The sequence below is a fragment of the Heptranchias perlo genome, chromosome 37 (genome assembly GCF_035084215.1).
Source record: "Heptranchias perlo isolate sHepPer1 chromosome 37, sHepPer1.hap1, whole genome shotgun sequence".
Taxonomy (NCBI): domain Eukaryota; kingdom Metazoa; phylum Chordata; class Chondrichthyes; order Hexanchiformes; family Hexanchidae; genus Heptranchias; species Heptranchias perlo.
In genome coordinates this window covers 6,278,183-6,337,731 of record NC_090361.1, presented here as the reverse complement: position 1 = coordinate 6,337,731, position 59,549 = coordinate 6,278,183, and the positions used below count along the sequence as shown (strand labels likewise).

The following is a 59,549-nucleotide window of genomic DNA, read 5'->3' as shown; positions in this document are numbered from 1 at the left end:
TGCTGCAAACACCTCCCAGGTGCTGAGGCCTTTTGGGTCCCTTTATTCAATATTTCCTCATTCTGTACAAATAACAACAGGATATGAACGTGAACCTTGTGCCTTTCACATCACAGGATGTAACCCCCTATAAAACTGTTGAACGATCTGTGGGCGACGTGAGATGGAGAGGAAGCTCAGGGCAATAAAAATAATGCCATTTTCAATGACGCGAAAAAATAAATTTAAAAAATCAATGCCGTTGGGATATTGGAACACTTGTTTGCCAAGTTCAAAGGCAATGTCCCAAATCTCCCGGTAAACGAGCTTGTCTAACACTAATTCAAACGAGGCCTACTTCTGATAGTTCTGCTTCCTGTTTACATTTGTAATCCTATATAGGGTTGCAAAACCTCCAGGATTGTCCTGGAGTCTCCAGAAATTAAAGATTAATCTCCTGGACGCCTCTGCGAGCAAACACCCTTTGGGGCGTTCAAAAAAATTGTATGTTTTTCTTTTCATTTTCTTTGAACGCTTTTCTTTATTAGGTTATTAAAAATATTGGAGATGGGGGAAAAAAGGCTGTTTGACTGGGCGGAGGTCATATGACAAAACCTCCGGGAATATGTCCAAACAGAGTTGACAACCCTATTTCATCAGAGTGAGATCACTGGGGTGTCAGAAGTTTCTCGCCTCTGAGTCAGAAGGTCATGGATTTAAGTCCCACTCCCAAGCCTTGAGCACACAATCCAGGCTGACACTTCAGTGCAGTACTGAGGGAGTGCTGCCCTGTCGGAGGTGCCGCCTTTTGGATGAGACGTTAAACCTCAGCTGGACATGAAAGATCCCATGGCAGTATTTTCCCGATGTCCTGGCCAATATTCATCACTCAACAAGCAGCACTAAAAAAAAACGGATTATCTGGTCATTTATCTCATTGCTGTTTGTGACTACATTTCAAAAGTACTTCATTGGCTATAAAGCACTTTGGGATGCCCTGAGGTCATGAATGGCGTTATTTGAATACAAGTTTTTTCTTTCTTTCGTGTGAATAAACCATTGGTCTCAAAACATGGTGGTGAGTTATCTCCAGGTGACCACTTGCCTTTAGTGCTCTTCCTGAGCTCTTTGTAATGAGCATATGAACCTAATATTGGTTCATTTCCACCCCTCCTCCCAACTCTGTCCAGGAGGTTCAGTGGTTTCCCCGGATAGGTGGCTGTTTGCTGATCTACTCGAGTTGCGTACGTACATCAGCACTGGGATTTGGGATATAGTGTGTCAGATCACTGACACAACTCACTTCCTGTGTAAATGGGCATGAACAAACACCTGAATTCACAGCTTCTACAGAACAATTTATTCTTTCTCTTTATCTCTGTCTCTGCCTCTGCCTCCGTCTCTCTTTATACACATGCAGTAGCAGATCTCCCAAGCGGGTAGATGGAGTTAAGATACAGATCAACCATGATCTAATTGAATGGCGGAACAGGCTCAAGGGGCTGAATGGCCTACTCCTGTTCCTATGTTCCATGGCATTGCTCAAGGTAGGTCAGAAGATCAGTCGTTTCATAAAGACAGGATGTAAATGGTGTTCTGTTGCTAATATAGTCCTCTGTCCTCTTATGGCTATGAAGTCAATCACTTTCAACAGGTCTTGAGGTTACTAGAGGCCAGTTTCTCTTAGCGATGCCTTGAGCTCAATTCAAGGGTGATAGATTGTTTCTGTGTAGATTGGCAGCTGCTTGAAAATACTTGTCTCCTCCCCAGGGTCAGAAAAACCAGCAGAAAATTACTGGCTCTCTTTCTATCTTTTTAACATTGTTTTGCATCTGTAACAAAGTGAGATTTTGGAGATTGATGTCTGGAGTGTGATGTATGAACGAGTTTTATTTATAACTAGTAAATTGCTTATGGTGTCGCCATCAGTGAGTTGATGATTTTATTTTTTACATACAAGATGACAACGGACTTGAGAAACTAGCTTCACAGTGCCAACCTGCTGGTCAGAGCCTGCAGCTACATTGTTACAGGCAACTGTTTATGTACAGGATTACCATTCTAAATGTTTACATAGGCAAATTCAATGTTAAATGATGACATAACAGCATGACCAAAAATTGTGATAACAGGAAGTTGGATAGTGAGTATGCACACACATAAGATTTTTAATAATATATAGATATATAAATAAATACTAATGGATTTTATGTGGGTTGTTTTCACTGGCAGGAGGGTACTGATTTAAGATAATTGGCAAAAGAAGCAGAGGTGAGATGAGGAGAAATATTTTTACGCAGAGAGTTGTTATAATCTGGAATGCGCTGCCTGAAAGGGCGGTGGAAGCAGATTCAATCATAACTTTCAAAAAGGAATTGGATAAAAACTTGAAACGGAAAAATTTGCAGGGCTACGAGGAAAGAGTAGGGGTGTGGGACTAATTGGATAGCCCTTTCAAAGAGCCAACACAAACACGATGGGCCAAATGGCCTCCTTCTGTGCTGTGCGATTCTATGATTGAACCCTTTCCAGTCTGAAACTATTGATCTCCATTGGGTTGAATGGCCTCCTTCTGCGCTGTATGATTCTATGGGTTTGCCCACAGTAAGTCGCTCTCTCACTTATCTGCCTCTGCCATCTTCTTGCTGCGTTTCTCTCCCTCCCCTTCTGCTTCTCTCCATTTCTGCTTCTACCTTTCTCTCTTTTGTTTCTCTTTCTTGTTCCTCTTTCCTCTTTTGCTTCTCTCTCTCTTCTGCTTCTCTTTCTGTTTCTCTTCTACTTTCTAACCATTGAGTTCTTTTCTGCGTTTCTCTCCAGCCTTTTTTGTTTGTCTTTCTCTTTTCTTCTGATCCCAATTTTATCTGGACAGGGAGAAAACTGAATGCAAAACCAGTTTAAATACTGGGAAGTTGCATACACGTCTAAATGAGATCATCGAGGGGCTAATGTTAATATAACTGGTGGGCACTCCTGGAGCCAATACAGAACTTCTAAATGGGACGAAATCTGGCATAACAACTCACCACCCTTTTCTCCAATTGATCATGCCTACTTTAAGCCATTAATCAAGTCGCCATTTTACATGTCAATCCTAGACACTGAAGCCTAGATTTTCCTATTGGCGATATTTATAGCCAGCGTTAACATGGGGCTTTTCGCTGGAGTGAAAAGAATGGCCGTCGGAAATTCTAGGCTTGAGTCTCAATGGGCTATTCGACCAAGTGAGAATGACACTGGGGCCAGCCCTCATTCGACATCTACTTGCATACACTTTTCAATGGGGCTCACTCAACAGTGACCAGGAGCAGGAACCCTGGCTGATTTTTCCCTTCCCCTCTCCTTAGCCCAGAGGTGATGAGGCCAATTGTAGTCCCCCTACCACCAGCCCGAGATAAGATTTTGTCACTCAGCACAGATTGGGAATTGAGCATGGTCTGTCCCTGACACAATGGGACGGGGGGGGGGGAGAATTAATATCTTTATTAATTAATGCAGTAGAGAGTATGACACTAGCTGTTAATGTTTGATCCCTATGGCCAGTACGTGCAGGTTAACAGGTTTGATAATGCACTGTTGAATCTACAGAGTTTGAGAATAAACATTGACATTCTCTGTGGCTGATCCATACTGGAGACACTCCCTCCTCCCACAACCTCCTCAATTAGCATCAGTCCAGCAGATTATAAAGGTTCCTCAACTGCCTGGTACTTTCTGAGCACGTAAATGAGTTCATTCACCTCGTCAGACTCTAGCTCCTTATCTTAAACACCTGCCGCCCAGGCCTTCCGATCAAGGTTCAGGATTAACATCACACTTCCTGTTGTTTGCAGGCTCGTGATGTCACTCATGTACTTGTTGCCCTGGCCTTGCTGGTGCAGTACCAGTTCTGACTTCAGTCTGTTAAAATTGAGAACTCCCAGCTGTACCAACCACTTATGGTCATCAAGTACACAACAGCAACAACTTGCATTTATATAGCTCCGTTAACGTACTAAAACGTTCCAAGGTGCTTCACAGGAGCGATAATCAAACAAAATTTAACACTGAACCACATAAGGAGATATTAGGACAGGTGACCAAAAGATGGTCAAAGAGGTAGGTTTTAAGGAGCATCTTAAAGTAGGAGAGAGAGGCGGAGAGGTTTAGGGAGGGAATTCTAGAGCTTACAGCCTAGGCACCTGAAAGCACGGCTGCCAATGCAGGTGAAGGAAGTCGGGGATGCAGAAGAGGCCAGAATTGGAGGAGCGCAGAGATCTCGGAGGGTTGTAGGGCTGGAGGAGGTTACAGAGACATGGGGTGGGGGGAGGTCATGGAGGGATTTGAACACCAGGATGTGAATTTTAAATTTGAGCCATTTCAAATTCAGTGTACTGTGATTAGCACTGGCTGCTGCTCTACTTGGTTCTGATCAAACACAACTGAAGGAGAGCCTGTAGGGCTAACGGAAAGGCAGACAGGGACAATCTGAGGGAAGCAATCTATGCTATTAGTCGGAAAATCTCGGGTTGAAATCTGGAACATTGTTCCCCAGAAGGCTGTGGATGCTGGGACATTAGGAGCTTTCAAGGCTGAGATAGATAGATTTTTGTTGGGTAAGGGTGTCAAGGGATATGGAGCAAAGGTGGGTAAATGGAGTTGAGATGCAGATCAACCATGATCTAATTGAATGGCAGAGCAGGCTCGAGGGGCTGAAAGGCCTGCTCCTATTCCTATATTCCTAAGAAGGGCAATCTATGGTATTAGTCGGAGGGGAAGAGTCTAATGAGGGCTGCCTGAGAGAGATAATCTGAGAGGCAGTCTAGGGGCAGTATGGCCAGGGCTATCTGGGAAAGAAAGAAAAGAAAGACTTGCATTTATATAGCGCCTTTCACTACCTCAGGATGTCCCAAAGCGCTTCATAGCCAATGAAGTACTTTTTGAAGTGAAGTCACTGTTGTAAAGTAAGTAACACAGTAGACAATTTGCGCACAGCAAGGTCCCACATACAGCATGACCAGATAATCTGTTTTAGTGGTGTTGGTTGAGGGATAAATATTGGCCAGGACACCGGGGATAACTCCCCTGCTCTTCTTTGAAATACAGCCATGGAATCTTTTACGTGCACTGAGAGGGCAGACAGGGCCTTGGTTCAATGTCTCATCTGAAAGACCGCACCTCTGACAGTGCAGCACTCCCTCAGTACTGGCACTGAGAGTGTCAGCCTAGATTTTGTGTTCAAGTCTCTGGAGTGGGGCCTGGAGTCATACCTAGCACAAAGGAAGATGGTAGTGATTGTTGGAGGCCAATCATCTCAGCCCCAGGACATTGCTGCAGGAGTTCCTCAGGGCATTATCCTAGGCCCAACCATCTTCAGCTGCTTCATCAATGACCTTCCCTCCATCATAAGGTCAGAAATGGGGATGTTCGCTGATGATTGCACAGTGTTCAGTTCCATTCGCAACCCCTCAGATAATGAAGCAGTCCGTGCCCGCATGCAGCAAGACCTGGACAACATCCAGGCTTGGGCTGATAAGTAGCAAGTAACATTCGCGCCAGACAAGTGCCAGGCAATGACCACCTCCAACAAGAGAGAGTCTAACCACCTCCCCTTGACATTCAACAGCATTACCATCGCCAAATCCCCCACAATCAACATCCTGGGGGTCACCATTGACCAGAAACTTAACTGGACCAGCCACATAAATACTGTGGCTACAAGAGCAGGTCAGAGGCTGGGTATTCTGTGGCGAGTGACTCACCTCCTGATTCCCCAAAGCCTTTCTACCATCAACAAGGCACAAGTCAGGAATGTGATGGAATACTCTCCACTTGCCTGGATGATTGCAGCTCCAACAACACTCAAGAAGCTCGACGCCATCCAGGACGAAGCAGCCCGCTTGATTGGCACCCCATCCACCACCCTAAACATTCACTCCCTTCACCACCGGCGCACTGTGGCTGCAGTGTGTACCATCCACAGGATGCACTGCAGCAACTCGCCAAGGCTTCTTCGACAGCACCTCCCAAACCCGCGACCTCTACCACCTAGAAGGACAAGGGCAGCAGGCACATGGGAACAACACGACCTGCACGTTCCCCTCCAAGTCACACACCATCCCGACTTGGAAATATATCGCCGTTCCTTCATCGTCGCTGGGTCAAACTCCTGGAACTCCCTTCCTAAAAGCACCGTGGGAGAACCTTCACCACACGGACTGCAGCGGTTCAAGAAGGCGGCTCATCATCACCTTCTCAAGGGCAATTAGGGATGGGCAATAAATGCTGGCCTCGCCAAAGACGCCCACATCCCATGAACGAATTTTTAAAAAACTGATCTATGCCAGCACTTATACTCCACACCAGCCTCCTATCTCCCTGCTTCATCTAACCCTATCAGGTTAGCCTTCTATTCCTTTCTTCCTCATGTGCTTATCTGCCTTCCCCTTAAATGTATCTATACTATTTGCCTCAACTACTCCTTGTGGTAGCGAGTTCCACATTCTTACCACTCTCTGGGTAAAGAAGGTTCTCCTGAATTCCCTATTAGATTTATTCACGATTATTTTATATCGATGAACTCTAGTTTTGGACGTCCCCACAAGTGGATACATTTTCTCTACCCTATCAAACCCTATCATTATCTTAAAGACCTCTATCAGGTCTCTTTTCTGGAGAAAAGAACCCCAGCCTGTTGAGCCTTTGCTGATTAGGATATCCTTTCAGTTCTGGTATCATCCTTGGGAATCTTTTTTGAGGGATAATCTGAGGCCCAGTCTGCGGAGCAGAGTGAATACACAGACTGACAGGAATCCAGGAGATACCAAAGATTTTTTTTCCTAAGAGTCGCACAGTGCCAGACACCGGCTTAAAGACCGGGAAAGCTCCTTCTCCAGACTTTCTCCTGTTCCTCTCTATTCTAAGCCTGTTACAGTAATGGTATCCCACTGCTCATCCCACCATGTCATTGGTGGATACTGTCGAAGTCATTACTTGGTGTGGTACTGAGACACACAGACCAGGAATGACCCATGTTTGATCTCCAGTCTGTGCTGCCCTCAGCCAGGACTACAGGGTGGGTGGGGCATGCATCACTCGTACATGAGTTTCGACTGATTTGGCTGCCGTCCTGTTTGAGATTCGAGAGAGAGAGAGAGAGAGAGTTTAATGCCAACTCCTCCAGCCGCTGCATCGGCTGTGGTGTACGGCCGGGTCTGTGTTTGGCACGATCTGTACAGTGACGTACACGAGGGAACTGTCACCTTTCACCAGGGACACTCTGCAAACAGCTACTTAAAGAGCTGAGTCCGTCACGATGCGCTCAGGGTGTGTTGTGATCAGGTATTGAAATCTGGCTTGCCAACCGAAAAATCTAGTTTGTGTTCACCTTGAGATCTGAAAGAATAGGAGAGAAGACAGGAGGAATCGAGGAGTAGTGATGTCAAGCCTGAAAATCTGAAATTGTAGGAGGAAGGGTAGAGGGATATAAGCTCTAACAGGGCATATTAAGGAATATATTATATATATGAGCCATATCAGGGTGTATAAAGAATTATATCATATATATGAGCCATAGGGTATATAAAGGAATATATCATATATGTCGGAAATATCAGGGTATATAAATAAATATATTATATATAGGGTATGTAAAGGAATATGTTATACATATCAGGGTATATGAAGGAATATATTATATATATCAACAATATATCAGGGTATATGAAGGAATATATTATATATATAAAGGAATATATAAATATATTTCTTTATATGCCCTGATATATATATATTATATATATCAGGGCATATAAAGAAATATATTATGTATATGAGGTATATAAATGAATATATTATATATATTAGGGTATATAAAAGCATATATCACATGTATGAGAAATGATGCAAGACAGCAGCTTTGCTGATCAGAGTTGGTCCTGGTGCTGGGAAGGCTGCCAGTTGTTTCCCAGAAATGCTCTGGGCACGGTGCCAAGGCCTCACCCACTTCACATTCTCTCCACTTTCTTGTTGCTCATTCCCAGCATGGGTCACAGTAAAGCCCTCCCACTTCCTTCTTTCTGTGTGCACCAGCCCAGCATAGCCGAGAGGCTGCCGGTCTCCCCGACATCCCAAAGGAGATGAGGCTACCACAGGTGGCATCTCCTATTACCGCCCACCACCACCCTCTGACAAGTCCCCGCAGGAAAGCAGAGGCCGGTGACTGGATGGGGAGAACATCGGTTACCGACGAGGACCGAAAGGGTTTTTGCAAAATGGAACTTTTACAGTGAATTTCAGCCACCTCGGTTTTACTGTCAGCCGTGTCTCAGTTGGCAGCACTCTCCCTTCTTTGTCAGAAGGTCGTGGGTTCAAGTCCCACTTCAGAAACTCGAATACATAATCTAGGCTGACACTCCAGTGCAGTACTGAGGGAGTGCTGCCCCATTGGAGGTGCCATCTTTCGGATGACACGTTAAACCGAGGCCCCGTCTAACCCTCTCGGGTGGACGTAAAAGATCTCTTGGCACTATTTCAAAGAAGAGCAAGGGAGTTCTCCCTGTGTCCTGGCCAATATTTATCCCTAAACCAACACCTAAAAACAGATGATCTAGTCATTATCACATTGCTGTTTGTGGGATCTTGCTGTGCACAAATTGACTGCCCGTTTCCTACATTACAACAGTGACAATACTTTGAAAGTATTTCATTGACTGTAAAGCATTTTGGGATGTCCTGAGGTCGTGAAAGGCGCTATATAAATGCACGTTCTTTCTATTTCTAAATGCCCTCAGGGCAACTGGGGATGGGCAATAAATGTGGCCTTGCCAGCGCCACCCATATCCCAAGAACTAATATTTATATTTTTTAAATGGAGCTATATTTGGCCTCTGTGGTCTAAGGAGGGTTCTAGCTCCTGATTGCTGTCCAGTGATCCCCCTCACCACCACTGGAAGTCAGCTGAGGACAAGATCAAGCTCGACTGTAATGTGCCATCCACAGTTGAATAGCCTGCTGACATTTACTGTCGGGGCTCACATGTGGAGAGTGACCCTCTTGGGGAGTGGGAGGCGAGGTACTGGAGGGCTGCCAGCCCGAGTGGACCTGTACCCCCAGCCTGAGTCCGTCAGTCCCTTCGGGACTGGGCAGGACCATGAGTTGCAGTGAGTGAAAAAAGTCAAGTTTTGTCTTTATCACGTGAAGTTTTCATTGGAGTTTTGGGGGAACAAGTTCTGTAATTGTGCCTATTGCTGTACCAGTTGTAAATTAATGGCAGTGACAACTCAGCTCATGGAGAAGGGAGATGACAGCGTACAAAACAACAAAGAGATTGAGAAGAGGCAGCTTCGGGGCAAGCAACTGGTTATAAATATTAATTAACCCTCCATTTAAAGGGACACTGTTCTCATGAACAAGTGTCTGGCAAACAGTTGTTGTTTATTTACAGTCATCACTAAGAATGATACACGCCTGTCCTGGCTTGTCTATGTCCCAACAATATAAAAAGAAAGCTTAATCAAAACAATTTTTCATAAAAGGCGTCTCTTTAAAATAACCTCCTATGCACATGAGCGGAAAATATAAAGAGAACTATCGGAATAATGTCATTGTTCCTTAGCGTGTTCACATTTCTGTTAACAGGAGACAGAAAGGAAAAAGGAACTTGCATCTATGCAGCACCTTTAAATTCTCACGACACCCCAAAGCACTTCATGGCTAATAAATTACTTCTGTTTTGTAGGCAAATATGGCAGCTAATTCCACAAACAGTAATGACCAGTAAATCTTTTTGCTGGTGTTGGTTGGGTGATAAACATGGACCAAGAGAGCTCCACGCTCTTTTTGGAATAGTGCCATGGAACCTTTTACATCCATTTTGGCAGACGGGGCCTCGGTTTAACGTTTCATCTGAAAGATGGCACATCCGACACTGCAGTACTCCCTCAGTACCGTGACTACACTTCAAAAGTACTTAATTGGCTGTAAAGCACTTTGAGGTTGTGAAAGGCACTATATAAATGCAGAGTTCTTTCTTTCTATGTGGGTCGGTGTCAATTTTTGTCTGATTACGCTCCTGTGACATGCCTTGGGATGTTTTTCTACGTTAAAGGGGCTATATAAATGCAAGTTATTGTTATTGTTGCTTGGGGGTGTGCCCACATGCTGCTGGGCTCATGTGGTGCCATGCCCCGAAACGAATCCACACTGCCAGGGGAAGGGGGAATTTCTGTTCTGCGGCCGATAGAATTGAACTAACTCACCCAAAGTTTTGGCGATTGAGTGGGTTTCTCAGGGCAGAACTAAGCTTATCTCAAACTATCAGCCAAAGCAGAAGTCAATAGCCCCTATCAGAGACACAGATGGAGGCCTATTAACCTTAAAATTCGAGCTGGGGTGGTGTCAGGAAGCATTTCTTCACACAAAGGTAGTGGAAATCTGGAACTCTGTCCCCCAAAAAGCTGTTGAGGCTGAAAATTTCCAAACTGAGATTGGTAGATTTTTGTTAGGCAAGTGTATTAAGGGTTATGGAACCAAGACGGGTAGATAGAGTTAAAATACAGATCAACTACGCTCTAATTGAATGGCGGAGCAGGCTTGAGGGGCTGAATGGCCTACTTCTGTGATCCTATGAACTCTGCGAAGGGTTAAAAACAAAAACCTGTGCAAAGCAAAGACATTGCGAAATACAAACGGCACACGCGACAAACCCATGCAGGTGGGAACATGTCTGGGAGAGAGGTGGGGGGAGGGTGCATCACGTAGTTGAGGTTAAGGTGTGGAGCTCCACTCCCTGCCTCATCCTGTCAGCAAGAGGAAACCAGGGCCAAGAAAACAGGAACACTCCCACCAGGGCTCATGTTACCAACCTGTCCTTTTTTGGTAATGGTTCCTGTTCAGCTGCACTGGTCTCTTTGATTCCGGGAGACTCTCAGTATTCGCCACAGGATCTAGGGATTCAACAGACAACGGCAGGGAAGAATTGAAAGAGAAAGAGGCCGCCAGCTCGAGCCACTGGAATTTCAGACGCTCCATAATCTTTTTTTTAATCAGATCTTTGTTGGTCCGTCATTTTTGAATTTTCTGGGCTCGGAAATTTAGACAGGGGTTGTCCTTAGGCCAAGATCTGTTAATCTCAGCAACATATTATACATGCAAATTAATGGCTACATGGGTTTAACCATTATATCTCCCCCTCAAGCTCCATGACAGACACCTATACTGCCCACTAAAAGCTTGGCCGTCCTTGCTTAAAGAAAGAAAGATTTGAGTTTATATAGCGCCTTTCACGACCTCAGGACGTCCCAAAGCGCTTTACAGCCAATGAAGTATTTTTGAAGTGTAGTCACTGTTGTAATGTAGGAAACGTGGCAGCCAATTTTTACACAGCAAGATCCCACAAACAGCAATGTGATAATGGCTAGATAAATCTGTTCTTAGGTGTTGGTTGAAGGAAAAATATTGGCCAGGACACCAGGGAGAACGCCCCTGCTCTTCTTCCAAATAGTGTCATGGGATCTTTCGTGTCCACCTGAGAGGTCAGACGAGGCCTTGGTTTAACATCTCATCCGAAAGTCGGCACCTCCGAGGGAGTACTGCACTGGGAGTGTCAGCCTAGATTTTGTTCTCAAGTTCCTGAAGCAGACAAATGATAACTGAGAGGCGTTTGACAAACAATTAGGATACACAGAAATCCATATCTTTAATAAAGTCAATCATTTCATCTATATGCAAAACACTTCATGCGAATCTTAGTTCCGTGCAAACAGGACAGTTAAGCTGGTGCAGAGTTTCACAATACTCTCGTTTCCTTGGGAATTAGGGGTGGGGCTCACATTCTTGACGTTGCTTCGTGCAGTCTGGCCCTTACCAGATCCCTGCTGAACCGAGCCAGGTGCAAGGTACAAATTGCCAAATTGTTCTGATTACTCCTTGGCACAGGGGAGTTTATAGGAAAGCCAGGCTCCTGTGTGGGGAGATGCCGCTGGTTTCTTGTCCTTCCCATTTCACACCTGCAGTCACTGACTCTTGCTGGGATAACGTTCCCACAGGAAGCTGGCTTTCACAGAGACCTTCCCCCACTCATACCCAGCCTTATATCTCCAGTACCTCATCCAAGTGACTGCATGTCTGAGTCTAGACAGTGAGTGAGTGTTGGTAAGCTGTTTGACCATGGAGGACGAAGGAGAGAGAACACAGTGAAGCCTAATCACCTCCATACAACAACAGCAACTTGCATTTATATAGCGCCTTTAATGTAGTAAAACGTCCCAAGGTGCTTCACAGGAGCATCATCAGACAAAATTTGACACCGAGCCACATAAGGAGATATTAGGACAGGTGACCAAAAGCTTGGTCAGAGGTAGGTTTTAAGAAGCGTCTTAAAGGAGGAGAGAGATTTAGAGAGGCGGAGAGGGTCAGAGAGGGAAATACACAAACATTTTTCAGCAGGAGTCACTGGATTGAGAAAGAAAGAACTTGCATTTATATAGTGCCTTTCGTGACGTCCCAAAGTGCTTTACAGCCAATGAAGTTCTTTTGAAGTGTAGTCACTGTTGGAATGTAGGAAACACGGCAGCTAATTTGAGCACAGCAAGATCCCACAAACAGCAATGAGATAAATGACCAGATAATTTTTTTAGTAATGTTGATTCAGGGATAAATATTTTCCAGGACACCGGGGAGAACTATCCTGCTTTTCTTTGAAATAGTGGCCGTAGGATCTTTATATGTCCATGTGAGAGGGCAGATACGGCCTCAAATTAATATCACATCCAAAAGATGGCACCTCCGACAGTATCACTCCCTCAGTACTGCAGTGGAGTGTCAGCCTAGCTTGTGTGTTCAAGTACCTGGAGTGGGACTTAAACCCACAAACCCTCTGACTCAGAGAAGAAAGTGCTACCCACTGAGCCATGGCTGAAAGCTGAGATCAGGAACACCGGCTGATGGTTCCCCTCCTTAGTGCAGGGGCATTGAATCCAACGTCAGCACTCCTAAAGCTGGCTGGACTGAGATCAGTTAACTCAGCATAGACCGGAAATTGAACTGAGGACATCCCTAGTCTGTGTGGTTCAGTACCATGTCAGCCACTGCATTTATCCAATGTAAACTGAGGCATCTCAAGGTCGCTGCCTCTAATTTGAGAGGGAAGGTTCGTAGTTTTGGGTGGAGGGAAACCATAATTGCCTGCTTCGAAGGAAATGAGTTTCAGTCTCCTTGCATTCTTTCGCTCAGATGCAAATGATACATGATGTGTGAAGACAACAACAACTTGCATTTATATAGCGCCTTTAACGTAGGAAAGTCCCAAGGCGCTTCACAGGAGAGTTATCAGACAATAATTGACACTGAGCCAAGGAAGGAGACATTAATACAGGTGACCAAAAGCTTGGTCAAAGAGGTAGGTTTTATGAAGTTCTTAAAGGAGGAGAGAGAGATGGAGAGGCAGAGAGGTATAGAATGGGAATTCCAGAGCTTAGGGCCTAGACGGCTGAAGGCACGACCGCCAATGGTAGGGCAAAGTAAGTGAGGGATGCACAAGAGGCCAGAGTTGGAGGAACGCAGAGTTCTCGGAGGGATGTAGGGCTGGAGGAGGTCACAGAGATAAGATGGGGCGAGGCCATGGAGGGATTTAAGCGCGAGGATGAGAATTTCAAAATCATGCCATTGGTGGACCGTGAGTCAATATTGATCGGCGAGTACAGGGGTGATGGGTGAACAGGACTTGATGAGAGTTAAGATACGTGCAGCAGAGTTTTGGATGAGCTCAAGTTTACAAGGGATGGAAGATGGGAGGCTAGCCTGAAGAGTATTGGAATAGTCGAGTCTGGAGGTAAGAAAAGCATGGATGAGGATTTGAGCAGCAGATGGGCTGAGGCAGGGGTGGAGGCGGGCGATATTACGGAGCTGGAAGTGGAAGACGCAGCTGATGTGTTTACACTTTGAAGTGAAGTCATTATAATGTGATGATGTCATTGTATTAATGTACAGGCTGTTAACTATTGCCTAGCAACTATTCATGGGGAATGATGTCCTTTTAATATACTGATTTGTGGGCAATCCATTTCAGAAGTAAAGGACTGATCTTTTTGGAAATACTTACTTAAGATTTCTGCCAGCCCCCCTCAGTGACTTAGACTATAAACTGTAGCCAAGGTGAAGACAGTAAATCAGTACAGCAGAATTTCCCTTGATTCACAAACATTTAGCTTACAATGTCTTAGTAACACTACACCTGGACCAGCGTCAGTAGCATAAAATGTATACATGGGGTTTCGACTAACATCCAAGGTGCCTCCCGCCTCCACCTCAGTGGGCTCAGAAGGCTGTTGGGTGCAGTGCACTGGGATGAGAAGAACGGACTAGCTGGGAGCACATTGCCTGTGAATACCACTCGTATCCTTGAGCTCAAAACTGGGGTACTACTTGCACTATTACTACTACTATTACAACAACTACTACTACTACCATTACAACAACAACAAACTGCTGCTATTACAACAACTACTACTACTACCATTACAATAACAACAACTACTACTCACATTTACATTGCGCCTTTAATGTAGTAAAACGTCCCAAGGCGCTTCACAGGAGCGATTATCAAACAAAATTTGATACTGAGCCACATAACAAAATATTGGGACAGGTAACCAAAAGCTTGGTCAAAAAGGAAGATTTCAAGGAGCGTCTTAAAGGAGCAGAGAGAGGTAGAGAGGCGGGAGAGGGTTAGGGAGGAAATTCTAGAGCTCAGGGCCTCGGCAGCTGAAGGCACGGCCGCCAGTGGTGGAGTGATTAAAATTGGGGACGTGCAAGAGGCCAGAATTGGACAAAGCTGATCAAAGTAAAGTGTTGGTTTCGTGAACTTTACCTAGATGCCAAAACACTACCAATCATTTTCTTAACCCCCCCTCCCCTGCCTCCTCCATGCTCACCTCCAGCAACGTGCAAGGAGCTCATGAATTTCTTTATCTCTAAGATATTGAGACCATCCGTTCAGCTGCCTCTGCCGCATCCCTCCCTTTCCCTAGCCCACCAAGCCACATTTCCTCTAAGTTCCCCCCCCTGCCCTAGCTCTGAACTCGCACCTTTCTTAGATTCTCTCCATCTCCCCTCATGCCCTCTCCGAGCTCATCTTGTCCATGAGATCCACCTCCTGCTCTCTTAACCCTATTCCCACTAAACTGCTGACCACACAACTTCCCTTCCTGGCCCCCATGTTAGCTGATATTGTTAACGGTTCTCTCTCCTCTGGTACTGTCCCCCTCCCTTTCAAATCTTCCGTTATCACCCTCCTCCTCAAAAAAAAATCATCCTTGACCCCTCTGTCCTTGCAAACTACTGCCCCATCTCCAACCTCCCTTTCCTCTCCAAAGTCCTTGAACGTCTTGTCGCTTCCATAATCCGTGCCCATCCATCCCGCAAATCCATGTTTCAACCTTTCCAATCAGTTATCCACCCCGCCCCAGCACTGAAACGGCCCTTTTCAAAGTCACAGATGACATCCTATGTGACTGTGACCATGGTAAACTATCCCTCCTCATCCTCCTCGACCTGAATGCAGCCTTTGACACGGTTGACCACACCATCCTCCTCCAACACCTCTCCTCCATTGTCCAGCTGAGTGGAACTGCCCTGGCCTGGTTCTATCCTTATCTACCCAGTCGTAGCCAGAGAATTTCCTGCAATGCCTTCTCTTCCCGCTCCTGCACTTCTGGAGTCCCCCAAGGATCTATCCTTGCCTCCTCCTATTTCTCATCTACATGTTGCCCCTCGACGACTTCATCCAAAAACACATCACCCAGCTCTACCTCATCACCACCTCTCTCGACCCCTCCACTGCCTCTGATTTGTCACACCGTTTATCCGATATCCAGTATTGGATGAGCAGAAATTTCCTCCAATTAAACATTGGGAAGACTGAAGCCATTGTCTTCGGTCCCCGCCACAAACTCTGTTCCTTAGTCACTGACTCCATCCCTCTCCCTGGCCATTGACTGAGGCTGAACCAGACTGATCTCAAACTCAGCATCCAATTTGACCCTGAGCTGAGCTCCTGACCCCATTTCCTCTTCATCACCAAGACTGCCCACTTCCACCTCCGCCTCTCTCCGCCCCTGCCCCAGCCTGCCTACTGCTGAAACCCTCGTCCATGCTTTTGTCACCTCTAGATTTGACTATTCCAATGCTCTCCTAGCCGGCCTCCCACCTTTCGTCCTCTGTAAAACTTCAGCTCATCTAAAACTCTGCTGTCCGTATCCTAACTCTCACCAAGTTCTCTGCACCCTGTGCTCGCTGACCTACTTTGGCTCACAGATCACCAATGCCTCGAATTTAAAATTCTCATCCTTGTGTTCAAATTTCTCCATGGCCTTGCCTCTCCCTACCTCTGTAACCTCCTCCAGCTCTACAACCCTCCGTAATCTCTGTGCTCCCCCAATTCTGGCCTCTTGCACATGCCCACTTTCTTTTGCACTACCATTGGCTGCTTAGGCCCTGAGCTCTGGAATTCCCTCCCTAAACCTCTCTGCCTCTCTACCTCTTTCTCCTCCTTTAAGGCACTCCTTAAAACCTACCTCTTTGACTAGGCGTTTGGTCACCTGTCCTAATATCTCCTTATGTGGCTCTGTGTCAAATTTTGGCTGATAATGCTCCTGTGAAGCGTCTTGGGACATTTTACTATGTTAAAGGCGCTATATAAATGCAAATTGTTGTTGGGAGGGCCACGGGTATCGTCTGGTGTCTACTTGTAAATTCAGCTCACTCACCTGTTACCAACAAAATCTTCAAATGACTGGCCACATCTTGTAAGTAGATATCAAAATAGAAAGACTTATGACTTGAAATGTGTCAGATTTCTCTTATCATTCAAGAAGCCAGAGTTGGAGGAACGCAGAGATCTCGGAGGGTTGTAGGGCCGGAGGAGGTCACAGAGATAGAGAGGAGACGAGGTCATGAAGGGATTTGAACACAAGGATGAGTTTTTAAATCGAGGTGTTGCCAATGTAGGTCAGTGAGCACAAGAGGTAATGGGTGAATGGGACTTGATGACAGTTAGGATCTACTCTCCCAACACCACTGGGTAGTTGCTTAGCATATGATACACACATCTGGAGCCTGGTACATAAGAGAGTAATTCAGGTGAGCGACAAAGCTGATCCACAGTGTTACAAGGAAGTGCTGTGAGGAGCAACTTGATAAACTTGGGATCTTTAGCCTCAAAAAAGGAGATATCTCAGACGGGACTTTATGGAGTTAATTAAGATACTTAATGTGGTAAAGCGAACCTCCAAAAATATTTTCGGACGCACCAGGGCACAGGATCAGGGCTGTGAAGAGCGAGTTTAGGACAGATGGTAGGAAGTATTTCTTTACAAATAGGGTGATGAACAAGTGAACAGGCTGCCCGAAGGGTGACCGTGGCCAGGACAGACTCGGTAATGGGGAGGCAATAGGGGTGGTATTCTGGAAGGAGGAGGTTAAATAGGGCAAAGGCCCTTCTTCATCTGAACTATTTTGTGGTCTAAGTGGGTGATCTGGTCTCCATCATTAGCAGACATGCAAGAGCTGCCCTCCTTAACTCAAACAAATATATTTCCTGCCTTGCTTTGTGCCCCTCATGACGCCATGACACCTGGCTGAAAGTGGGAGTTCACTGTGTTAGTGAGAAGCCAGAGTCTATAAGCACTGAGAGGAGGACATTGACGTTCAGTGGAGCCTATTATTATTGTTATCCGAACTTCCAATTATTATCAGCGACCCACTATCATCGGAGACTCACTATAATCGGAGACTCACTATAATCGGAGACTCACTATCATCGGAGACTCACTATAATCGGAGACTCACTATTATCGGAGACTCACTGTAATCAGAGGCACACACTATTATTGAAGACTCACTATTATCGGAGTCTCCCACAATTATCGGTGGCTCACTATTATCGGAGGCTCACTATTATCGGGGGCTCACTATTATCGGGGGCTCCCACTATTATTGACGACTCACTATTATTGGAAACTCACTATTAACGGAGACTCACTGTTATCGGAGACTCACTGTAATCAGAGGCACACACTATTATTGAAGACTCACTATTATCGGAGTCTCCCACAATTATCGGAGGCTCACTATTATCGGGGGCTCACTATTATCGGGGGCTCCCACTATTATCGACGACTCACTATTATTGGAAACTCACTGTTATCGGCGACTCACTATTATCGGAGGCTCCCACAATTATCAGAGACTCGCTATTATCGGAAACTCACTGTTATCAGAGGCTCACTATTATCGGAGATTCCCACAATTATTGGAGGCTCCCACTATTATCGAAGACTCACTATTATCGGAAGCTCACTATTATCGGAGGCTCACTATTATCGGAAACTCACTGTTATCGGAGGTTCACTATTATTGGAGACTCACTATTATCGGAGACTCACTGTTATCGGAGGCTTACTATAATCAGAGACTCACACAATTATTGGAGGCTCCCACTATTATCGGAGACTCACTATTTTTGGAGGCTCTCACTATTATCTGAGACTCACCCTATTATCATTATTATCATTATTATTAGGCGTCCACTTTATTGGGGATATGGATTTCTGCTCCGGGGCCAACTGCTTTATAGAGCAAGGGTCTGAGTGCACAAATTGCCCGCACAGAGCAGTAAATGCCCGATGTGCATCAGGTGTTAGTTTCCATCGGCGCATCGCCCTGTCCTAATCACTGTCCAGCGACCCGTGCTGCAGCGCTGCATGTGTGGGTGCCAGGCGCGGGCAAGATGGGGGATCCAGATCGGCTGCGATGCCTACCACAGATCAAAGACTTACTCGCTATCTAAGGCTGGCACATGAAGAATGGCCAGATAGGCGAGGCAGAGAAGGTCAGCCTATGGATGTGAAGCCATTCCCTAGCATGAGTCAGAGCTTCTGTGGGAGAGATGGGGGGGGGGGTGGGAAGCAAGAGGGAGAAAATTAGAAAGAAAAGCAAAATGAGAACATGACTCACAGGAAACACCTCACAGTTGGATTGGGATTAAGCATTTGCGTAGAGGCCTGTTCGGGTCGGAATAACTACAAACTGGGACTCGGTAGGAAGTGATGTGTTAACATCGGAATGCTGTACACAGCAGTGGGGGTGGATGGAAAGTGAGCTGCCTCATTGGAATCCCATGTTTGGTTCAGGTATGCTGGCTGTATCCGTGCTTGGTGTTACTGTGGTTTGAGTGTAATCCGTTTGAATGCATAAGGACTTCAGTCAGTCCTGACAGGTTTGAGCTAACACAACCAGATGTTCACAGCAACGGTGCTAGGATCTTTCTTTCCCCTAAAAAGCCCCCGTACTCAAAAGGAATTTCAAAAAGTTAATTCCCAGAGCAGGGTTTTTCTACAGTTTTAAATCATTAAATCAATGTCTGTGAGTGTGTTTGGGGTAGATTTTGACTTTGGGCGATATTGTAAGATGTGTCAGTAGCTTGTTTTACATCTCTCTCCATTTGAAGGCAATGGAAATAAGAATGGGGAGAGATGTAAAATGGGTTGCCGACTTACTATCACCCGTCTTACACTATCGCACAAAGTCGAGATCTACCCCCATTGTATCTGAGATATTAGTTTCAGTTTAATACAAGTGAAAACATTAAAAATGTATTTTTACTCCCTTCTTATTCCCAGGTTTCTCCCCCCACCTCCCCTGATTCTTGCTGGGTTCCATTTCACGGGCACTGCCTGCCCTTTGGTACCCAGGTCTAGACAGTGAGTATCGGTGCCCACCTATGTACACTTTCTAGCAGGGTCACTCGTTGCTGATGGGAACGGGAACCAGGCGAGGCTGTGGTGCCCCCACAGTCGAATAGCCGGTCGCCCCTCACCGTCTGGGCTTGTGTGTGAGGACTAGCCACTTATAAGACCGTGATAAGACGAAGGGTGTCTGGTATCCATGGACCTGTACCTCAGTAGGGGTCAGCTCCTTTAGGTGGGGGAGATTTGAAAAAGAAATTATGTTTGGTTTAGCTCAGATTATTGCAAAAAGGTACAGTGCAGTTATTGTTTCTTGGCCGCTCTGAATCTGTCATCACTCCACATTAAAAAATAAATTATGCATTAAAAAATCAAGCCGAAAACACACACCCATGATTTAATACCATTCATAGGTACTCGCTTATCTGATGCTTAACCTCATGTCAGTCATCACTGGTATAAAAAAATACCCACAATTAACGCATGCATCTGATTACTGTTTAATTGATTGATTTGGTGTTTTGAATATGTTAGATGGTGCTGGGAATCAGGATTCCATTTAAGTCAACCCTGTTACAGGGTTCTGGTGGTATGTTACTGGGATACAGTGGTGTGAGTGGCACTAGATTAGCCATTTTCTGCATCTACCTCTCCCTGCAACTCACTATGATGTGGAGATGCCGGTGATGGACTGGGGTTGACAATTGTAAACAATTTTACAACACCAAGTTATTTTTTTTTCCACATTCACCTGAGGAAGGAGGAAGCCTCCGAAAGCTTGTGAATTTCAAATAAAATTGCTGGACTATAACTTGGTGTTGTAAAATTGTTTACAATTTGCAACTCACTAGGCGTGGCTCAGTGGTTAGCACTCTTGTCTCTGAGTCAGGAAGGTCGAGGGATCAATCTCCACTCCAGAGATCCTGAGCACAGCATCTAAGTTGACATGGCCAGGGGAGTGCTGCACTGTCTTTCAGATTAAACTGAGGCCCTGTCTTCCCTTTCAGGTGGATGTAAAAGATCCCACAGCACTATTTTGAAGAGCAGGGGAGTTCTCTCTGATGTCCTGGCCAATATTTATTCCTCAACCATCATCACTATAGCAGATTTATCTGGTCATTATCAAATTGCTGTTTGTGGGATCTTGCTGTGCGCAAATTGGCTGCTGCGTTTCCTACATTACAACAGCGACAACCCTTCAAAAGTACTTCATTGGCTGTAAAGCACTTTGGGACGTCCTGAGATCTTGAAAGGCACTATATAAATGCAAGTTCTTTTCTTTCTTTTTCTTTTCACTTGACAGCAGTGAGGATTGGGCCCGGACTGATTGTTTCTCTTCCTAGGCCAGGAGCACTGAGATCAATTCCAGCATTCAGGGGAAGTTCACTGAGCCATATGGAGCAGAAGGTTCCAGGTTCAATCTCCAGTATGCACTGAATTATTTGATCTCAGCTGGAGTGTTGGCCAGCCTTCAGATGTTGCAAAGATCTTCACCGTTCTACCTCTTAACATGCATTAAATCTTAGGCTGCCAACATGTCAGGGACACTTCAGTCTCTATGGTCCAACTAATTTTGCTTGTTTGGGCACGGTGACGCTACAAATAAAACACAATATACCATTAATAAAACAGCTTTATGTCTCTAATATTAACTTTAAAGCATTAAGTTAAACACAATTTTGCCTGAAAATTAAAAGTAATTGGGCTCGCCCCTTGTCATCTCTATTTTCTCCATTTTCATTTCCTCCCGTTATCTATCCGTTAACTTTTTATTACATTTTCTACTTAATCTAAGCCACCTTATCTTTGTTAACTCATTTTTTTCCTGAAAAGCTTTTACTGGCTTCTTCGACAGCACCTCCCAAGCCCACGACCTCCGCTGCCTAGAAGGACAAGGGCAGCAGATGCATGGGAACACCAACACCTCCAAGTTCCCCTCCAAGTCACACACCATCCCGACTTGGATATATATCAGCCATTCCTTCGTCATCACTGGGTGCAAATCCTGGAACTCCCTCCCTAACAGCGCTGTGGGAGCACCTTCACCACACGGACTGCAGCGGTTCAAGAAGAAGGCCCACCACCACCTTCTCAAGGGCAACTAGGAATGGGCCATGAATGGAGGCCTTGCCAGCAATGCTTATATCCAGAGAATGAATACATTTTTAAAAAACTTTTTCTTTCTCCTGGCTGCCATTGTCCATATTGGATGTGGCAATAAAGATTTTTAAATTATGGGGAGCCTCACCACCTGTGCCCAATCCAGTCCTCGCCCAATGTCCACACATGCACACTTTCTAGCAGAAGTCACTGGACGGCAATCTAAAGCAAGGACCCTGGCTGTTTTCTCCCCTCCTTAGCCAATTATAGCCTCCCCTTAGTGCTGCCACAGATCAGTTGGTTGATACTCAGGAAGTGATTTACAAAGATAATCCAGAACTGAGAGGGTATAACTATCAGGAAAGATGAGCAGGCTGGAGCTCTTTTTTCTAGAAAAGAGAAGGCTTGAGGGGTGACCTAATTGGGGTCTTTAAAATTATGAAGGGGTTCGATAGGGTAAATGTAGAGAAGATGTTTCCACTTGTGGGAGAGACCACAACGAGGGGCCATAAGTATAAGATAGTCACTAATAAATCCAATAGGGAATTCAAGAGAAACTTCTTTGCTCAGCGAGTGGTGAGAATGTGGAACTTGCTACCACAGGGAGTGGTTGAAGCGAAGAGCAGAGATGCATTTAAGGGGCAGCTGGATAAGTACATGAGGAGGAAAGGAATAGAAGGAGATGTTGATCGGGAGCATAAACATCGACACAAACCGGTTGGAGCGAATGGCCTGTTTCTGTGCTGTAAATTCTATGTAATTCTACGAACCTGGAGCCTTCCTAGTCTGTGTGGCTCAGTGATATTTAAACAGGCTTCTTTGACCCATGGACGAGCCTCTAAACGGATTATAAAAGGTCACGTCACCCTTACGGAGGAGTTATTAGTACTGGACGATCACTGAGAACAGATTGAGGTTCTGACACACCAGAGGCTGTTTACAACAGTCTGCCTCTGCGGGGAATCAAACGAGTATGATTCAGTTGCTTTTGGGTTTGGCTGCAAGCTTGTGACTTCACACTGCACCAGCATGTTAAGACTTCCCATGTGCTGTATAACTCTGAGTGAAATTCCCTTCTCCCTTCCCCCTGACTGAGCCTTCCACTGGATCCTTACAGTCTTAACCCTGAAGTGAAATCTCAAATACATTTGGCATAAAAGAAAGAAAAGAAGAAAGACCTGCATTTATATAGCGCCTTTCACGACCTCAGGACGTCCCAAAGCTCTTTACAGTTAAAGAAGTACTTTTTGAAGTGTAGTCACTGTTGTAATGTAGGAAACGCGGCAGCCAATTTGGGCACAGCAAGATCCCACAAACAGCAATGAGATAATGACCAGATAATGGTGTTGGTTGAGGGATAAATATTGGCCAGGACACCGGGGAGAACTCCCCTGCTCTTCTTAAAAATAGTATCATATTAGGTGCAGCAAAGGAGGAGGCCATTTGGTATATTGAGCCTGTGCAATGGGATCTTTTACATCCATCTGAGAGGGCCTCGGTTTAACATCTCATCCGAAAGACAACACCTCTGACAGTGCAGCTTTCCCTGAGTACTGCGGCTTTGGATTATGTGCCCAGAGTGGGGTTTGAACCCACGACCTACTGACTCAGAGGCGAGAATGCTACCCACTGAGACAGACAGAAAATATTGCTAATATGGGGCAAGTCAGTCAGCGTCTGAAAGAGAAAAGACAGATTAATATCAGGAAATTCCCTTCACCAAAGGCTTCCCCCTGAAGAGTTTGCCCAGCGAGCAGCAGAGCCTCACTGACCTGCAATGTCCCAGGTTTCACCCCCCCCCAGTCTACACTGAGTTAACTGTAGTGGTGGGAGAGCGCCATGATTCACTTCCCTGATCGCTATTCAGTCTGACTCCAGCCGGGCTGTGAGTATGTAGGTGGCAGGTGGGGCCAGGATTGCCCCCCAGGGTCGACTAGCCTGCCGCCACTCGTTCTCAAAGCCACAAATGGCGGCCACACACACAAGGTGCCAGGCGTTTACGGAATCATATCTTAGCAAGGAGTCGACACCTTTAGGAGAGAGGAAGGAGGGAAACTGGGTGAGAAAGAACCAAAGGAAATTCCTGGACCCTTTATCGGAACAGAAGAGGAGTTCTGTTGGGGATGTTTCCTTGAAAGTTATTTTGTCGCCTGCAGGGGTCACAACACTCCCACGGCCATTGGCTCACTACCAGTAAAAAGGTGGACTCCACACCTCCGATGGTGTCCGACTTTTCTTGAGGAAAGCGCAGCGATCCTTTTGATTGCCCCCCTGCCCCAAAACAGGCTGAACAACCACCTGTGGCACACTGGTAAATGTTAAAAGGGGAGGGTTAGGGTTAGGGTAAGGTTCAGAGCTGGGGTCTCCACTCACGTGCTGCTCTTCCACTGCCCCACAATCAATATAAGAGCGAACCTCATCATCAGAACCATAGCAGGAGTTACGATCATCTTTAAGGGACTGGATAGTGCATTGGGCTGTCACAATTTTCTTTTGCCTCTACGACCTGAGATTGAATCCAGCTCAGGCTGATGGGATGAAAGTCTCTTTCTCTCCTGGCTATGAGTTCTGCATGAAATGTATTTGGGCCGGTGTCAATCCAGTCGTTTTAGAGTGTGGTCCCACTACACAAAACTGCTTAGATGGTGCAATATTGGTAATCTTACTTACAGAGGCAGGAAATGGAAATGTCGTATTGGGGCACTTTCCTGATTTTGGGGCTGAGGTGCATGGTTGGGGCACTGCAGAGGGAGCTTTATCTAAATCGTGCTGGACCTGACCTGGGAATGTTTTATGGGACAGTGTAGAGGGAGCTTTATCTAAATCGTGCTGGACCTGACCTGGGAATGTTTTATGGGACAGTGTAGAGGGAGCGTTACTCTGCATCTTTTCTCTGAATCAATATTTATCCCTCAACCAACATTACTCAAAAACAGATTATCTGGTCATTATCTCATTGATGTTTGTGGGATCCTGCTGTGCACAAATTGTCTGCTGCTTTTCCTACATTGCAACTGTGACCACACTTCAAAAAGTACTCCATTGGCTGTAAAGCGCATTGGGACGTCCTGAGGTCATGAAAGGCGCTATATAAATGCAAGTCTTCCTTTTTATCTAACTGTTGTTACTGATTTGGGAGTGCTTGATGGGGCAATGTAGAGGCAGCTTTATTCTGCACCTGTCTGTACTGTACCTGCCCTGGGAGCGCTCAATGCAGAAACTGCGTGTAAAAAATGCAAAGTGTTTGATTCCCAGCAATGCATCCCTGATTCTGGTGAGCATGAAAATTAAGTATTAAAATGTAAATGATCGAATTGTGACTAATGCTATATCCTTCTTTAATTCAAAATACAAAACAGCAGTTTTTGCTGACATCATCAGTGACTCTGCTGTGAGGAGTTGTTAAGCCTGGCAGTACACAAGGGCTGGACCAACGTCAGTAGAAATATGCTCATTAACCCCAGGGTGCCTGTGTCATTTCAGCTCCGCACAGCACACTGCTGGGGCTCAGTACCTCCTCCCAGACAGATCCCCTGGTCATATCTGCAGCATTCACTTTTAATAGCCAAGTGAACAGAAATAGAGGCACCCCTCGATGGTTCTGTTGGTAAATGCAGAACTCTGAGCCATACAGAGCCCAAAGGCCCTACATTTGATCCCTATTATGTGGTAAATTAACTAATCTCAGCTGGGATAGTTGCAGGGCCACTAAAATAGCCCTATCTCTGTAACCTCCTCCAGCCCTACAACCCTCCGAGAACTCTACGTTCCTTCAAATCTATGTTCCTCCAACTCTGACCTCTTGTGCATCCCTCACTCCCTTCACCCCACCATTGGCAGCCGTGCCTTCAGCCATCTAGGCCCTAAGCTCTGGAATTCCCTTCCCAAACCTCTCCACCGCCCCATCTCCCTCCTGTAAGACTCAGCATAAAACCTACCTCTTTGACCAAGCATTTGGTCACCTGTCCTAATATCTCTTTCTTTGGCTCGGTGTCAATTTTTGTCTGATAACGCTCCTGTGAAGTACCATGGGACGTTTTACTACGTTAAAGGGGCTATATAAATGCAAGTTGTTGTTGGTGTTGGGATAGGGTGGAGAAACATCACACGAGGATCTTGCTCCTTATCACTATCTGACGACCTTTGCTAGTCTGTCAGTGTGTGGACGTCAGGTAAGATTAGCTCAGCCGTGACCCTACATGGTCGAATAGCCTGAGTACGCGCACTGTCTAAGCCCACACATGAAAAATGGCCACTGATGAAGTACTGGAGTACTGCCAGCATCTGTGAAACCGTGACCCACCGTATCAGTGGAGGGAGGTTAAATAAACAGAAACAAATAGAAGCACGTTAATCAGAATTCTTAGTAACTGAATTTTGAAGAAGAGGTCCTGAGCTGAAAGATTAAACCAATTATTTCAGAGCAGCCTGTGAATTGAGATGAGACCACATTCTCACCCACAAGGACAGAGAGAGGTGATGATCAGTAATTTGAGTCACTCTCATTTGCTTGGTCCCTGATGGTTACAGAATGAAGCAGCTTGAAAGCTTGATAGCAACTTACCTCTTGGTCTGGGAATATACCGAGTAATGTATGGTTCAGGGGTGTATTACAAAGCACATGGGGTCCTAAGTATGCTTGAGGTTAGGTTGGTCACACTGCTCATGCTAACCATATCGATTTAAGCTTGAAGCTAACAAGGAACTACACAAACCTTTGTAGTTCAACTATTATTTTTTTTAATAAAATAAAAATACACAGTGAGGTTACACCTCCAATAACAGGCGGGCACGTTATACAGGACTGTTATCCCTTTATAAACCAGTGTATTCATATAATACACATGGGAGTGTTAAGCCTGCTGTGGTTGTCTTTATTGGTTGCCTAAACTGGTTGAATTATTGTATAGAATGATACAGCACAGAAGATGGCCATTCGGCCCAACGTGCCTGTGCCAGCTCTTTGAAAGAGCTATCCAATTAGGTCCACTCTGCTGCTCTTTCCCCATAGCCTTGCATTATATATTATTATACTAAGGAATCTCCTGTAGCGTTGTTCAGTGAAAGTCAGTTGATGCTCTGTTTTATAATAACAGGAGTGTTATATCATGTAATACATAGCGTGTTATTCCGCTGCTATTAATCTGGAACTGTGTATAAGGTGGCCTGTTCTTCTAAGGCCCCAAAGTCTAGTTGCTGTAAATGGGCACATCCTGCAGTCAATTAGAGGTTAATTGTTGGTGGGTACATTTTCAGGTTGGCTTGTAAATTTCTGGCTCCAAATCAGAGGAGACCAGCAAGAAATGACTGCCCTTTTTTTTTACTTTTGACAATTTGAAGTGTGATGTCTGAAGTATGACACCTGATGCGTGCCATCCATTTTGTGACATCTGAAGTGTGACACTTATGTGACATCTGAAGTGTGACACTTATGTGACATCTGAGGTGTGACAAGTTGTGTGACATCTGAGGTGTGATGCCTGATGTGACATCTGAAGTGTGACAGACACAAACCAGAAGCAAGGCAGTTATATGCATAGATAGATATATAGGATTATGCTATATAAAATGCACTATTATTGTAAGATATATGTAGGGTGTGTTACTCCTCTGTAATATGAATTGAAAAAAAAAACAGATGTGATGTTAGTTCAAATCACATGACTCAGTTGTCTGTCACAATTCACCACAAAATTTATTGTAGTCAAAAGAAATTTGCAAGAAAACAGAATTAGTGATATTATGAAGTGCAGCTGTGTATATTATATTTAACAGCACAGGGTGGAGTGTGTTTTAAATATGCAACTTAGCTCAGGGTTCAAGTGATGTTGGAAAAATTGATATATGTAATGATTATATTGCTGTATTTATTGTATATTTTATAGCCTATCTTTAAAATAATGCAATGCCATAAAGGGGATGGACTATTTGGATAAGCAAGGAGTAAAAAGGAAATGCCAGGCGAGCAGCAAAAACAGTGTAAATATATCGTGCTTTGTAAAAATGCATGTAAATAATAGTGCAAGTCTGAACATTGGACCCTGCAACAAGTCTAGAGATTAGCAAAGGCCAAGAAGGGTGTTCAACGCTCTAACCCAACCTCGGGACCCAGATGATTTTATAACTGGTGACGAGATTGATACACGCAAGGAAGGCCTTTTCCACGATCCTAGCTCATCCATCCAGAAAGAGCCTACAGTACCCCTGCCCCCCAACCCCGCACCCCCCAATCACAGCATCCAGTGGTAGGCCTCTACTAGCATACCTAGAAGTCCATTCAAAGTGTCGGTCACTCTTTGTGCGGGGACGAATTTCTTAACATCAGCTGCAGACGTCCCACTTGCCAGTTTGAACCTGTGCCCCCTTATCCTGCTGCCAGTGTGTAGTAGTGTTGTGAATTGACTTTTCTACCGCTTTTACTATATTATATACCTCTATGAATTCCACATTACTCAGTCCTCTGACTTTAGGATCAGACATGCGGCTACTCTCAGTGCTACTTCCAGGGCATGACTATCTCAGTCCTGCAATGGAGTGTCAGCCTAGATCTTGTGCTCAAGCCTCTGAAGTGGGACTTGGACCCATAACTTGATACACCTGGTACGTAGAATTCGGTGTTTTCCCTGTATTTGCATTTAATTTTCTCCAGTTCTTTTTATTAATCCAACTGCTGGTACATACGTGGGATCAGCTCGAGTTAATTCCTGAATGCCCCTCCTTTTCTATGAAGGAGCACCCATTTTCTTTCCTTGAAATCACAGGAATTAACCTGCAATTCCAACCTCCCCCCCCCAAAACACACACACACTCTACAGAACCCTGTGCTGTAGCAATAACTGACTGTGTCACCACATCTTCTGCAGTTCATTTGATAAGTAATTGCTGCTCCATTGCTCTCCCTCTTTTCTTTTAGTTTTCTTCTTGTGTTCATCAAGGTGAAGGATATCAGTGCTGAGGGAGGGAGGGGAGGGGGAGGGATACATTCCATTCTGGGCACTCAGGTTCAGCAGCAAGCACTCCCAGGTCAGGTACAAATGCTGGGTAAAGCTTTCTATATTCTGCCTCAACCCGAACTCAGAAGTCTCCTATTCTTCCAGTGTGGCTTCTTTCCATTTACCACACCAGCCATCCTATGGCTTGTCTGAGTGGCATTAACAATTTGGTCGCCTACTAGGGATGGCGTTTGGCTCTGGGCTATGCCCACTATAGGAACTGGATTCAGACAGCCCAAACTTATCTCACAGGATAACAATTGGTCCATGTGATCTCCTGGACTGGTTTCGATTTGCCTGAGCGCCTTGGGACGTTTTACTATGTTAAAGGTGCTATATAAATGCAGGTTGTTGTTGTGGAGGGGATTGGAGAGGAATTTTCCAGAGTTTTTTTTCCCTCTCCCATGAGATTACATGGCTGCTGGGAGGATGGGCTGGGGGGGGGGGGGGGGAGTGCGGTGGGAGTTATGATGCTCCATGAGTGTGGGGCAGGCTTGCTGGATCAGCTGCTTTTTTCCTGCCCGTCATTTTCATCAGTTCATAAGAGACACTTCCTACCAGCAGACAGACAGTGACCCAGCAACAGACTTCCATTCCATTTTGAATGGAGTGAATTTGAATCTAGGCTGTAGAGGTGACAGTTCTTGTTGTAAGATTCACATGAGTTGGTAAGGGGGAGACTGGCACGGTAGCTGTCCTGACAGTACAGTAGGTTCAGTGATCCACCGTCTACTGAAGCGAACAGAAACCTCACAAGTTACACGTACTTTTATATATATTTCAGCTGTGCATTACCTAGATATTCCCTGTCTTGTACACGTGTCCCTTGTATGCATAGATTTGAATACAATGTTAACCATCACTTATCGAACCGGGGTTGCTGAATCATTCATTAGACTACAGGAAATGTATGACTTCACAGTTGGTGAGCCCAGTACAGCTCCTCCGAGTCTTTTTATTTTTCCAGTTTTCCTCCCATTTGTCCCCGGCTGGGATACAGTTCCACGGGCACAAAAAGCCCTCCTGCACCTCACCTAAACGGTCATTCTTTATTTTCAATGCATCAGGAAAAAATGGGCGGCATACTTAATGAACGGTACAAAACTGGCCAAGGGGAGGATAAAAGAGATCTGCGAATGACAGTGGACTGAACACTTACTATGATCAGTCAATGCAGAGCAGCAGTTCACAAAACTAACAGAGTGCTCAGCTATATTGCCAGATCAGTAGAGTATAAGTTGGGCTGCAGCTATATGGAGCTTTGGTCATTCACTAAGTGCTGGTGTCAGTCGTGACTCAGTGGGTAGCTCTCTCACCTACTGAGTCAGAAAGTCGTGGGTTTAAGTCCCACTCCAGAAACTTGAGCACAAAATCCAGGCTGACACTCCAGTGCAGTACTGAGGGAGTGCTACATTGTCGGAGGTGCTGTCTTTCGGATGAGACGTTAAACCGAGGTCCTGTCTGCCCTCTCAGGTGGAAGTAAAAAATCCCATGGCACTATTTTGAAGACGACCAGGGGAGTCCTGGCCAATACTTATCCCTTAACCATTACTAAAACAGATTATCAGGTCATTATCTCATTGTTGATTGTGAGACCTTGCTGTGAGCAAATTGGCTGCCGCGTTTCCTACCTTACAACAGTGACTACATTTCAAAGTACTTCATTGGCTCTAAAGCGCTTTGGGACGTCCTGAAATCATGAAAGGCGCAATAAATGCAAATTCTTTCTTTCTTGCATTAAGTTCTGGTTACTGAGGAAAAGTTCTGGGTACAAGGGAAACATCCAGGAGTTGGAAGTGGTTGAGAGAAGGGCCACAATGCTGATTCTTAGTGGCTTAGTTATCGGGGAAAAGCTTGAAAAACGTGAACTCTTCACCCTTGAAAGGAAGTGAATGAGAGGAGACCTTGTAGAGGTGTATAAGATACAAGTGGAATAGAAAAAGTTAATCCCGAGCATTGTTTCAAGTTAAACCAGGATTACAAGACAAGGGAAGGATATAGGTACAAATTGGTAAAACGCATGTTCAGGATTGATGTCAGAAAACACTTTTCACACAAAGGGTGACTAATACCTGGGACGGTGATTGGGGTAGGATAGTGGAGGCAGTTAGATGCTGTGATGGAAGATTTCTACGGAAGGGTGTGGTAGATAGATCAAATGACCTTCCTCAGCTCTGCTTATTTTAGAGATGTGGTCAGTCCAGACATTTGAGCTATTGGCAAGCTATTTGACCGTGAAGGGCATCAGAGTTGAGCCCAATCCTTGCTTTGCCCATCACCTCACGTTAAAGCAGGGGGTCACTACCTGAATTTTCTGATCAACGATATTTTAACACACGGGTAACCCTCTGGTGTTATAAGCAGGCCAATCATAAAACTGTAGACTACTGGAAAGAGATCAGAGTCAGGAACCTTTGCTGTTTTTTTCACCTCTCTAGTCCAGAGGCATTGACGCCAACAGTAGCCTTTTTGTGCCCCCACCAACTACCTGAGGTCTAGTTTGTGTGGCGTCTGCCCAGGTTACACTATCCTTCCAACCTCACTCTGTTACAACATCCAATACGCAACACATTCTTTTAGCTTGGAGAAGAAATGTGAACCGTACGTGAGTTACCTATTTCTATCTTAAAACATTCCACAAAAAAAAAATGTTGCACCCAAAGATAATAAGTGAAATTAAATAAGTCTGCTGAACCAAACTGAACGAAATTCAGTACCAAGAGGGTTAAAGGATTTCAGAAGCCCTCTAGTGGCCTCTATTGTCAAGAGCGAGAGGGAAAAAGACACACACAAAACCAATCAGTGGGCAGGAACGGTGACATCACCCCGGCTATTTAAGAAGTCATGGCAACACAAGCGGCTGCATTGGACTGGAGGATGTTACTGTAGAGGAACAGAGACAGAGAGACTCCTAGCTCGCATCAAGCAACACAGAGAGAGACTCCCAGCTCGCACTATCATCACCCCACCAGTAGCATCCACAAGCAAAAGGACTCTTGTGTTTACCAACCTCGGCTGCGGATTCTTGCTGCTGTGAAGACGCCAGACGAGGTCCCGGGGATCTGGTTGAAGGCGAATTGTGGCTGCGGACACTTTGTGTGTGGGGGAAAAGAGGCGATCTGGTACCGTTGCGAGAGCACTTTGCACTTGTAGCTCTCCCGAACAAGCCTGCAGGTCCGGGACCTGTTTGCAACTGGACACCGGCTGCTCAAGAGGGGAGCGTAAGACAGAAGCGCTCTCCAAGCCTCAGACTCTTCCCAAGTGTCTTCCCCACCAGATATTTTTTTCTATGTCTACAAAGATGGAACAACCATTTTACCACGATGACGCCTTCCTTTCTGGCTACGTACCTTCAGAGAGCGGTCTCCATGACTACAGCTCTAAACTCTTAAAGCAAAACATGAATCTCAACCTGGTTGACCCGTCCAGGTCCCTCAAGCCTCATCTGAGGAACCCAGAGGGCAACCTGTTGAGTGCGCCGGACGTGGGGCTTCTCAAACTGGCATCTCCAGAGCTGGAGCGTCTCATCATCCAATCCAGCAATGGGGTGATCACTACCACGCCCACTCCCGGCCAATATTGCTGCGCAAGGAACATCACAGACGAGCAGGAAGGCTTCGCAGATGGTTTCGTGAAGGCTCTGGAGGAGCTCCATAAGATCAACCATGTTGCACCCAATGTGTCCATCTCCAACCCAGTGATGAACTGCAGCGCCGCCGCCAACAATCCCTACGGGACCTCGGTGCCCTCCGAGGTGCCACCCGTCTACACCAACCTCACCGCTTACAACTCCAGCACTGGCAACAGCTACCCTACCGCCACCATCAACTACCTGCCGCAACCTCACGCTTACAACCTGCCCATCCCCATGGTCCACCCGAGGCTGCAGACCCTCAAGGAAGAACCTCAGATTGTCCCGGACGTTCAGAGCCGGGGGGAGACCCCTCCGCTCTCCCCCATTGACATGGAGAACCAAGAGCGTATTAAGGCGGAGAGGAAGCGCCTGAGGAACCGGGTGGCGGCCTCCAAGTGCCGAAAGAGGAAGCTGGAGAGGATCTCCAGGCTAGAAGACAAGGTGAAGACTCTGAAATCCGACAACGCGGGTCTGGCTTCCACCGCCACGGTCTTGAGGGACCAGGTCTCTCAGCTGAAACAGAAAGTTATGACTCATATCAGCAGTGGCTGCCAGATAGTATTAACTCACAAACTGCAGGGCTTCTGAGAGCCGAGAAAGAAAACAACAAAAAAAAATAAAACTGACTTGTGAAGTTTTTTTTCTGATCACACTGGAACTCCGAGAAAGTTGCATGTGATCCGTTCTGAAGCTGTGAGACTGAACCTTACAAGAACACTGAAGTCTGTACACAAGGTAACGGAGGCACAGAGAACTATGTCCAGTGTCCAGCGAGGGGAGTCTTGCACAGAAAAGAAAAGATGTCTTTTTTTTGGGGAGGGGGGGGACTTCATGTACTAAGATGGTCACTGAATTTTCGCTCGATGCTGCACACAAGAGTTACTTTGTAAATTATTATTTTTCTCGTCTTGAATTTTTTTTTTGCTGTTTTAGTTTGTAACAAACTGAGTTGAATGTGTTTTATTTTGACAATTTTATGTTTTTACATGTATTTAAGTAAATGTTTTCAACTGTGAACTTTTCGCGCGCTGTTGGCCTCTTCTTTGTGAATTCCGTGTAATAGAAAATGACTTCAAAGTCTGGGTTTGCCGAGATACCATCTAATTTTCAGAACTTGTGTTGTTGCTACAAACGTGACCTCCGAGACTTCATCCTGAACAGATTAGGGGCGTTATCAAGATCGGCACTCTCAGCGTCAGTTAGCAGTCAGCTTTCTCCACCTGGTCTAGCTGCACCCTCAACCCCATCGTCACCTCGAGCACTCCATTCGCTTGCTGATCCAAATGGCCTTCTAAACTTGGATTGCTTTTTTAAAAAAAAAATGCAAGAGTTTCATATTTAAAAACTTCTCATGGTTGAGTCAAGTTCATACAAAACACTGGCCTCCAAGTCTGAAACTATGGTGGTTGGGTTAAAATATTTATTTTCATATTTCTTATTAATTTGGGAGAGGAAGGAAGTGGTGTGGGGATGGCATAGGCAAATTAGCACAATAAGTGGCTGGACCAGATGAGTCTCTGGTTCTGTTCTTGGACCATGCTGATTTCGATGGGTAGTACAGTTGGCTTCAATGTTCCTGGGTTAGGGAGAGAGACAACATCAAGAGTTTCTGCTCCTGATTGCTTACCAGCAAACTCTCCTGGAGGCACGCCTGTGTACATTGGGTGAAGGTGGAATTGGGCTTGGTTATGAGTTTCCCCCCCCACCCCAGTCAAATAGCCTGCTCACATTTGCAGTCTAACCTCGTATGAAGATCGATTGGTTGAGGTACTGGAGGTCGACTGACACCCGTCAACTCATACCCCAAGCAAGGAGTCAACTCCTTCAGGAGAGGAGGAGGGGCAATGATACAATTGGCGGGGGAAGTCGAGGGAATAGGACATTCAGGCATCGAAGAGTAAAAGGGATGGGCTGTAAGGGTGAATGAGAGAAACTCAAGCTGTACTGTCCAGAGAGAAGTTGAGAGGGGACCTAATTGTGGTGTATAAAATATTAAATGGTGTACAGAAAGTAAACCTAGAATATTAAAGTAAATCAGGGTTTTAAGACCAGAGGACAGAAATGGACAAGTAAATTTGAAACATAATAGAATGAATTACCTCACTAAAGAATGATAAATTGAGAGAGTTATGATGTTAGAGGGATGAGCTTTGATGGGCCGAATGGCCTTTTCCAATCCTTGACTGATCTTTGGCTTCAAAGCTTGTGGCTGCTTGAAATCCATTTATGACGTGGATGCAGTGATCAACATATTTAAACAAGGAAGTAGCCAAAGTCCCCTCAATCGTGGCCTGTTTCTCTACTGGCATTCAGTAGCTGCATCAGAATGTTGCCACCTTGCCATCCCACAGGTGTCAGCATTGGAGACCGTGCCCTCACACTTGCAAGAGGTGCCAGACCACAATTTATTTTACCTGTAGAAACCTTTAAACAATTCTAGTGGAGATTTCTTTCAACTTCTGCCTCACTGGGCTAGGAAGGGGGACATTTCAGCCAGGGTTCCTGCTCCTGAACATTATCAAGTGATCCCTTTTGGAGAGAAAGAAGCAGCCATTTATATGGGACTTTTCGTTACCTCTGGACATTTACAGCCAGTGAATTCCTTTTGAAGAATCATCACTGTTGTAATGTAGGGAATCACAGCAGCCATTTTTGCACAGCAAGGTCCCACAAACAGTAATGAGAAAAAGTAACTGGACAATATTTTTAGCAATGTTGGTTGAGGGATAAATATTGACCTAGACACCAGGAGAGCTCTGCTTCAAATAGTGCCTGAGAGGGGTACCCAGGCCTCAGTTTAATGTCTTATCTAACAGTGTAGCAGTAGATTATGTGTTAAAGTCTCTGCAGTGGGGCTTGAACCCACAATCTTCTGATTTCAAGAGGCAGGTATGCTGCCACTGAGCCAAGGCTACCATGGTTATCAGTTGAAGACAGAATCAGGCTTGACTGAGATGCTTTAGTGCCTGACTGACCAGTGAACGAATGCTTGGTGACTAGGTTTGCACATTAAAATAGCCATCAGAGGACCGCAAATGCCTGTGGAACTGGAGCCCAGGTTGAGTCACTGTGTTGGAAGGGAGGAGGGAAGAATCACACACACCCATACATTATATATATAAAAAAACCTCAAGCCCATATAGCTTATCAGTTTTTTGTGCTCCCTAATCAATTCAACAAAACTGTCATCATTATGAACCTAATTAGCTGCCGCATTTCCTACATTACAACAGTGACTACACTTCAAAAAGTACTTAATTGGCTGTAAAGCACTTTGGGACATCTTGAGGTTCTGAAAAGCGTTATATAAATGCAAGTCTTTCTAAATAAAAATGTAAACAATTTTAATAAGTAATTATAAGGCTTTCCCTCATGAAACATTAGAAGTTTATTTTTCTGTTTACCGAGAACTCCTTTATAAAAAGATGTAAATAAGAAAATAAGTTTGCAAGAAAACGAGATACATGCACATATCATTTGTTCATAATTTGGGGGTTCATTTCCTCAGGTCAAGCAATGTAGGTAACATAACCTTTGATCCGGCTGAAGAAATGACAGCAGAATGAAAGCTAAGTGTTAGCTGCCGGTTCTTGCACAGTACATTGTATGGATAAACCTTGTTGAATCACAGAATAAAAGGAAGATTCACATCTGGCCCAGCACTGTTTGTTCCCCTCCTCACCCAAAGGCACTTACGCATGCTGGGCTACAATCCCAGGGGCACTGCACTGGAAGCCCTTCTTGCCCAATTGGCCATGTGTGAACCTGGACAAAGTGTCAACAGGCTAAACCGTGGGGAGCATCACAGCCTCGCCCAATCCTGTCCTCACCCAATATCCCAGTATCCACAGCCACGCACTTTTTAGCAGAAGTCAGTGGACAGTGATCGGTAGCAGAACACCCCCCCCTCACCCCCGATTCTTCCACCCAGTAACCAAGGGGCACTGAGGCCAATTGTAGCACCTCAAATGACACCCCTGTTGAGGTCAGCTAACACAGCACAGACTGCAAATCAATCCAACACTATATTTTTACATAGGTAAGATTAGGGTCATCAATCATCCTGGGCTAAGTAAGCAGCTGAAATCCTCACCAAATAATTGAGCCCCTTGAATCTAATTTAATTCCAACATCAAAAAAAATGGAATGTCTTTCTTCTAAGAAAGAAAGAACTTGCATTTATATAGCACCTTTCACGACCTCAGGTTGTCCCAAAGCGTTTTACAGCCAATGAAGTACTTTTGAAGTGTAGTCACTATTGTAACGTAGAAAACATGGCAGCCAATTTGTGCACAATAAGGTATCACAAACAGCAAATTAATAATGACCAGATAATCTGCTTTAGTGATGTTGGTTGAGGGATAAATATTGGGATATCTACCCTGCACTTCAAATTAGTGTCATGGGATATTTTACGTCCATCTGAGAGGACAGACAGGGCCTCGGTTTAACATCTCATCTGAAAGATGGCACCTCCGGCAGTCCCTAATTGCACTGGAGTGTCAGCCTAGATTTTGTGCTCAAGTACATTAAGATTCTCTTATTAAGGTATCATTTAATGAAGGGTATTTAAAATTTGTCAAATTTACATTTTGTTCCAAAAAAAAAGAGTTTGTGTTTGTGGCAGCGGAGGACTATAGTCTGTCAGGGAGGTGGAAACACTGAAGGGAGAGGAATTTGAGATGCCTTTTTTAAGTTGGGGGAGGAGTCCATTGTATGGCCTGGAGGATCCATTGCACTTTAATCTTCCACTGAAAAGCCTGTGAATTGAGGGTGTGGGAGAAGGAGATTGACGGCGCATAGATTGCTGCCTGATAGAACACTGCCTTTAGTTAGGGTATGCTGATTTTACTTTATACAGCGTGATTGCTGTTTTTAGTCAAGAACTCCATTATCGTTGTATCTTGCGACTATCAGGACGGTGGAAGGCGAACTAGATGCATAGGACGTCCCATCGTATCAGGCAACGGAACCCTGTGTGAGAACCTCTCTGGATACATCGAGGGCATCCTGAAACCCATCGTACAGGGAACCCCCAGCTTCTGTCGTGACACTACAGACTTCCTACAAAAACTCAGTACCCACGGACCAGTTGAACCAGGAACACTTCTCACCACGATGGACGTCTCGGCACTATACACCAGTATCCCCCACGATGACGGCATCGCTGCGACAGCATCAATACTCAACACCAACAACAGCCAATCTCCGGAAGCCATCCTACAACTCATCCGCTTCATCCTGGATCACAATGTCTTCACCTTCGATAACCAGTTCTTTACCCAAACACACGGAACAGCCATGGGGACCAAATTCGCACCCCAATACGCCAACATTTTCATGCACAAGTTCGAGCAGGACTTCTTCACTGCACAAGACCTCCAACCAACACTATACACCAGATACATCGACGACATTTTCTTTCTATGGACCCACGGCAAGGAATCACTAAAGAGACTACACGATAACATCAACAAGTTCCATCCCACCATCAAGCTCACCATGGACTACTCCTCAGAATCAGTTTCTTTCTTGGACACACGAATCTCCATCAAAGACGGGCACCTCAGCACCTCACTCTACCGCAAGCCCACGGACAACCTCACGATGCTCCACTTTTCCAGCTTCCACCCTAACCACGTCAAAGAGGCCATCCCCTATGGACAGGCCCTGCGAATACACAGGGTCTGCTCAGACGAGGAGGAACGCGATGGACACCTACAGACGCTGAAAGACGCCCTAGTAAGAACGGGATATGACGCTCGACTCATCGATCGACAGTTCCGACGGGCCACAGCAAAAAATCGCATAGACCTCCTCAGGAGACTAACACGGGACGCAACCAACAGAGTACCCTTTGTCGTCCAGTACTTCCCCGGAGCGGAGAAACTACGCCATGTTCTCCGCAGCCTTCAACATGTCATCAATGAGGACAAACACCTCGCTATGGCCATCCCCACACCTCCACTACTCGCCTTTAAACAGCCACCCAACCTCAAACAGACCATCGTTCGCAGCAAACTACCTAGCTTTCAAGAGAACAGCGTCCACGACGCCACACAACCCTGCCACGGTAACCTCTGCAAGACATGCCAGATCATCGACACAGATACCACCATCACACGAGATGACACCACCCACCAGGTGCATGGTTCATACTCCTGTGACTCAGCCAACGTTGTCTACCTCATACGTTGCAGGAAAGGATGCCCCAGAGCATGGTACATTGGCGAGACCATGCAGACGCTGCGACAACGGATGAACGGACACCGCGCAACAATCGCCAAACAGGAGGGTTCCCTCCCAGTCGGGGAACACTTCAGCAGTCATGGACATTCATCCACCGACCTTCGGGTAAGCGTACTCCAAGGCGGCCTTCGAGACACACGACAACGCAAAATCGTCGAGCAGAAATTGATAGCCAAGTTCCGCACCCATGAGGACGGCCTCAACCGGGATCTTGGGTTCATGTCACGCTACACGTTACCCCACCAGCGAACAAATGTTATCTGTTTTTAATATAATGGGTCATTTGCTGGCTCTCTCTGCCTTCCGGATGTTTCTGCCTCTCTCTGTGTTTTTTTTTCTCTGTTTTTTTTTCCCTGTTTGTTTTTTTATTGAATGTGTATTCGGAGGTTCTGCAGGTAACACCTCTCTGTCTGAACACGGTGATTGCCTTGGCAACGGGCAGTTGCAGAGGCAGTCTGTAAACACCATTTATTATTGTTCAATATGTATAAATGCGTAGGCTTCAAGGAGATCTTGAAACATTTGCCTGAGGAAGGAGAAAATCTCCGAAAGCTTGTGAATTTAAAATAAAATTGCTGGACTATAACTTGGTGTTGTAAAATTGTTTACAATTATAGATGCATAGGAACATAGGAACAGGAGTAGGCCATTCAGCCCCTCGCACCTGCTCCGCCATTTGATAAGATCATGGCTGATCTGTGATCTAACTCCATATACCCGCCTTTGGCCCATATCCCTTAATACCTTTGGTTGCCAAAAAGCTATCTATCTCAGATTTAAATTTAGCAATTGAGCTAGTATCAATTGCCGTTTGCGGAAGAGAGTTCCAAACTTCTACCATCCTTTGTGTGTAGAAATGTTTTCTAATCTCGCTCCTGAAAGGTCTGGCTCTAATTTTTAGACTGTGCCCCCTACTCCTAAAATCCCCAACCAGCGGAAATAGTTTCTCTCGATCCACCCTATCTGTTCCCCTTAATATCTTATAAACTTTGATCAGATCACCCCTTAACCTTCGAAACTCTAGAGAATACAACTGCAATTTGTGTAATCTTTCCTTGTAACTTAACCCTTGAAGTCCGGGTGTCATTCTAGTAAACCTACGCTGCACTCTCTCCAAGGCCAATATGTCCTTCCGAAGGTGTGGTGCCCAGAACTGCTCACAGTACTCCAGGTGCGGTCTAACCAGGGTTTTGTATAGCTGCAGCATAACTTCTGCCCCCTGGTACTCTAGTCCTCTAGATATAAAGGCCAGCATTCCATTAGCCTTCTTGATTATTTTCTGCACCTGTTCATGACACTTCAGTGATCTATGTACCTGAACCCCTAAGTCCCTTTGGACATCCACTGTTTTTAACTTGCACCTTGGTCTTTTTTTGTCTACCAATTCCTATGTGAATATATGGAATAGGCTGCCTGGTGAGGTAGTGGAGGTGGGTAGTGTTAGCAGAGAAAGTGTAGGAGGGGTATGAATCTAATTTTTTTCCAATACTTCTGGCAACAAAGAATCTTGTCCACTGCCAGTGCGTATCAGAAGATAATGAGTAATGGGTTCAGGAATTCCTAACAATACTGGTGGAGTTTTCTTGATGCTGGGGAATACTTGGTAAAAAAACCCTACTTGTCAATGATACTTGCCAACATTGGGATTGACCACAAATATAGCACAATGATTTCTTCCCATCTTATACATTCCTATGTTCCATGATGAAAAATTTGGCTTTTTACTTTGTCCCTGTTAGCTCCTTACGAAACACACAGAGGTTCAGATTAAGCATATGTCTAGCAAAATCAACCTTTTCCTTCACTCTATCTATAGACATAAAATTGAACTAGTATTTTAATATCTCATTTAATAAATTGAAATTATATACCTTTAAAAATCAAATTATTTCATTCAAATATTTAATATGGACTTTTTTAGAATTGGAATTAAATTTATGTTAACTAGATAATTAATTAGATTTACTGGAATGGTACCAGGGATGTGGGACTTCAGATACGTGAATAGATTAGAGAAGCTGGGGTTGTTCTCCTTAGAGCAGAGAAGGATAAGAGGAGATTTAATAGAGGTGTTCAAAGTCATGATGAGTTTTGATAAAGTAAATAAGGAGAAACTGTTTCCAGTGGAAGGATTGATAACCAGAGGACACAGATTTAAGATAATTGGCAAAAGAACCAGAAGGGAAGATGAGGAGAATTTTTTTTACACAGCAAGTTGTTATAATCTGGAATGCGCTGCCTGAAAGGGTGGTGGAAGCAGATTCAATAATAACTTTCAAAAGGAAATTGAATAAATACTTGAAGAGGAAAAATTTACAGGGCTATGGGAAGGGCAGAGGAATGGGACTAATGGGATAGCTCGAGCCAGCAGAGACACTATGGGCCGAATGGCCTCTTTCTGTGTTGTATGATTCTATATATATATTTGAATGTATTTATTGGTTCTGGTAGGTTATTGCAAAATCTGCTGACGATACAAAGGCTGGCATAATGAATTACACTCGTTTCCTGCCCTACCCTGAAGTTGTGTAAAAACTTTTAAAAGTTGCAACAGTTTTTGCAGGGTGTGCCAATGACGTGTTGCGTCGAGCAGGTGACCGGGGCTTTCCGCTCTGACGTGCGGAAACCAAGTCCAAATATGGGCAAAAGCGGAAAGAAGAGTGACGTCAGAGCGGCTTGCTTTCCGGGAACCCCCTCCCACGTGTGTTGATCCAGAGCAGCTGGGAGTTTCCAGTCTGACATTTAAAAACGCGTACAATCCTCAAAAAAAGATACAAAAAAAACTCCAATTTGCAAATAGATCTATTTTTACAATGTGATGCTTTAAAACAAATGGGTCTGAAAATAATTTTGTTTAAAAAAGCCTTACTGCAAAAAGCATCCTTCTTCCCAGCAACGCTATTTAATGTTTCACAAGCCAACGCTAATAAATGATTCCTTATGTTCGGTACAGCTCCCCTTTCTGAGCCGTTTATTATTAATACTCCCCAGTTCTGATACCTCGATGAGTCGAGGGTAGTAATAAAAAAACTGACTTAAAATGACACACGATTGGAAGGAGCATTTAAAGGCTTTGCTTTGGCTGGTGGACAGAGCTGTCGCAGAACGCCTGCCACGTTCGCTTACTGAACAGCAGTCACCTGAGTCCAAAAAGTAATTCATCGAGTAAAAAGCATTTTGAGATGATATGATAAGGTGCTATAAAAATGCCTGTATATTTCTTCACTGCCCTCGTGTAAAAGGTGTCTAACAACACTCTAGAGGTGAAATAGGTACAGAAAATGTCAGAAATACACAATACAGGCCTGTTGGCATATGTGGAGAGAAAGGATAATGTTTTGGGTGAAACTTTAAAATGTACTTCCAGTATTGACTGTATTTGGCTTGGCAAAATTTTTTGTTTGGGCATGATTTAGAGAAATGACTTAATTCCTGTCATGATGATGTCAGGGGCAAGTGACACAACTGTGAAATTTGACGTGATTCATGTCATGATATTCTGTGTTTGTAAACACAGATTACATTGTGAGGACAGTGCCCCTTTAACAAGTCTCAGGAATATCTCCAGTTCGATGGATTGACATGTGGATTGAACTTTATATACCTGGGTTTACATTGCGACACTGTTCACTTTCAGGCACACAAACAGGGTGCTGCTTTCAGGCCTCTCTGGCTTTATTCAGTTTCTAGCCATGATGAATATTTGAGGACAGTCGGCCCAAACCCAATCAGTAGAAATTGAAAGGGACCTTGATGTGCCGTTAGAAATTCGCTTTTTCTGGTTTGCTCCCTCCTTTCTTGAAGTGGAGATGCCGGTGATGGACTGGGGTTGACAATTGTAAACAATTTTACAACACCAAGTTATAGTCCAGCAATTTTATTTTAAATTCACAAGCTTTCGGAGGCTACCTCCTTCGTCAGGTGAACAATGTGAAGACGCTGATTCAAAGTTGGATTACTGTAATAAGTGCCCATTCTACACACACCCTAACTCGCACCAAGTCCTGTTCACCCATTACCTCTGTGCTCACTGACCTACATTGGTTCCCGGTCCGGTAACGCCTCGATTTTAAAATTATTCTCGTGTTCAAATCTCTCCATGGCCTCGCCCCTCTCTATCTCTGTAACCTCCTCCAGCCCTACAATCCTCCAAGAACTCTGCATTCCTCCAATTCTAGCCTTTTGTGCATCCCTGATTTCCTTTGCTGTTTCCTTTTCCTTTGGTGGCTGTGCCTTCAGCTGTCTAGGCCCTGAGCTCAGGAATTCCCTCCTTAAACCTTTCCACTTCTCTCTCCTCCTTTAAGGCCCTCCTTAAAACTTACCTCTTTGACCAAGCTTTTGGTCATCTGTCCTAATGTCTTCTTCTTTGGCTCAGTGTCAGTTTTTGTCTGATGACACTTCTGTGAAGTGCCTTGGGACATTTTACTACGTTAAAGGCGCTATATAAATGCAAGTTGTTGTGTGAGCCTAGACAGTGAGTGTTGCCAGATTATTCAACTGTGGGGAAGCAGCACAGCCAGGCCTGATACAGATCCACATGCGCACACACACTTTCCAACAGTGGTCACTGGATAGCGACCAAGAACAAAAGCCCCGTCCGACTTTTCTTCCCCCTAAGGCTAGAGATATTGTGACTAATTCTAGTACCCTAACTGTCAGTTTGGCTAAGATCATCTAGCTCTCCTCAGATCAGGGATTAAACATGGGACTGTCCTGTACAACGCCATATTGGACAATGCATTGTTACAATTAGGGTTTTTAAAATGCTACTTTCTCATTAAAGTGACCAGGCAACAGTTTCTGATTGCAGATTGCATGCCCTGACATCCAAAATTCAGATTATTTTGCTTTCTACCCTTGCAGCAATAATGTAGCATAAGTCTAACAATTAACCCTGGTTGTGGTAAGTTGCGCACTGGATTACAAAGCTAGGGATTCCCATTATCTCTCCAGTCCATTGGATGGTGGAAAATATCACACTCTCACCAGATTTATCCAGGCTAAAACAACCATTGTAATTTATTCACACTTAATTATACAGAAGAAAATATATTGGACACTTATACCATGAAATGCAAAGCAACAGTATTTTGTAAGAAACTCAAAAATACATTCATACCTCTCACCAGTCTTTTTCCAGCAGTTAGAGCGATCTGACACCAAATGTCTCTTGACATCAGGTAGAGAGTTTTACCTGAAATAGGTAAACTGAATGCTTACAAGGCTCTTTAGTCTGAACATTCTTCAGAAATCCACTAGGAACTCCAGACTTGAGCAGAAAATCTAGGCTGACACTTCAGTGCAATACTCAGTGAGTGCTGCACTGTCAGAGTTGCCGTCTTTCAGATAACCTGGTCATTATCTCATTGATATATGTGGGATCTTGCTGTGTGCAAATTGGTTGCCACGTTTCCTACGTTACAACAGTGACTACACTTCAAAAGTACTTCATTGGCTGTAAAGCACTTTGGGACGTCCTGAGGTCTTTAGGAACTAACAACTTGCTGAAAGGTTGTGACTTTTATCCACTTTAATTTCTTTGAAGATCAAAGAAACAATACTATTTTGACAATAACCAGATTCTCTTACTATTTCTTTAAGATTAGAGCACAATATTGTGAAGAAGACTCTGTAGAATATTGGCAAAGAGTTAATACACATTGGAATCATGGCTGAGCTTAATACTTCATTATCTACTGCTAAGTATCATGATATTTACCGACATGTCCCCTGGGCTGCTTATAATAATCTCAATGCACAATTTAATTCACAGCTAAATCAAAGTGTTAAATGGCAGAGAAAGTGTATCTTTAAGAAAGTGAGTGGAATCCATCTGAGATTTTGACAGTTTAATGCGTATGTATAGAAAGAAGAAAGAACTTTCATTTATATAGCGCCTTTCACAACCTCAGGACATCCCAAAATGCTTAATAGCCAATTAAGTACTTTTTAAGTATATTTACTGTTGTAATGTAGGGAAACACAGCAGTCAATTTGAGCACAACCATGTTCCACAAAGGTTAATTTAATTAAATGACCACATAATCTGTTTTAGTGATGTTGGTTGAGGAATAAATATTGGCCAGGACACCAGGAGAACTCCCCTGCTCTTTTTCAAAATAGTGCCATGGGATCTTTTACATCCACCTGAGAGGGCAGACATATCATCCAAAAGACGGCACCTCTGACAGTGCAGCGCTCCCTCAGTACTGCACTGGAGTGCCAGTCTAGATTTTGTGTTCAAGTTTCTGGAGTGGGATTGTGAACCCACAACCTTCTGACTCAGAGGTGAGAATGCTACCCACTGAGCCAAGGTAGTCGGAGAATAGGAGATGATTAAATGACAGAAATGTTAATAGTGCAAGATAAAAGGAGACACGATGATAGAAATCGGAGTAATAAAAGTTTATAGGAGACACAAAGGATGTGTGAATGGTTAAAGCAGAATAGCAGAGTGGAAGGATAGCGGAGCAGGCTCCAGTGGCCCTCAAGTGTGATGGAAGGAAAAGACAAGGTCGATACCAGCCATGTACCAATAGGGGATCCCTATCCCAAGCAGCAACCCACAACCTCCCCCATCCCCAGACGTTATGCATCAGGAACAGGAGCCCTGCCTGATTTTTCTCTTCTCTAGCCCAGGGGTGCACCGAAAATCGTTGCACCCCAACTTTGGCCTGGCTGAGACCAACTAACTCATCAAACCCGAGACCTTTTAGTCCATATGGCTTAGTGCTACACCAGGGAGATGATCAATTCAAGGCTGGAAAGAATTTAAGTCAGTATGTTTTAATGAGAGGTACTCTCTAGAGGCACCTGTAGCTTTTGCACAGTGTCTCAAAATCTACATCCTATTTAAAACTGCATAATAGCAGAATCCCCCTCCCCAATAATTTTTGTGAGCATCTGTTCAGTTGCATCTATAGTCAAGCAGACTTAGTGTATCTCAGCCAGGCAACAGTTGGCCTCATTGTTCCTGGCCACTGTAAATGCCAACATGTTAATTGTTGGTCTGTGTGTTGGAGTCTAACTGATATGAATTACGAAATAGCTGCACAAATTTGACAAAAAAAACCCCAGTGTCTCTGTATAACTGGAGCGTGCCTTGCAATGAGAATGTGTAGGTGCTACAAACTTGTTGGGTTTGTTTCCCAGCAGTGCAATATAATACATGGAATGCAGAATGGGTCACAACAAGCCTTTTCGAAGAAACACTAATTATGTGATCAAGAAATAACTTCAACTCTTCTACAATGATTTATTTGTAGCATAAAGGAATTATTGTTTGTTTAACATGATTAGAATGTTGTCTTAAATTTCTTCCCGCCACGACAAGATCCCTTACAATTTGCTAATAAACTTTTTCCAATGTTTTGAACTCCCCATTTTTCTCCCCTCCCCTCCAGATGTGCTGACCATTTCTCGGGTACAGTTCTGTGTGCATCAGCTGTTCTCCAGTACTTCACCCAAGTGCCCAGTCTTTATATGTGAGCTTACACCATAGCTCACCAGGGTCTAAAGTGCCTGGATCCTAGAAAGCCCACCAGGACCCAAGGGATCTTAGAGAGTCTACCAGGACCCATAGGCATTAGATTTCTATCTGGCATCTGTTAATTTAACTAACCCCTTATTTATGTTGCTACTTACTAATAAAGAATATTTTCTGCAATGGTAGCCTTTGTGGTAGCTGATACTGTTCTTTGCAAGTTAAGATAAGGAGATATAGGAATGTGCCAATATATGCCAGGGGTCGCAGAATGTCAATATATGTCGGGGGTCGCAGAATGTCAATATATGTCGGGGGTCGCAGAATGTCAATATATGTCAGGTGTCCCAGAATGTCAATATATGTCGGGGGTCGCAGAATGTCAATATATGTCGGGGGTCCCAGAATGTCAATATATGTCAGGGGTCGCAGAATGTCAGTATATGTCAGGGGTCCCAGAATGTCAATATATGTCGGGGGTCCCAGAATGTCAATATATGCCAGGGGTCGCAGAATGTCAATATATGTCGGGGGTCCCAGAATGTCAGTATATGTCGGGGGTCCCAGAATGTCAATATATGTCGGGGGTCCCAGAATGTCAATATATGTCAGGGGTCCCAGAATGTCAATATATGCCAGGGGTCGCAGAATGTCAATATATGTCGGGGGTCCCAGAATGTCAATATATGTCAGGGGTCGCAGAATGTCAATATATGTCAGGGGTCCCAGAATGTCAATATATGCCAGGGGTCGCAGAATGTCAATATATGTCAGGGGTCCCAGAATGTCAATATATGTCAGGGGTCCCAGAATGTCAATATATGTCAGGGGTCCCAGAATGTCAGTATATGTCGGGGGGTCGCAGAATGTCAATATATGTCGGGGGTCCCAGAATGTCAATATATGTCGGGGGTCCCAGAATGTCAATATATGTCGGGGGTCGCAGAATGTCAATATATGCCAGGGGTCGCAGAATGTCAATATATGTCGGGGGTCCCAGAATGTCAATATATACCGGGGGTCCCAGAATGTCAATATATGCCGGGGGTCGCAGAATGTCAATATATGTCGGGGGTCCCAGAATGTCAGTATATGTCGGGGGTCCCAGAATGTCAATATATGCCGGGGGTCGCAGAATGTCAATATATGTCAGGGGTCGCAGAATGTCAATATATGTCGGGGGTCCCAGAATGTGTCAGAATTTGCAGGGGGTCCCAAGGAGTGTGTCAATATTTGCAAGGAGTTCCTGGGAGTGTTCCAGTATATGCAGGGGGTCTTCTGGAGTGGGTCAGTATTTTCAGAGGGTCTCTGGGAGTGGGTCAATATTTGATGGGGTCTCCGGGAGTGGGGTCAATATTTTCTGGGGTCTCTGGGAGTGGGTCAACATTTCCAAGGGTCTCTGGGAGTGTAGGGTGGAAGGGGGTGGTCCCTCATACAGAAAACCACCTGCCAGTGAATGAAGGCAAGCTAATCAAGCATGGGGGAACCTCACAGCCTAGCTCCATCATGGCCTCACTCAACATCGACACACTTTCTAGCAGGGGTTGCTGGACAGCAGTCAGAACCAGGAACCTTGGCTGATTTTACCCCTCACAGGCCCAGTAGCACTGAGGCAGTTATCTCTCCCTCATCACTGTACAGCCAAGACCAGCTTAACTCAGAACTGAACCTGGCACCTTTCTATTCTGGGTGGCTCAGTACCACTGGTACATTTACCCCACTAAGCAGCAAAGATTTTACCAGTTGTCAGGTAATGGTGTGGTTTGATGTCAGTCCCTGGGTTTTTATCTGGTTTTTTGCCGCTCCCAGAAGATCACATGGTTTCGGGTTGGGTGGGGAGTGTATATATTGTGATAAACAAGGTTCCACAATTTTTTGGGATGGGCTGGATGGACCAGAGGGTCTTTTCCCTGACCGTCATTGTTCCTATGTTCATATTACGAATACACCTTGAGGTATATAGAAATGAAAGTCAGTGCTTATGTCCTTTTAATCTTAATGATCATTTCCTTGACTCTGAATAAAATAACCAATAATTAACCTTAGCTTTCGTCGTAACTGATGCATGGATGTGTCAGATACCAAATCTTATCAAATTATATGTAGGGCATCCTGAAGGCGAACCCCCTTACAGTAAAATGACGGTGGGTATTGGAGATGATCTAAAGGCGCCTGTAGCCCGATCGTAGAGTCCTGGAGTAGGTTGTTGCAGGGTGTTGATGGTGAGCGGTTTCAGTTTCCCGGCAGGTTTTGTTTGTAAGGTAAACATTGACGATGAGCTGTTTCTGTGATAAAGACATCTGGTCATAAAAATTCCCTGCACTTTTACCCAGTGAGTGTTTTTTTTTTGTGTGTGTGTGTCTATATATTAATTGACATTTACCTGGTTAATTAGCTCCAGCATTGTCAGCAACAGTTTTAAACCTACTGTATTCTGCATCTGAGAATTGCCCCACGTGGGTTGGTTTGAATTAACAAAAATGTACGGGTAATTTTCTGCAATGTCCTTCTGGAATCTGAATTAAGTCCCCACCAGTGCTTCACTTATCAGGTACTGCCAGCTGCAGTCTAACTGTGACTGGTGCAAAGGCCGAGCTTAAAAAATTAGGCTGTCCTGGGAACTTTTAAACTTAATGTTTATCTTTTTTTAATATTAACAGAGAGACTCTTTCCTTAACATTAAAACTTAATGGTGTTCAGATTGCTAGTGCGCAGGAAGTTCTGGTTTTCCCAGCTACAGAATGACGCAGAGCTTCACTTACTGGGTATTAATTTTTCTCCAAACGACAACATGCATTTATACAGCATCTTTAACATAGTAAAATGTCCCGAGGCGCTTCACAGGAGGGTTATCGAACAAAAATTTGACACCATGCCATATAAGCAGATATTAGGACAGGTGACCAAAAGCTTGGTCAAAGAAGCAGGTTTTAAGGAGCGTTGTAAAGGAGAGAGAGGTAGACAGGCAGAGAGGTTTAGGGAGGGAATTCCAGTGCTTAGGTCCTAGGAAGCTAAAGGCACTGCCGCCGACGGTGGAGCGATGAAAATCGTGGATACGCAAGAAGCCAGAATTGGAGGAGCGCAGAGATCTCGTAGGGCTGGAGGTGGTTACTGAGATAGGGAGGGGCGAGGCCATGGAGGAACAGGAACCTTTGTTAATGTTTCCAAGTTGTGTTCCTTTCTCCACCACCCCCCATCCTCCCGATAGTTCATGAGGTTGTCAGGAGGTCGTACATTAAAGTGAAGTGCACATCACGTACATCTATGAGATATAAGGAGATTACTAATATCACCGGTTCTGTTATACTACAAGTACTGATTTGAGACCAGTAGGTGGGGACCAGCAGACCTATGTTATATTGCCAGCTCTGTGTCATTCAGTGGCTGGGAAAAAAAACAGAACTTCTTGTTCACTGGCATCTGACTACTGCTAAACTTTAATGTTAAGGAAAGAGTCTCTCGGTTAATATTTAAAAAAAGATTAACACTAAGTTTGTAAGTTCCCAAGACCAGCCCAATTTTTTTAACTCGGCTTTCCACCAGTCGCAGTTATACTGCAGCTGGCGCAGAAAACGGGACAATGTGAGACCACCCCAAGGAGGTTGTCTAAATTCTAAATTCATACCTGAGTTACACGATACAGTTTGTGTTGAATCAGCTTTGCAATAATGCAAAATATGCAGTAAAACCTGTCTATTATTTACACAAGTACCGTTATGGTACTTTAAAACAACTATTGTAACCCACTGCATATAAAAGTCTTGCATTTAGCAAGGATCTATCATTTAGAGGTCGCACTTCATGTGTCACATTGCAGACGTCACACTGCAGGCGTCACACTGCAGGCATCACAGTTTGTTGTAAATGGAAGGTAATCTTTAAAAAAATGTATAAAACAGAAAGCCCGTTATCTCCTGCTGGTTTTCTGACCTTGGGAGAGGAGCCAGGGATTTACAGAGAGCTGCTAATCTACAAAGAAACAATTATGCTCTAACTGACCTCGGTGTGTGTCTGCTCAGAGCAATTAGACCTTGTGGCATTAAAGGGACAGTCTAGATGCACAGAGATCCACATTAGCAGCAGAGTAATACATTGTGGACCATGTGGTATAATGCTCTGCCCTTATAAACCAACGTATGATCTGACCTACCAAGAGCAATGCCACGGGCGAACGTCTGGTGATATAGCTGTGGTAACAAATAATCCGCTTTCCATTAAATCCCATTCACTTACCAGGGACCCAGTTAAATAATTTTTCAGATTATCAAAAGACGGCACCTCAGACAGTGCAGCGCTCCCTCAGTACTTCACTGGGAGTGTCAGCCTGGATTATGTGCTCAAGTCTCTGGAGTAGAACTGGAACCCACAACCTATCATGACTCAGAGGCGAGTGTGCTACTCACTGAGCCATGGCTGGCACCTATAATTTTTCTTGTATTGGATTGACATTTACAAATAAATAGGGGGGGGGAGGGAAACATAAGTAAACACTCACTTCACAGCTGAAAGGTTCCCATTAATGGGCGATGGAATATTAATCCGAGGATTTTCAGTTGCATGGAGAAAATCACTATCTTCAGCGGGGGTGGGGGGGGTCCTCTGGGTGCTTGCCCCTCTTCCGAAGACCCGTCTGTGCCCGGGTGGCCCTGGAGAGGGATGGCGCAGTGCCCGCCGGTTGGCCTCACGCGACGGGCGCTGCCGGGCTCACCGCTTTGCGTCGGCTGTCAAAATAGAGTAATATTCTAAACCCGCAGGCATTGTTTTCCAGCTCGTCGAGCAGGTGGTTGTTTCAGCCCCGCCCTCCCTTCGAAAGAGGGGGCACCGGTCAAGAGACTGATGGCGATTTGCTGGCAGAATGCCCACTTTATTGGGTCAAACAATATCCAGCAAACATGCCTTTGTTGGGTGTGCATTTAGTCAGCTGAAAATACCGACTCTTGACTGAAAAAAAACCTTGACAGCCTTTTAACCAAAAATAAAATCCCTTAAGCCTCCATTATATTATTGCAAAATGTTGCAAAATTGTTGACTTTGCTGTGGCAGAATGAGAACTGCCTGCTATACCAGAGGCCATTATTAATAATATTCTTATTATTGACACTATAATTTATGATGGGGGAGAGGAGCTGAACGAACAGACTCGTTACGTTCCCGAAGCCAACCCCGTTTCTCGATTTTATTACGTTGCAAACAAAATTAGTCACGGTTAACAAAAGGCAATTTTAACAGCGGTTATTAGGGGAGGTGGGTTGGGCTGTGCGTCTGCGGCCCCCCTTCTCCTCCTGCAGGCTTCGCACCAGCTCCCTCCAGCTCTCTCCTCCCACCTAAGCTTTACCCATGTTGGCGTTTGCAATGACGTGAATGCTTGTTCCCAGCGCGTCTGATGTGAAGGTTGATCCGTTCGCAACCTCGACGTGTCCCTGTGTGCGTCAAAGTGACTGTGGAGGAGGCGTTTCAATGAGTTAATCGATTCCATTTCACCCCCTTCCCCTCCCCCTCCCCACACTAATACTGGGAGACCTCTGACATCAACAAGGACATTCATCCAATTCATTAATATTATTCTCATAATCAGTACAAAATATTTTAAAATGCTGCCACCTACCATACAATGCTGGTCCATTTGGTATATGTCACATCCTGATTTTAACTCATGTCCTTTCTGTACAATCCCTGTAGGGCTGCCCTTACCCTCACTGAGTACATGGTGCACCTAATATGATGCTTACAGCCCAAGGTGGTCCCAGCTCTGATTCCCAGTCAGTGTTGAGAGAGTTGACCCTGGGCCAGAATTGCAGGGTTCAGGGCAGTGCCGAGGGAGTGCTGCACTGTCGGAGGTGCCGTCCGCTCTCTCAGGTGGACGTGAAAGATCCCATGGTACTATTTCGAAGGAGAGCGGGGGAGTTCTCCCCGGTGTCCTGGCCAGCATCTATCCCTCAACCAACACCTGAAACGGATTATCTGGTCATTTATCTCATTGCTGTTAGTGAGATTTTGCTGTGCGTTGTTGACACTTGCTGGAATTCATTTCAATGAGGCCCAGTCACGCTCTGGTACCTTACGCACATGCTCGTGCTTCGTTTATGAGCCCAGAGAGTGAGCATTGGCAGGCTATTCTCACCTGGAGGGCTTCACAACCAAACCCAAACCCGTCCTCACATGCCAGCGGGACTCACTGGACGGTGAGCAGGTGTGGAATCTGAGCTCGGACAGCTAATTGTAGCTCACGACTGCTGCCACGGTGGAGCTCAGCCAACTCAGCACGGTCCAGGGATTGAGTCTGCACGTAGCCATTGAATTCAAGGTGAAAGGTTCCCACGGTTAGCAAACAGGAGCAGGAGCAGGAACTTCGGTCAAGCACTGCCCTCCCTATCATCAGAATACAGAGCCCAATCGCAGCTCTCCAAATGCCGCCATGGCAGAACTCAAAGCTAGCTCAGCACATTAACTAGTTAACTAACCAGCGTAACAAGTGACTGCTTGTAGGAACATATGACGAGGAGTAGGCCATTCAGCCCCTCGAGCCTGTTCCGCCATTCAATTTGATCATGGCTGTATCTTAATTCCATCTACTCACCTTGGCTCCATAACCCTTAATACCCATGCCTAACAAAAATCTATCAATCTCAGTCTTGAAATTTTCAGTTGACCCCCCAGCCTCAACAGCTTTTTGGGGGGGAGAGTTCCAGATCTCCACTAGCCTTTGTGGATATGTAGTACTAGGAATGTGTTGCTGCAAGACACAAAGGGATGTAAACGACAGCATAAACCACACGAAGAAATGTCACCTGGTCTCTGGACACAGACTGCGCTCTGAATTTGTTGGAGCCTTTGTAAGTTTGTGTTGTTTCGTTCAGCTACCCAACAGATCAGTGGCGAAGTGCATTGGCCAATGTGGATCCAAGCCATACACACCAGGTTTGATCCCCAGCTTGTGCTGAGTTAACTGATCTCAGCCAGAACAGCAATACCTCATCGCTGTGTGTGTGTGTGTGTGTGTGTGGGATCTTGCTGTGTGCAAATTGGCTGTTTGCCTACAAAACAGCAGTGTTTACACTTCAAAAGTAGCTCTGTCTGTGAAGCACTTTGGGATGTTTTGAGGATGTGGAGAACACTATATTGACACAAGTTCTTTCTTTTGCAGTGTTACCATTAAGCCTCAATCGCTGGGGACTAAGGAGGGGAGAAATGAGCCCAGATTCCCATTCCTGATTGTAATCCATTGCCCGTGTACCCCCCTGGAAAATGCACAGCTGAAGAGAGGATTCCACTTGTCCAAGATGCCTACCATGGGTGAATAGCTTGCCAATGTTGCTGCATAGACTCAGACTTGAAGAAAGGCCCTGGAGATACAAAAGGGCTGTCCTCCTCCATGGAACTGTAACCCAGCAAGAGTCAGCACCTTCAGGGGAGGAGCAGAGAATGGTTGAGAGTAAAGACTATTTCGTATATTGTAAGGTAAAATGGATGGAAAAAACTGGGGTCTGTTGGAACTGAAAACCTCTCAAGTTTCACTATTTTCTGTTTCTGATTAACATCAGACCTCCTCAGTTCATCTAATGCCCTGTATCCGACTGGCGGCCATCTGTTGGTGTATTTCATTAACTTTTTATTGGGTGTCACAATCCCAACCTCTCAAAGCTGTTATTGCACTGAGCCGCAGAGTGTTGGGGGTGTGTCTTCACTCATAGGGTGAGAAGATCCCGAGTTACCAGTATAGGCAATTAGCCAGGCTTTTATTCCCCTTCATGGGAGGTAAGGCAGTTCACCCTCCCGAATCTCCCACAATGAAGGGGAAAGAATAAAAACTCCCCAACCAATAAATGCATTAAAACTATGACTGATATTTCTGTTGGAGCCTTTGACCTGCTGTGAGGATTTCCTTTTATTCGTTCATGGGATGTGGGCGTCGCTGGCGAGGCCGGCATTTATTGCCCATCCCTAATTGTCCTTGAGAAGGTGGTGATGAGCCGCCTTCTTGAACCGCTGCAGTCCGTGTGGTGACGTTTCTCCCACAGTGCTGTTAGGAAGGGAGTTCCAGGATTTTGACCCAGTGACAATGAAGGAACGGCGATATATTTCCAAGTCGGGATGGTGTGTGACTTGGAGGGGAACGTGCAGGAGGTGTTGTTCCCATGTGCCTGCTGCTCTTGTCCTTCTAGGTGGTAGAGGTCGCGGGTTTGGGAGAGCCCTGGCTCCTAACCACGAAAATGAAGGGGAAGCCCAGCTCTGGTGACATCGCACCTTCATGAGTGAAGCCTGAAAGACATCTGGACCAGCAAGTCTGCCAACGGCCACAAGTGAGGGGGAGAATGGGTGGAGGTGGCTCTTGGGCCATAGCACGAGTATCACCACGACCTACATAGGACCCGGTTATTTTCCAGTATTCAATTGTTGGATCATTAACATGTGTGATTCACCTGCGAGTCCCACGAGTTGTACTTTTAATGCCCACAGCTCATGTGGGAAATTCAAACCCTCACGGAGCTGTAATTGGTCAGATTGCAGTGGTTGTGGAATTATTCAGCATGAGCATCGTCACATCTCACTTACACAAAGTGCATTGGTCGCTGATCTCTGTGGAGACAGAACAAAATCTATCCCAAACCACACCAAACGACCTATATGAGCATCACAAAATACGTTCTAAGAGTAACGTTTACCAGGAGTGATTTGAAGCTTTGGGAATGCTGCTCAACTCTAACTTCAGCTCCCCCTGTCTCCCCCGCCCTCCACCCATGGTGTGCAAGACCACCTTCTTCCACGTTCGAATCATCACCTGCTTCTGCTCCGAGCTCTCCTCCACCTCAACCCTCCAGGCCACAGCTTGAGCGCCTCGAGGCTGGTTTTCTCCAACATACTCCATGCTGACCTCTCCACCCTCCGCAAGTCATCCAGAATACTGCAGTCCATTTACTCACCCACAATAATGCCCAATCCCCATCCTTCCAGATCTCCACTGACACCCTGTGCCCTGGAGAATTGACTTTCAGATCCTTCTCTTCACCTTCAAATCCTCCCGTGGCCTCATCCCTCCCTACCTCCTCAATCCCCTCTCTATGTGCACCCTTCTCGATCCCTGCTCCCTTTACTCCACTCTTAGAAACTGTAGTGGCTCTACCTATGGGACTCCCTTAAGCTCCCTCCCTTTTGACTTTGCTTTCATCCCTTGACTAACCCTATTTAGGTGGCAGGGCAGGTTGAGAAAGTGGTTAAAAAAGCATACGGGATCTTGGGCTTTATAAATAGAGGCATAGAGTACAAAAGTATGGAAGTCATGATGAACCTTTATAAAATACTGGTTTGGCCACAACTGGAGTATTGTGTCCAGTTCTGGGCACCGCACTTTAGGAAAGACGTAAAGGTCTCAGAAAGGGCTCAGAAGAGATTTACTAGAATGATTCCAGGGATGAGGGACTTTAGTTACGTGGATAGACTGGAGAAGCTAGCAGAAGGATTAGAGGAGACATGAGGAAAAACTTTTTTACCCAGAGGGTGGTGGGTGTATGGAATTCACTGCCCGAATTGGTGGTAGAGGCAGGGACCCTCAACTCTTTTAAAAAGTACCTGGACCTGCACCTAAAGTGCTGGAAGCTGCAGGGCTACGGACCGGGTGCTGGAAGGTGGGATTAGAATGGGCACCTGGTTGTTCTTCGAGCCGGTGCGGACACGATGGGCCGAATGGCCCCCTTCTGTGCTGTATCTTTTTTATGGTTCTAAGCTGGGGTTGTTCTCCTTGGAACAGAGACGGTTGCGAGGAGATTTGATAGAGGTATTCAAAATCATGAAGGGTACAGACAGGATAGATGGAGGGAAACTGTTCCCATTGGCAGATGGGTCAAGGACCAGAGGACATAGATTTAAGGTGATTGGCAAAAGAACCAAAGGTGACATGAGGAAAAACTTTTTTACACAGCAAGTGGGTAGGATCTGGAATGCACTGCCCGAGGAGGTGGTGGAGGCAGATTCAATCATGGCCTTCAAAAGGGAACTGGATAAGTACTTGAAAGGAAAAAATTTGCAGGGCTATGGGGAAAGGGCAGGGGAGTGGGACTAGCTGGATTGCTCTTGCATAGAGCCGGCGTGGGCTTGATGGGCTGAATGGCCTCCTCCCATTCTGTAACCTTTCTATGATTCTATGATTTTCCCCTCCTGCTCAGTGCCCACTCACCATGCAGTAAACTGCTCTGAGGTATCTCTAAACATCAGGAGCGTTTGTCGAAGGCTGTGATCCTTCCCGAGCTGATTTTAGATGATGATTATAAAATGTCAATGTGATTGATGAATTCAGCTATCCCTTATTCTCTATTTGTCTCGCAGTTTGATAGCAAGTGATGCCTTGCTTTGAGTCGGTTGTACAATGGTTATTTTGCCACAGTGTCCTCTGGTGGGGAAGAGGGGTGTGTTTGAGAAATAATGTTTAGAAATACAACAGTAGCTTTTACTGTGCAATTGCACCACCTGCAGGTTAGAATAACCAAGTTCGCATATGTTGCAGTTTATATTCTCCTGTACTTTGCCACTTTTTAATTGCTACCTGATAGCAGTCGATAAATGTATTACCCACTGTGGTACGGATCAGGAAGGTCCCAGATTAGATACCAAACCTGTGCTGTGTTAGCTGATCTCCATTATAATCAGCTTCAGCGCCCCTGGGCTAGGGAGGTGAGCAAATCAACCTGGCCTTCAGATCCTGACTGCCAACTAGTGCCCCCCGCTGGGACATATGCGCTTGTGTGGATTGGGCGAGAGTAGGATCAGGCTTGGCGTGATCCCCATACTCACTGGGTACTTTCACTGTCTAAAAAAAGAAAGAATTTGCATTTATATAATGCCTTTTACGACCACAGGACTTCCCAAAGCGCTTTACAGCCAATTAAGTACTTTTGTAGTGTAGTCACTGTTGTAATGTAGGAAACATGGCAGCCAATTTGTGCATAGCAAGGTCACACAAAGGGTAATTAGATACATGAACAGATCATCTGTTTTAATGATGTTGGCTGAGGGATAAACATTGGCCAGGACACCAGGGAGAACTCCCCTGCTCTTCTTCGAAATAGTGCCATGGGATCTTTTATGTCCAACTGAGAGGGCAGATGGGGGCCTCGGTTTAGCGCCACACCTGAAAGACGGCACCTCCGACAGTGCAGAACTCCCTCAGTATTGCATTGGCGTGTCAGCATAGATTAGGTGCTCAAGTCCCTAGATTGCGACTTGAACCCACAACCTCCTGACTGAGATGAGAGTGCTAACCACTGAGCCACGTCTGACACAAATGCCTTTCAGTGAAACTGATGAGCCATATCTAGTCTCAGACATGAAAGATGGCCATTTGGGTATCTGTGCAACCGTATCCACCAAGAGTCAGCGCCCACAACACCTTAAAAAAAACCCTGGTATTACCATAGTAACAGTCATATGATGCTGCACCCCTTCCAGTCCGATATTACCATTAATATGGCTGTCGATGTGCTTTCCCCCCAGCCCCCCCTCCCCCCCTCCTTCATTTTGTTGATTTTTTTTTAGATTTGTTCTCTGGACGTGAGCAATGCTAGCAAGATCCTATCTCCCATTACTCTGAGAAAGTAGCAGTGGGCCTTCTTCTAAGTTTCAGTTCTGACAAGGAGTCGACACCTGAAACCTTTCTTTTCCCCTTTTCAAATGTGGCCACAGCCAGCCATATACGTCCAGCATTTTCTGTTTTAATTACAATTTGTCGAGTATCCGGTGGCCTGTTGTCATTGACGAACTTCATCCCTCATTGGCCGAGGAACATTATTACTAAAAGAAACCCCAGTGGAAATGCGATAGTTACAACTCAAACAAGGTCCAATGCCAAAGGTCAAACATCTGTGCTGAGAACATGCCATAATGCACCTCCTCTGGCTTTGCGAGGCTGCATCAGCTGCAGTGAAAGAGGTTTCTGTGGCACTTCCTGATTGCTGCATGAAATTAGAGATTCCTGAAGGAGGAGTTGAGGCAAATAGCCCCAGATACACTTAAGGGGAAGCTGAATAAACACATGAGGGAGAAAGGAATAGAAGGAAATGCTGATAGGGTGAGATGAAGAGGGGTGGGAGGAGGCTCATGGGGAGCATAAACACCGGCATAGACCAGTTGGGCCGAATGGCCTGTTTCTGTGCTGTACACTCTACGTGAGCAGTTGTTGGTTGAAGTCCACAATCTCTACATGACTGAAGACAGGGTGAGCAGTTTGAACTTCTCTCAATTCATTTCCCCCAGTTTTGAAACCAATTCATTTGAACTTTGCCATCTTTCTGGGGGACTGCAAAATACTGTTTCTTAGAAAAAGTGGGGAGGAGGGGCATGAATTGAGCATGAACCTTTGAAGTGGGGGCCTCAGCAAGGCCGGCACTCTAGTGCAGTACTGAGGAAATCATAGAAGCATAGAAAATTAATGGCACAGAAGGAGGCCATTCGGCCCATCGTGTCCGCGCCGGCTGCACAGGGAGTGCTGCACTGTCGGAGGTGCTGTCCTTTCAGATGAGACGTTAAACCGAGGCCCCGTCCGCCCTCTCAGGTGGACGTAAAAGATTCCATGGGCACTGTTCGAAGAGCAGGGGAGCTCTCTCCTGTGTCCTGCCCAACATTTATCTCTCAACCAACATCACTATTACTTGCCCATCGATCTCATTGCTGTTTGCAAACTGGCTGCTGCCTTTGCCAGAGACTGCACTTCAAAGATAACTCATTGGCTTGAAACAGTTGATGTGCTGGTAACACTAAAGCTGCTATATAAAAGCAATTTCTTTCTTTCTTCACTCTCAAGGCTCACACATGAAGAATGGCTACTGTGGCGAAAATGACCAGTGTTCACGAAACCGTCTCCGGGCATGGGTTAGCGCCTTCAGGAGAGGAGGGAAAGAAAAGAATTAACCTAATTGATCACTTCATATCCTTTTATTCACCCATGTTGCTGAAAAATCGAATAACAATTTTAATTAAATTGCTTAATGTGTGAGTGTCAGCACTGGGGGCAGGGAGAGTCCCAGCCGAGCCTGATCTTATCCTCACCTAACATTCATGAGCATACACTTTCTAGCTAGATATCACTGGATAACAATCAGCAGAGTCCCTGGATAATTTTACCACTGCTTAGCCCAGGGGCACTCAGGCTGATTGTTGGTCCTTTCTTTTCTTTTTTCAATTGAACATTGGTTAGTCAACAGCCTTTGTTTTCAGCCCCCCCGCCACAAATTCCACTCCCTTGCCACAGACTCCATCCCCTTCTCTGGCCACTTGCTCAGGCTCATCCAGAATGTGAACACCTTGATGTTTTGTTTGACCTTGCGCTGAGTTTCAAACCCCATGTCCTCTCCATCACCAGTACTGCTTATTTCCACCTCCACAATATTGCCACCTCTGTCCCT

General features: G+C 45.2%; 1 protein-coding gene and 1 long non-coding RNA gene across 2 annotated transcripts; both read left to right on the top strand.

The window, feature by feature from the left end:
* The first annotated feature begins 19,026 nt into the window (after positions 1-19,026).
* Positions 19,027-54,004, top strand: LOC137304444 (uncharacterized). The gene is made up of 2 exons (XR_010958579.1): positions 19,027-19,145; positions 53,303-54,004. It is a non-coding gene; the product is annotated as an uncharacterized lncRNA (long non-coding RNA).
* LOC137304441 (transcription factor Jun-like) lies at positions 31,639-33,443 on the top strand. The gene has a single exon (XM_067973037.1). It carries the CDS (start codon positions 32,082-32,084, stop codon positions 33,012-33,014), a length of 933 nt encoding a protein of 310 aa, XP_067829138.1. The 5' UTR covers positions 31,639-32,081; the 3' UTR covers positions 33,015-33,443.
* Positions 54,005-59,549: the final 5,545 nt, after the last annotated feature.

Coding starts and splice junctions, on each gene's coding strand:
- LOC137304441 (XM_067973037.1), top strand. CDS start 32,082: ATGTCTACAAAGATGGAACAACCATTTTACCACGATGACGCCTTCCTT.